The sequence below is a fragment of the Amblyomma mixtum genome, chromosome 2 (genome assembly GCF_055824585.1).
Source record: "Amblyomma mixtum isolate Tamu chromosome 2, ASM5582458v1, whole genome shotgun sequence".
Classification (NCBI taxonomy): domain Eukaryota; kingdom Metazoa; phylum Arthropoda; class Arachnida; order Ixodida; family Ixodidae; genus Amblyomma; species Amblyomma mixtum.
The window spans coordinates 194,661,481-194,733,569 of record NC_143013.1 but is presented as its reverse complement, the minus strand read 5'-3'; the positions used below and the strand labels follow the sequence as shown (position 1 = coordinate 194,733,569).

General features: G+C 47.0%; 2 pseudogenes; both read left to right on the top strand.

Annotated features, from left to right (window-relative positions):
- The first annotated feature begins 46,762 nt into the window (after positions 1-46,762).
- On the top strand, positions 46,763-61,636 carry LOC149362017 (uncharacterized; annotated as a pseudogene).
- Positions 61,637-68,173: 6,537 nt separating this feature from the next.
- Positions 68,174-69,773, top strand: LOC149362016 (uncharacterized; annotated as a pseudogene).
- Positions 69,774-72,089: the final 2,316 nt, after the last annotated feature.

The window sequence follows — 72,089 nt, the reverse complement described above, 5'->3', positions numbered from 1 at the left end:
AATGTGCCTGGATACGGCAGGTAGTGGAGGAGAATAGCGTATGCTTGCCCAGTGCCCGCGTCGCAATCGATGGACCATTCGGGGTACTTCACACCAAAGCAGCAGTGTCACAAAACCTGCCCAAGCAGTATCCGTACATTTTTTCTAATCGCTCGGATATGCTGCTCAGAGAAAAGGGCCTTAGTTTTGGGGATCACGCTGTCCAGGCTCTCACTCGTGCAAAGGCTCGAGAAATCGCAGCGCAAGCAACGCGCCTGGAGGAAGAGGGCAGGAATGAAACTTTGATCCAAGAGCATGTCCACAATGACGAGCCAGACCAGGACTTACTCACTTCTAGCACAGGGGCAAAGAGTACCGATGGTAGTACACGCTATGGTGAGTCTTCCGAATCAGGCGCAAGTGATGAGCTGGGGCTAGGAGAGGGATTGAATACGAATCTAGTGTTGCCCCACTCGGATGGCTTTCTCGAACTCCTTCGTGTGGACAGAGAAACGTTCTCCGCTGAGCAAGACAAAGACCAAACTCTACAAAACTTGAGTGACCAAAGTGACATGGGTGTGTCACGGAAGAACCTAACTTTCCAGCGCCGTTCTGGCCTACTATACCACCAGTATAAGGATAGGAAAGGTATCCAACACGACCAACTTGTTGTCCCGTCTAAATAATGAAATGAAAATCTTTATTTGCCATCAAATACAGATGGGGGATTGTAGAAAAAAGCTGTCCTTGGACAGCTTGACGGGTCCACAATCTCTTATTTTGGCAGAGTGGCGGCATCACGTAACATATTCTTGATATACAAACATATACATATGACAGAAGCCAACAGCCACAGAAACCAAAGGGAACAGGGGATTTTTTAATGAATTTATTTATTCTGTGGTGTTGATCAATTTAGAATAATACTGAATATATTATCGCTTAAAGCTAATTGATTAGAAAAGCAGACTTGGTACTCGTAAACGAAAACAACGGAAAACAACAAAAAGAACAGAAAACAACAGCGGAACTTACTTCTACAAATCCAAACGAAAACAACAGCAAGGCTAGATAACATTACATAGAAACCAAATACATCTGCCGGAGGTCCTTCTAGGTTGCCGTGAAGAGGTCAAAACGGACAGAATTATAATAATTCAAATGCGTTGGTATTGTGTACTTAAGGCAGTGTTTCCCATAACTTGAACGTGACATTGGTACTGACAAATCCTCGAAGTGTCTTGTAAGGTAACTTGGAGTTCTGTCTTGTAATTGGGATAGATTACGTATATTGTTGATATTCCTGTGGATTTCCTGTTTAAATACATGGCTTAAGCGATATCTATAGAGATTGTGAGCTGGAATTACACCAGAGTTGCTAAAGAAAGTTGAGGTGGAAGCAGTATAAGAAGCATTATATGCGTGTCGGAGATACTTTTTCTGAAACAGGTGGATGTGTTTTATATTAGTGGATGTTGTGTTTCCCCATACTAGTTGACAATAATTCAAGTGTGACTGAAGAGTGAATGATAAAGCAAACGTTTGATGCGTGTGGGAAGGATATACCTTAAACGACCTATTACACCAGTTATCTGACTTATTTTGCTTAGAACATGCTTGACGTGATTATCCCAGGACATATTTGCGGAAAAGGTGACACCCAGATATTTGAAATCCTCGACTAAAGCGATGCATCGTGAGTTTATTATAACATCTTGATGCGGAGGTATGTGCTTGTTTTTCGGCCTGAATAAAATCGCTTTTGTTTTGCTTTCATTTACCTTCATTGCATTTACTCTCGACCATTCCTCTAAGGATTTCATTGCACTGTTACATTGTTCAACAAGAAGATTAATATAATTGCCAGCAAAAAAAATACTAGTGTCATCTGCATAGATAAAAAATTTTGCTTTAGGGTTAATAGTGACGATATCATTCAGATAAAGATTAAAAAGTAAAGGTCCTAAAATACTTCCCTGCGGCACTCCACAACTAACAGCTTTAACTTTCGATGTAAAGGCACCTATTTTCACAACTTGAGTTCTATTGGATAGGTAGAGCTAGTGCCTGTCCTCGTATTTCATACTTACTTAATTTTTCCAGCAAAACATTATGGTTAACTAAATCGAAGGCTTTAGAAAAGTCCACAAAAATGCCAACAACTTTTGCTTTGTTTTCAAACGCCGTTAATATATATTCTTTCTGCTCTAGCAACGCTAATTCAACTGATTTGTTTTTACGGAAACCGAACTGGTGTAGTGTTAACGGATTATGTTTTTCAATGAAATTTGCCATCCTCGAATACAAGACTTTTTCAAACAGCTTTGAAAAGATCGGTAAAATAGATACCGGCCTGTAATTTCCCAGCTCATTACAATCTCGTTTTTTGTACAGAACAGTAACTTTTCCGCACTGCTTTCTTGCTGGGAAAGTTGCTGATTCTAAACACATGTTAAAAATGTGGGTGAGGATGGGAGCAATAATATCAACTACATGTTTGACTGGGCGTACTTGAAGACCATCGATGCCACAACTGCGAGAGTTCTTTAAGGCTTGTATTACGGACATGATTTCATCCACTGTTACGGGTTGAAGGTATACTGTGTTGTTAATATAAGTGGAAACATATTTGCTAGCATGAGAAGATATAGAGGAAGCAGAAGCGATACTAGTGAAAAAAGTGTTAAAAGCATCAGCTAGTTCTGCACCGGATAATTCTTTTCCGTCAACTTGTAATTTCAATGAAGGCTTATGCGAGTGACCACGATTAAGGATGGTGTTCAACCTCGACCATAACAGACTGTTTTGACGGCACTCAATATCCAACAAAGATGAACCAGTTGACTGAATTTCGTTATTTCCTGCTCGTGCCACAACGAAGCAAGTTATTGTGGCGTTATTAGAGCGTACAAGTTGAGAACGCCTTATGCCTGCAAACAACATGGAATGGTAACATATCTGTAACCTCAAGTCTTGTCGAAACCGCTACTTGTAGTACGAAATTGCATCTTCATAGGCTAAGCGCAATTTCATCCTTAATCTGAGTTCGGTGAACATGAAGAACTCAAGAGAGGGCAGTTACTAAAGGAAACATCTTTCTGCTGCACAGTGCACAAGTTGGATGTCATGTGCTCATTTTGGCGCAGTATCATAGCGATCGCATTTGTGACCGTGTGTTGACATTTATTCAGCTGACAAGAAAATATAAAAAAGGCGGCAACTCCTGCTCCTCACCGTAATCAGCTATCTTCTTTCATTGCAGGGCAAATGTGACATCAAAATCGCTCCAATTAACGCTCTCTTGTGCCATCTGCCAACATCTTACCTAACAAACTTCCTAACCTCTTCAGCCAACCTGGCTCTGTTACAGCCTTTGCTCCTCTTTCCCTCTTTTACAATTATCACAGTTACTTTAAGACACAGCGATTATTTAGCCTTCATATTACATCCCTGGCCATGCTCATTTCTCGATTTCAAATACCATGTCATTAACTCCTGTATATTTCTGACCCTATCGGCTGTCTTACTGTCTCAAAGTGGCACGTATCATTTCGCTTTCTATAACTCGCTACGTGCACATAAGTCAGTGTTTTAGTTGATGTGATGCATACTGCGGGAACATTGCCATAACCCTCTAATCCACTGCTACCTAAACAGCCATGTGGCTGCCGCATTCACATAGACTTTCTTAGACGGGCTAAGCATTTCTAAACTCGTGTTTTTTTACTTATGTCGGTGGAAAGAGAGCAAATATCGATACCATATTTAGAAATGCTCGAGCGCCAGCTTTTTTTTCTGTTCGTCCTTTGGGAACCAGCGAAATTATAAGAAATGTGCAGTTGCTTTCGATAGAAACGTGGGTTGTCGGAAACTGTCTTCACAATCAAGCTTAGGAAGATTATTTTCAAATTCATAGTCACTGTAGTCAGTTGTTCTACAATTAAAAACAGTTTAAAATAAGGCCAGGGTCAGCACCTTGCCAATAACTTTGGACTGGAAAATGTATAGCTGATGTATTCTGCTCGAAAATGGCATGAAGTTAGTGAATAACGAGAGGGCAACATTCATTACAGAACAAGATTACAGAAAAGCCTGTTGGTGTCAAAAGCTGAAAATAAGGAAATTGACTATGGCGGGGAATCTAACTTGACCAATAGATCACCTATGGTCGATGAGAGAATCATAGTGGATTTAAAAGAAGGAAAAAATGTCAGGGAGAGGCCATTCTTCCCTCTTGCTCGCGCCCTTTCCCTTAAAACCACAAGGAAAAACAGAAACCAGAATGAAGCGGAAAGATGCGATTTTAAACATTTCTTTCAATTACCTGGTTGCGGGTTCACAAGCTTTATAGTCAGATACAACTCAAGAACCAAGCTGCTTTCCTCCGGCAAAAACCCCCTTCCAAACAGTGGCGTCCGCCGATTCTCATGAATCTGTAGCGCGACAATGCAGGGAGGGGTGACTATCCCCTTTCCTCTGCCACTCCGTGCACTGTCGCGCTACCAGGCTTAGGAGAATCGGCCGACACCATTGGCTCGAAAGTGATCTTCTGACGGGGAAAAGCCGCTTAGTTGTTGTTTTGTATTCCACTACAGATGTTTGGAAATGTATGAGAGCGCCTTTAGCCCTGCAATATGGCCTTCCTGGTGTTGGGGACTAAAAAAAGGAAGCAAACCAGAACCGATCGACACTTGCTACTTGTAGAGATCTGCACGTTTCATAGGGGGAAGGAGTTTGCTGCTTTGTAGTCCGGGGTTAAGAGAGGAAAAAGAGTAACACTATAGGCTTCGGTAGTGTTCACGCATGGCTGCCGCGAAACAATAGACCCTTTACAAAAGTTAGCGCCATCTAGTGAGAAAAACATGAACAGCGCACGGCGGCCATGTTTGGTTCAGTCCGTCCGTCCGCGCCGCCCGGAGTACTCGGAGGACAGTTCACTGTACCCGGAGAGTACGCGCCAACGTGAGCCCTCGTGGAACTCGTGCACGCACAGCGAGCTTCATTGGAATTCCCGCAAGTTATTGCGTCATTTGTTGGCATCACAACAGTCGGTGCTAGCACCAAGCTCCATTCGGAATGCCAGCATGTTGCTGCGTGCCTTTCTGCAGCCAGCGCAGCGTCGTAGACGCGCACGGAAACAAGGTGTGTATACGACCGTTCGTTTGCATTCTTGATCGGCTTTACAAGTGTCACTTGCAGCATGTCAGGCATTACGGCATGTACCTCTGACTGGGAGATAGCTCATAGAACGCGATCGCGATCACCTGAAACAGCGAGGTTGTTTTGCGTGCAATGGAGCCTTGTGAACTTCACGAAAGCTTGTGCTGAGATGGAAAATGACACTGGAGAAGGAGCAATACATGTGTAACGAACGCTAAAGCTCGAATAGATCCGTTGGAGTCTTTTGTACGTGGATTGCATTCGCCATTCTCTATTTGACTTATTACAAGGGCATGATTACCGAATCTAGTTTTCAAACCATTGTGTGAAATGGCTGTGCATTGTGCAGATGGCAAAATGGTTGCCTAGGGCGCCCAAGCTGCCTGTTTCACGCTACAAAAGCGCCTGCCAAAGCCGCGGCGTCCTGTAAAGCAGGAAAAGCTGAGGCATCACACGTGTAGCGTCATGCTCACATCCAGCCCGTTTCAAAAGATGTTATCGCCTGGTGACGTGTGCGAAGTCCGGTACGCGTCCAGAGCGCGCAGCTCAGGTTTGTAGTCTGTGCCTATGAATACTTGCCAGCGCGATCCACAAAATAACGAAGCTTGCGTTTCACTCTAGTGGGTTTTCTCGAATCCCATGATGGTTTCTTAGTTGACAGCCACCCGAAAAGTCAGTTGGTTTTGTAAAGATGACGATTTCTTGTTTATTTCCTCTTTTAGTAGACATTTCAAGCTTTAACCTCATATGCAAGAGCTGAAATGGGCGGCCTCGGGAAAAGGAAACTGTGCTGAAATGATAAGGAATTTTAAAAATCAGCTATCACCGCGCCATGCCTGCTTCGCGCAAGAGTTCGTGTGATCAGATTTTCCAGTATTGCTATAAAGTATAGCATCCACAGCTATAGTGTGGTGCATGTTAACAAAACCTGTTTATTATTTGTGCAGGTCTCCTTCCATGGTTTCCCAAGCAACCCGGCTTTGAGAAAGAAGTGGATTATTGCAATACGCAGAGATGCGGGGAAAGACTTCACTATAACGCATCACACCACGCCTCGGCTCTCAAAATATGCCTCTAGCCGTCGCTGGCAGAAACCGTCAGGGACAAAAGAGAGGTCCCTAGACCAGGAAAGGACTTCGCTTGACATTGAAAATCCGTTCCACGCACAGTACACTTGGCGACAACGTTATAAGCACGGACACAACGGCGGGCACTGACGGACGGACACTGAGCGGACGGACGAAGCGATCCAAAGATGGCCGCCACCGCGGGGTCAGGCGAGGTCAGCGTGCCTGTCACTGTTGCCAGACCTACTTTTGTAAACCCTCTATTATCTCCAGGTCGTAATCTCTTGTTCTCATTCCCGAATAGATATCGATATCAGCTATGGAGCCGAAGAAAGGCGCCTTGAAAGAAAATGATCACGTTATGTTCAAATTCTTTCAAGCAGAAGAGCAAAATGAAATTGCCTAAAGTAGAGCTTAAGGTAACGTGAACAGTACCCTAAAATGGGCAGACTTAAAAGCTTCTCCATGATAGCTTTACACAACATCGTGAGACAAGCACGCTGAGGTTAACAGCTGCCTGCTTCTCAAAGAATAGACACAATCGTACTGCTCCCACTTAAACAATTTGACATGATGACATAAAATTTGTTCAGTAACGTTGACACTGCTCAATCGTTTTTGTTTTGGCTTAGGCCTGACCGAAATTACTCCTTCAACCTCACCGCGACGGAGTCCTTCACATTTGGCTTCAGTCCTTGCGAAGGTAAGCCTGTATAGTCGCGGTTTCTACGGTGGGGAAGGCTGTGATCTTGAACCGCTTGGCGATGTCTGAAACAATTTCGACTTCCTAGCTCTCTCTGGCGTGAAAAGGGACATAGCGCAATACATTTTATGTTCTTTTTCTCGCCGATTCAATTTGCTAAAATTAAAGAAGAATAAATCGCCGTCCTTTACATATGCCTCAAGGGCAGCCTTGCAAGCTGTTCTTCGCCACTGATGGCTTCACTTGGTGCCCATGGAAATGCGAAAGCTATGTCCGCTGCCCTGAATCAAAGACATAAAATAGTCCACCATTGTCTAAGAGAACACAACGGCCTGACCGAAAATCGCCGCCACGACGGGATGGCGTGAACTCCCCACGACAACGGATATTGTGTTTCGGTCACAATTTGGACAGTGCACAGAGCTGGTACACTTCGAACACTTGCGCCCTTTATCACGCTTGCCTCATATAGTACCGGCCAGTATTCGAGCGCACATCCGCGATCCGATATCCCTGACCGGCATATCCGACTTTCATCTTGCCTACCACGGCGTGCAGCAACTTTGCTCAGCGCCTGTGGCTTGACCTCGCATTCACGAATCAATATTCCTTTGTTGCTTGTATGGCTGATAGATCTGTAGGCTATAGCTCCAGGTTTGACGAGACTATAGAATGCGTTCTTTTTGCCTGCCTTGCGTACACTTCCGAAAAATAATCTCTATGCGGTGGTCCGGAGCGTCTTGATTTGTGCCCACCGACTGAGTAGAAGATCATCAGAGAGTGACCGCGGCGATCGTCGGCGGTGAAGACCTGCCAGGCACTGTTCCGTTTCTTGAGAACCTCAGGCTTGCACGGCAGGTTCTCACTTTACGCATAGCCTCCTCGCCACCACTTTTCGGAGGGCACGCCATGCAAAATAGCTGATGATTTCCTTGCGCCTATCTTCCACGAATGGCGTTTTCTGGACAAAAAATGCGATGGACAGACAATAATTGGGTGGAGTGAGCATCTTTCGTGTCCATGCATTTGCGCACATGGTCGCCGCACGCACAGGCTTCAAGCGAGAACACGCGGTCTGGAGGATGAAGTGCAGCGCTGGATACGTACTGCGTGACAGGCGAGTCAAAAGATAGGTCATCACACTAACCTGCTCCAGGTAGATGAAACGAACACACCTCTTAACTGTTCCCTAAAGTAAGAACAAGAGGCTGTTATAAAGGGTTCATAACGGCCACTTCCGCGTACGAGGGGGTACCCAAAAGAAACCGGACTAATTTTTTGAATCGGCACAGCTTCTTTGTACCGCGTTTTGCCGCTAGGAGCGCATAGAACGAACATTCCAGAGTCAGTAAGCCGAGTGCCGTCGCTGAAGGAGGTCAGACTAGTTTAGGAAGAGTTTTAGAGTGACGACTGTTTTGTGTGAGTGTCGTTTTTGCAATGGCTGATTTTCGTGAACAGCTTGCTCCGGTGAAATTCTGATTTTTTTCTCGGAAAAAGTGCAACGGAAACTTTTGAAATATTCAGAAAGACGTTCAAGGACGATGCTATGGGGACAACTCAAGTGTTCCTGAATTAAATTCTGAATCAAAGCAACAGTCATGCCATTGGAAAACTCCAAATTCACCTCGCCTCAAGAAAGCTCGTCAGGTGAAACCAAACCTCAAAACAATGCTGATTTGTTTTTTCGACGTGGGAGGAGTCGTCCATTCGGAATTTGTGCCGCAGGGTCAGACAGTTAACCAGGCTTTCTGCTTGGATGTTTTGAAAAGATTGGGCAACAGTGTTCGGTGGAAGCGGCCAGATTTGTGGCAGACGGGTGACTGGTTTTTCCACCATACCAATGCCCCTGCTCACACAGCACTGTCTCTAGGACAAATTCGGACCAAAAATGGCATGACCTCTGTTCCTCAACCCTCATACTCACCCGACCTTGCCACGTGCTTCTTTCTTTATTTCGTAGAATGAAAAGACAGGTAAATGGAAAGCGTTTCGCTGATGTTGCTGAGGTGAAGAAAAAAACGACGAAGGGACTGTCAAGCATCACAAAAGATGAATTTAAACAATGTTTTGAAAAATGAAATGAAAGATTCGACAAGTGTATCATTGTAAGTGGAGAGTACTTTGAAGGATATTGAAGGTCTGTGCTGAAAATGTGAAAAAATAAGTTCAAACAAAAATAAGTCCGGTTTCTTTTGGGTACCCCCTCGTAAATGGTGGCCAGCTACTAGAAAAAGGCACATTCCTCGTTGAGTTCATCCTCCTCTTAGCTTTAATTCCTCCTTCACCTTATCATAACTTCATCCCGATACCCCAGTGCAGTTTACAAAACCGATTTCTTCTCTCCAGAAACCTTCCCGCTTTTCCTTCCCGTTCACCTTATACTAGCGTCGATCACAGTCGTTGTTATGCTCGGGGACGCAGTGGAATCAATGAATGGAGTGGTGGTGGTGAAAAGCCATTATTGAATAAAAGAGGGGAGGCTCTTTAAAGAGTCCCGCAATGGGCGGAGTCCTTACTCCGGGACCCCATTGGTCGAAGCCGCCAGCTTAGCCCTCTTGACCAAAGCCTTTTGGGCCTGAAGGTACGGGCAGCCAAGCAGGGACGCCTCCCATTCCTCTCTGGTAGGGTTGGTGTGGTGGGAGTCAGCTGAAATGCGCTGCTAGCCCAAACCATGTGATAGGTGTCAGCCACCTCCCCACAGTGTTTGGACCTGCCAGTGAACGCGGGATCAAAGTGTTTTAGTACTGCAGGGCACAGCATTGTATATGTCAATAATCGAAGCCGAACGCGTTCGTTCGCTTTCCCCTGTCCCCTTGCAGGGGCTGGGTACAGGCGATGCCTATCCTTATGATAGGATGAGATATTTTTGAACGAGAGTAAGCAGCCACCTTCCGATTCCAGGTACTCAGGAGCCAATGGGAACGCCCGGTGAATGAGTGCTCGGGCCGCCACGTCTGCAACTTCGTTTTCCTGGTAGGCCCCGATGGCCCGGAGCCCACCAGTTTAGTCGGTGATGCATTCTAAAACATGACGTAAATGTTGTGAATTTTTTTCTTCCGAGTAAAAGAAATTCAAAATTATATGCTCAGTAATGCAGCGACCACCGCTTCACGAGCACGTAATTTTTTAATTTCTTTTTTTACGGTGAAGGAACAATTGAGAGCATTTGCGTTATGTTTCAGAATGCGGGAACTTACCCACAGTCCAGTGGGCGCAGATTTTCCGTTGTTATTGGGCAGCGCGTTTCCAGGTGAAGCCGTGAGCGTGTGCTACGTGTTTGCAACCAGCCGCACGCTAAGCGCTGTCACCCTCGGCCGCCTCGGTGGCTCAGTGGTTATGGCGCTCTGCGGCTGACCCGAAAGACGCGTGTTTGACCCCGGCCGCGGTGGTCGAATTTAGATGGAGGCGGAATGCTAGAGGTCCGTGTGCTGTGCGATGTCAATGCACGTTAAAGAGCCCCAGGTAATGCAAACTGTGCTCTTGTAAACTGCGAGATTGTTGATAAACGCACAAAGTGAGACAGATACATTAATAAAATTCATAGATATAAGAGTGAGAGAGAAAAATTAAGAGGCTGCAGAAGAAAAAAAGGGTGTTTTCAGCAGACAATGACCATTATCGCAACAGCTTTCAATTTCCGCTTCTAGACGGCATCGCCATTCGTAAGCGCCGTCTGTAAGCAAGGTGCGGTATAACGCGCAGCTACAGAAAGAAGTATGACCAAGATGATGACACACGAGCAGTGTATGGTAAATGTGTAGAAACAATTAAACCTTTTATTCTCGAACGTGATGGTATCATTCCGGATGTCTATAGAGGCACTGTCACTCTTGCTGAGGCCCTAGGGTTTACAGATAACAATGGGTCTTGTAAATAAATCCGCGGTTAAAGGGTCAGTCTACTCACCGAGATGAGTGTATAAATAATGGCATATTCTGGTAGTTGGAACCCTATAACATCGATAACGAGGGAACTGCTCCCGGTTTAGGCAGGAATTTATATTTTATTTCGGCGTTAAAAATCGCGTAAAAATGCATGGTGGCCACCCCAAACGTTCATTTTGTTCAAGAAGGTGGTAGTCTTTTTTGGTAGAAGCATAAGTGATTATACTACGTACCATTTGTATGCCCCAATGTCAGAAAAACGCACGTTTTGTTCTAGTAAACTGTAGAAGGCGTACCGCTCGCTTTTTCTGTAAATCACATCAATATTTACAGTTACACGTACGCAAAACGCAGGCACATTCCCACTTTTAGTTCAGCGTATGCTAGCAGAGACGCAAAAATACACTCAGCCTATAGTGGCGCCATCTGGTTGTCAGGACGGGAACCATTGCTGTAAACAAACCGACTCTCCACTTAAGACTAGGAGCGGCAGAATCGTCCATCTAATTGTTAAAATAAAGCAAATTTATCTCATATGTTTTCTTATAGGCGAGATACGACGAAGCGAAAGACCGGCGCCCCATTTATGGTCAGTGAACGCACTGAAAAATGCAGCAACAACGAGAATTCAGTCCGAAACGAGAGGTCCGGCTTCGACGGGCGCCGCCATGTTAGTCGCCGCGCGGCGGAAATCCAGATGGTTGCCAGATGAGACTACCATCTCATACAGATGTGGTCCCACATCAATAAATTCTATTTTAAAATGTTCTACCGCACTTCTTCGCTCCACAGGTGGCTAAACGGTAATTTGAGTAAAGAGCTATCGGTTGCCGCAAAGAAAATATGGTCGATAAAATTCAGTAGACTGACCCTTTAAAGTTAGAAAACAGCGACTTTAAGATTGGTGGCTTGAAAGCAGAGAAGTGACATAATGATAAAAGTGTATTATTAAAAATCTATTTAAGACAAATGTCCAATGCACGCCGCCGCGGTGGCTCAGTGGTTATGGTGCTCGGCTGCTGACCCAAAAGACGCGGGTTCGATCGCGGCCGCGGCGGATGGAATTTATTTGGAGGAGAAATTCTAGAGGCCCGTGTACTGGGCGATGTCAGTGCACGTTAAAGAACCCCAGGTGGTCGAAATTTCTGGAGTCCTTCACTACGGCGTCTCTCATAGCCTGAGTCGCTTTGGGACGTTAAACCCCATAAACTAAATTAACTAAACAAGTGTCCACTGCATAGACCAATTTATGAGCAATTAAAGAAATATAAAAAAAATGGCTGAGGCTTAGCTAAGGTTAAGCCTAGTCAGATGCGAAGCATATTGATGGCTAGGCTTGGTAATACATGGCTTTCCTTGGTTGAATACTTGGTCATTTTAATAGAACCACTAGAAGACTTCGTCGTGGGGGAAGACAACGGCATGGCTACAGCGGAACGCCGACTAACCCCGAGACGCGCGTTGGGTGAGCGCCTGGATTGCCACGGAAGCCGCGTCCGCCTGCCCGGTGGAGCGAGCGTTTCACCTACACCGAGTGTGAACGCGCGTTCGAAATGCGCGGGAGTGTGACGTCACCATACCACGTGATTCACACGGCGTGCAACCGCAGCGACGGCACAAGTTGGAGCCCCGTCTCTCATCTGTCGTGACGTCATTGTGTCACGTGGTGTGACGTCACCATACCATGTGGTCTGCACGGCGTGCAACCGCAGCGACGGCACAAGTTGGAGCCCCGTCTCTCATCTGTCGTGACGTCATTGTGTCACGTGGTGTGACGTCACCATACCACGTAGTCTGCACGGCGTGCAACCGCAGCGACGGCACGAGTTGGAGCCCCGTCTCTCATCTGTCGTGACGTCATTGTGTCACGTGGTGTGCACGGCGTGTAGCCGTCACGAAGGGCTTGGGTTACCTATTGTAATATGCTTCGCATAAAAATGAATGAGATCAAGCCGGGCGTGGTGGCGACTGCCGTCACTCCGTTTCAAAGGGGACGCTTCCATCTTCCATCTATACATACATTGTCCCGGAAAGCCGCTTTTTGAAGCGGAGTTTCGCAACTGGGATGACCTAAGAGCTTTCGTATCAAAAGGAAAATAAGTAGGAATAGATCGAAGAAGCGTAGCTTGTTGGGCCAGTTGGTGCATGGTATGTAGAAAACCAGCGAAAAGGACGCATTCACAAGGAGGAGAAGTACACAGGACAACGCTAGGAATAGATCTTTGCACGTATTGATGTGGTACCGCGTTCTTATCACAGATGATCCCCAGAGGTTACGCAACAGTGAGCTCGCTTCAACACGATGGCACCCAGTCCTTTTCGGTTAGACCATAGCGAGTTTACGCGACTAGAAGGAAGCTTTTTAAATCCAGTTTTCCCGTAATTAAATGTGTCTTATTCTGTCAGAAAAACGTCAACGTAGGTAGAAAGAGCAAGAGAATCAGTCGTTATTGGGAGCAATATTCTGATCTAGTATTCAGTGTTGCTTTTAAAAGCCATTGCTATATACCGGGTGTTTCACCTAAGATATTATACAATTTCTAAAAATACGCTTTTTGAGTTACAAGTGCACTTTTGTTCACCGTAGCATTATCAGCGGATCAAAAGCGAACGTCACCGTTCAGGCCAGGCCAGACGAAACGCTCCGCAACGAGACGCTGAGAGGCACGGATGCCGGGATAAGAAAGGCGGTGAAGATCGTTGAAAGGGGGTGCGTCGTAAAGACACAGGTATACAATTTCGTGTGCGTCCAGTGACGGGGCGCATATCGCAAGTAATGTGGCGCTAGGACCGGTATGACATGTAGGGAGTAGGTGCAAGGATTATGCACGTGATGAGCAAAGTGCTTCAAGTCCCGTCTGCGAGGTGGACACTAAACAATTGCTTCAGACCTGCCCCTCTTTGCGTGCTGTGCGGCAGAAACACCTGCTCCACAGCGAACCCCGCCCCCCCCCCCCTTCCCCCCAGGCCGTCCACTGGATATAGACGAATGGATTTTTGACCCGCACCACCAGACGTCCCTGGACTTCCTTCTAGAGTCCACTGTGTATCTATATTTCTGAATAATACTTCATGCCAGCAGGCATACGGCCGAAATAAAAAAAAACTAAGACATGCTTACTATTACGCTGGCTAGCTAAAATTGAGCGGCTAACTTTATAACTATCACTGTTAGACTCCTTATTAACTGAGATGCGTATGCCCACCGTCATGATATCCATATCAGTTTCTAGAATTTCGAAAACGTAGTCACTGCCCGCTTATGGCCCACCAAGTTTTGTCGACATCGCACCAAAATACACGGGCTCTCGCAAAGCTTACAGGCAAAGCAACCTCTTCAGTGTATGTGACTCATCGAAATAGCCCAAATTTGTTAGCCCACACCTGCGGCAGTAGCTGCTTTTTGAAATTCTAGAAACTGATATTGTCACGTAGTAGCGACAGTAGTCCGGTGCGCAAGAAGAGAGTGAAGAGGGTTTTGCAAACAAAACTATTCGGCTGACTGGCGCCCATAAAGAACTGAGTGATTCGGCTGCGCCATAGCAACAAGCGTGCTCGGCGGTCGTCGAACAGAACCCCTGCAGCTCTCAGCAGCGCACAGTTTAAAGCTGATAGCAAACTTTCGAGATACGCGTGCGTAGTTACCACAACAATCTGGAACAGCGTATCATCGGCTCCACCTTGATGCGTTCAATCCAAATAAATCTGCTCATGTCTGGCATCAGGAACGAAACGATAAACCGGCGTGCCAGCAGCTTTGACGAATGAATAAACAGTACAAAGATTCGCGGCAGTATGGATTTTAGTTATGATGGGCTAAACACCTCTCACTATATAAGGACACAAAAAGTGATGTTTATAAAAGTTAACTATTCAGTATTAGTTAGCCAGCCTACTAGTTAGAACATCTTAGCTGCATTCTGAAGCGCTACACCACTGAAAACGCTATGCCCAAGAAAGCACTCTTCGAACTCCAAAGCCTATTTGTAACTATTTAAGAACATCTTAGCTGAGACCCACGGTACAGTTCGTAACAAGTGCACGTGCGAATGCCGCACCATTCGGTAGCACAGTGCGCAGAGTTCATCCTTGGCAAGACGTTTCGGCGAAGCTGCCACTAGCGTTTTGAGCACCATGTGTTTCTTTTGCCTTCCAGAAGACGCTATTACTTTCGGAGCCCAGCCCAGGGGTACTACTACAACGGACAGAGCTGCTTTGTTGGGCGGTTTTCTCTTTCCGGCCGTGAGTGTAAGTTACACCAGCAAATGCGCTGTCTAACCCGTGGAGCACGCGCTCATAAAATTGCCTATTATGTTTCGTTTCGTATTATGTTTCGTATTATGTTTCGTTTAATGGAATCACTTAACCGCGCAGCTATTAACCCAGAGGACAGGATATCGGTCACTCTTGACGACGCTGCTTGGCACAGAAAGATTCCCATAAATCAAGGGATAGACGCACTCTCAAACGCTGTAACTCAAGATCCACACTTGAATGAATATGAAGTGCATCTCTCGCTACTTCAGTTGGTAATCACGCTCAATTAGTTTTAGTTCGATCCTTCTTATTTATTACCTTTAGGTGTTTGGAACAAGTAATGGCCATCCCTTCGTCCATATTCGCTAAGCTCTCCACCTGGTGTATTTCTGGTGTATTTCTCTTTGCAGATTTAGAGGTCAACCAGTTAATCCTTTTTTGTAGCCATCACTACAGGACGACATACACACTCCCCATCCTACCACCCTTTCCACTTTATGCCCTCCTTCCCATCACCGGGCCTTCATCCCCAGGTTGAAGGCCCTATTCAAACTCTGCCAGTGATGAGCGCTTTACCCAGACGAAGGCAAGTATTTTTGTCGAAACGTTGCCAAGTACACTGAAGCTTCCCTTCCTTTTGTTCACTTTGTGTTTGCAAGAAACGCATCTACCTGCCCTCTCTCTACCGTGGACTCCAAAGGAAGATGTTGCATCCACAGCATTTTTCTGCTGTTATGACTACACTTCCCGCGCTGTGAAGGAGCTCCTGTGTGTGTTTTCGTGTTCATTGTTAGAGTTTTAGTATTTGCTCCTTATTTATGCTTCTTGCAAACATAACACCGCTGGTGGAAAGTCGGCTCACGTTGCATTCTTCCAAACGGCTTAGAAGACCGTGAAACTCTAAGATGTCTTCTCTAGAAAGCCGAAAATGAATCTAAAAAATTCGGGGGACACGTAACCTCAGCCTTAAAGGTGCGCTAAAGAGGAATCTTAACTCGTCTTTTTACCGCACGAACTCGATCTACACGGTCCGTGCATTCTTAGAAACTTCGAATTATTGTCTTGTGCGGCCGACTTCCGTAATTTAAATCGGATTAAACATACCGGCTCCCGCCTTTTTTTTTTTACTCACCGCTGACCGTAGGGCGAGTCAAGCATTCTATCAGCCAGTCCCGTGGCGGCTTGCCCTCTGCCATCGGCGGAGTGATATGTAGTGATCGGCGAAAGCAAAAAGTCCACGAGTATTTTTATTTCCATGGGCCTAATTTCTAGCTGTGTAGTCTCTGACTGGATCTATTTATTCATGGAAAGCTTAAAAGAAAATAAAAGCGGAAGCGAAGCCACCACGCGACTGTCTGAAAGGCACTCCACGCGTTAACTGACTCCTGCTACCTTCAGCGGTGAGTTAAAAATGGCGGGAGCCGCGATGTTTAATATAGTTTAAATGATCGAAATCGACCACACATGACAATAATTCGAGCGCCCTAACTACTGAGCCACCACGGCAGGAGGACCATAATGGCACTATTTTGCCAGACTTGCAAACACCATCGTTGGCAGGTACGTACCTTCCACATAGCGGCTAGCTTCCAGAACCTCAGGGCTTTCCTCTTGGAACCGTTACATGCGCGAGATGTTGACAAGTTTTAAAAAATGTAGTTTGCGGTTTATTCTGCGTGTTGGTTCACGTTATCTCCGAAGTTAGCTTTTCCAAATTTGCGCAAGCATGATGTTATTTTCATTATTCACATTGCGAAAGCATATACACGGAGAATAGCTTATGCGATTTCAGTGCTGAGAACATCAGTCGGAATCAGCCATGAAGGTTTCAAAAGGCGCAGATCAGCGCTATGAGGGAAATGATGTGGAAGGGAGTGAAATAAGGAAAGGAGAAAGAGGTGCCGTAGTGGAGGTGCCGTAGTGGCTTGAGCCTCGGCAAGGCCCGACACCTCTCTCTTTCCTCTTTCGCTCTCACCTTCCTACCTAGAGCCTCCCCCGGCGCTGTTCTGCGTCTTTCTTTTCGCCCTTGCCCTCCTCGCACACCTGCTATGGCTGCGGTCGGTAAAGGTGTCCACAAAGATGCCAGAGAGTTACTGCTCTATTTCTTTTCTTCTAAAGACGCACCTGCGGAGTTAATTTCGCATTCACGAGGTGCGAAGAAGAGCACTCCACGACGAATGCTGACCAAAAGTGTGCGCCGTGGGATGCTCGTATATTCTCCATCGCGGCGGAAGTGGATGTTCTCCATTCTGACAGGAACGTCGAAAGCGTGTTGATAACCGAGCTGAACTTAGCAGACAACACCACTAGCAGTGATGCTGCCTAATAAAGCGGCGAGCCCTAGGGGCCAAACGAGTTCGAAACAGAGGCTACGCCAAACAACGAAACGTGCTCGAAACAAACAGGGCAAAGCCAAGTAGCTGACGTGCTCAAAAGCAAAGCCAAGTAGCTATCTGCATGTCAGGTTGGCGCGTCGCGTGCATAAAATATCTGTAAACATGCTTTTGGCAGAGCTACCGCCTCCATTGGATGCATACACTAGACCGACCTTACCGCCCGGAAATGCCGCTCATTCCTACCAGTTTTCGCTGAATAATGCGGTAAGTCGATAAGCCTAGCTCCACTAAATTTTTTCTTGGGCCTCCCTATGAAAATTAGAAAATGAACTCAGTTCAGAGGAATTCAGTTCACGAATTGACGGCGATGACCCGGCAATTTGTTTTTCCCACGACATTCAAAACAGGGTGGAGAAAATGCTCTGGTTCGGCCCACCAGCGGGTTCTCAGCCATTAACATTCAAACACCCCATTCCCAATAATTACATGCAGTATCGGCGGTACCTCAACCATCGCCTCGTTCTGTCTATGCCTCAATTACACATCCTTCGTGAAATGCAGATGAACGCCCTCATCACCCTTCCCAAAACAGCTTCTATCACAGCAGTTTTGCCTAGGTGGTGGATATTCATGGGGAAAAAACAGCTTTTGTAAAAACTTTTGTGCCAATCTTGATGTAACAATCTGGTCAGTGCGTGTGGAGTCTTTCTTCCGTTGTGTGTCTCGCCTAGTTTACGCTGCTTTTTCATCATGACTCTAGTGGCACCGCCTCCGTTCAGACCTCTGTGTCCCTAACTGTCCTTATCTGCGCGCTAATTTAGAGCATTCGTTCTTCTCTTAACCCGTCGTAATGAACCTCCTTAATTTCCACGCCACACCTCTCACTCCTGGTGTGCCCGAGAGAAGCCACCACCGAACTGTTCACTTTTTGCTAGTGTGTGACCTTTCCGCCACTTAGACTCGCCGCGGCAGCAATTTGTTTAAGCCCTGTTCTCCTCCTTTCACGGGGAATAAATGCGAAAACACCTGTGCATTCTCAATGCAGGATGAAGATCCCTCCGGTGCTCGAAATCGTACGCCTCTGACAGCCGACTTGCCCCTTCTCGATGTTAAGCGCCACGTAAGCGTACATGGCTATGTCGCTTCGTACTACGACCTTGCAGACTTGTATAGAAACCAGCGTGGATTAAAGCGCCACTTCCACCAGGGAGTAATCGATAAGTTCTGTCCTTCCGAAATCTTCGTCTTGACACCAAGTAAGGCCTACTTTCCGGTTAGTCAGTAGTTAGTGCATCCTGTGATTGATACTCAAAAGATATTAGACCATCACCTTTCATAATTTGCGGGGTGGTAGACCAGTGCTCTGGTCTGCTGTAACGTACTTTCATACACAAAAGACATCGACATTTGTAGTCACGCGCTAGGGAGGCGAAACAGACATGGCAAAATATGACAGCTTTTGATTTTTTTTCTTTCTGAAATGGTTACCGCTTCGCAGCACTGCGACGGTATAAACGACCATCCAGTAACATAAAGACAGGCACGTGCCACAAGCCACCACGCGTCAAAGCGAAAGGAGGACACGATATAACGCTTCTGGCGGCAACTAGCGTGTGCAGTGCCGCCACAGCCCTCGCGTTCTCGCCATGACGCTCCGTCTCTTCCCTGCGCTGCTCCTCATCTTTTCTGCTTCAGCTGCTTTAGGCGACGAGATATCGGTATGTAGAAAAGCAGTTAATAGCGCTCTTCAGATACACACACATCGTCCTTAAACTTTCTGATCGCTATAAGCCACTGCGCTACTGCGAAGCGCTTGCGATAACCCCGGTACTCCTGACTATTTTTTGAAATGCAGTTAAAGGAAACGACTTCGGTGCCGGCTCCTCAATGTCGCATTTGCATAATTGAAGCATGAATATAGAAAAACGAAACTTGTTTCTCATTGTCTCTGAGTCTTATCACGCAAGCTGTATGTCGGTGTCTTTCGCTTTTTTTTGGTAAGATCAAAAACCTGAGAGCCGAATAACTAGATCGACTCAACACTACTAAGAACATATTTTGCTGGTATCTGCAGTTTTTGTCTACGGGTCGTGAGGAGAGTTAAGCTGAAACAGGGCGCCATCTGAGGCCCCAAACTAACAAATCATTCAAGACATGAGTCGAAAGCGCTCGCACCAGCTCCCAACGGATGCATACGACTCTATCTCTGGTGAACTGCCTACATGTTTGCACGTTGTGATAACAACGGCGTGTGCTCGGAGACGTCATACAAGTTCGCACCAACTGGTGATTGTATCTAAACAGCATAAAAAAGGCGCGTTTCGCGTATGAAGCAAGGATCCACTGGCATGCCCTTCGCATTGGCAAACGCAAGGCACCGTGAGCGCACGCAAAGGAATACTGACACGTGAGCAGCCAGCAAAGCGGCTTTGGCATGCTCAGTAACGTAAATGCATTGAATTCATATCAATATTAAGAAAAATGGAAAGACAAATTACTCGCCAATTCCTATGAAGAGCGCGCATTTTTGCGAGCATAGTGCAGCGTTCGTGTGCAGATGGGAGAGCCGTCTGCGGAAATCTTTCGCGAAAATCGTTCATTATACCTATCTATGAGACGTCTCGTTGCCGCCGTTCAGGAAGCATTAGTTCTGAACTAGAGTGCGCCGAGTCTTTGTCAACGGTTATTGCCCGATTGTCCATATTTCAGTTCTTCTGAGGGAGACTCAACCCAACGGTGAGCGTACGGCGAGGCATGAAGAAATTCGTGTACAGACCGCCAGCAATAACTAGCTGAGCGTTGCCATCACGATATTTTTACCTTGAAGCGTTTGGTTTGGTTTATTATAGTTCAACGCCCCAAAGCGACTCGGTCTTGAGGGACGCCGTAGTGAAGGACTCCGGAAATTTCGACTACATGGTGTTTTTTAACGTGCACTGACATCGCACAGTACCCGGGCCTCTAGAATTTCTCCGTCATCGAGATTCGGCCGCCGTGGCCGGGATCGAACGAGCGTCTTTCGGGTCAGCAGCCGAGTGCCGCAACCACTGAGCCACCACGGCGGACCCTTGAAACGCCTCTTTCTGGTGCTTAGACAGTACGGGCTGGGACATGTAATTTTCAGTTCTTTGCCGGTGGTCCCATCACAATCTGTATCTCTCTGGTGCTACGCCCGCCGCGAAAAATGAGCAACAAAAGAGAATATCCATTCCTTTACCAGCTTCAAATCGAACTTAGTGCTAATCAGAAAGACTTGAAACTCGGTATTGCAGCGGAGTCAATCATAGTGGTAGGGAGAAACGAGGAAAAGATTTTTCAGAATTAGGAATTATTTTAACGGAATTTAAGAGCGTTCACGATTTCATGGAAGCCCACACATTAAACACGAACCTACCGAAAAGCTGTCCCGATGGGCATAAAACCCCTTGTCCACTACAGCATTCCCTTCTGGAAATTTGCTTTATTCCCTCAGAAGGGCATAAATAACTTATGGCTGGCCACGGGGGTTTCCTCCGGGCGCATAAGGAAGTTTATTAGTTCCTTTAAGGAATTAGTTTGAGGTGCTGCGGGCATGGTTTTGATGCCCACAAGGAGGTTTTAAAGGTACCCTATGGGAATTCATTTTAAAACCATTTAGGCATTATTGAAGTAATCGATTTCTTTTTACTTGCATAAGAACATATATTTTTGTGTTCTCTGCTCTCGTTCGACCTTTTCTTGAATCTGCTGCCGTCTGGGAGCCCTTAAGAAAAAGCCGAAATGATACTATGCAAAAATTTTGTTGCATTGCACATATACATGGTAAACATACAGTGCACACTACAGTAGTACAGTAATTCCATGCTCACGGTGGTTACCTGAGGCATCGCCACTTGAGCTGACACCTTGTGGGATACCTGAAGTATCCCATTTTTTGGCGCTCCAAATTACTTAGATTGAGTGCCCTAGAGATTAATCCATGTCCAGAGTTGAAAAGTTGTGCTGCTTCTAGCCTGAGCATTTCTCTCAGATCTTTGAGTGATGCCCATAAGGTCAAAATGGGGGTAAAAAAGGCATGTCCCTGGATTTTTGGGGTTAATCCAATTATTTCGAATGCTCTTCGAAAGGTTGACAGCATCAACCACATAAAAAAGTTGTCTTGCAGGGTCTGTAAGATGGGGGTAAACTATTCTTAATTTATGTGGGGATGAAAACAGCAACATGGTTTTTCTGTTGAAGGAATTGCTGTCAGAGACGACTGCCACAACCTTGCATCCTGTATCCTCCAAGCGAGGATGCTCTTTTTTAGAATAGCATGAAGCTGAACATCAGTTTGTGGTTTTAGAGGAATAATGTGCGCAACTTCTCTAAAACAGCTAAGAAGGCTCTGAATGATAAACATATGAGCTGACGTGTCAGCTTCACAAGAGTTAACCGCAGCTCCACAAATGTTGTCGCCTTTTTAATGTAGCCAAGGCTTATTGTGTATTTCATCAAGCATCAGGATCAGATGGCGCTCGTAGGGCTTTAGCTGCTTTAACCTCTGCGCCACATAATACAGAAAAATACTCTCTAAGGCCTCGGCTTCACAAGGCATTTGGAATAAGGATTAAATCTTACTCTGCTTGGATGGGGCAAGCTCAGTGTGCTCGTGCTTCTTAAGAACTTAGGATCGCGAGCTGGTATGATATGCAGAATGCATGCGGTCGCCATCAGCTGGGCACTGTAGTGAACCCGGCTTGTGCTGAGCAGCAGCAACTGGTCTCTCAAAACCTTTACGGTCTCTTTTTTTTTGTGATGGGTAACACTACTCTTCAGTTTCTCAAGAAGCGCACTTACACCAGTGAATAAGTGCTCAGAGCTTTAGTTTTCAGTGTAAATCAAGCAAAGATTTTCCAAAGTAAACTGCAGTCAATGTACGTCATGAACACTCTAGGATACAACACGGATACCAAGCCTTGTGATATAAGTTCTTTGGAAACATGCGCTAACGTAGAGATCGTCAAACATCGTCAAAGGAGCTTTCAGGCACGGTTCACATCTATTCACTGTGTCCAGGAACATTGCACTCTTCTCACAGGTTACGGTCTCAGCTTCTGGCAGTGATAGCGCCTGAAGGCATGTTCTCATGTCTTCAAGTGTTGAAGAGCGAGACTTTTTTCTCCGCTGTGAGCGAAGTAACAGACTCTTCAAGTGCACGAGACAGATCACTAGCTTCCATCCTGCTGCTTTTGACATCGGGCGCCTCTCTTGGCATCTGCTGGGCCTTTGAAAAATCCGAAGGGCAGCTCGGAATTGTAATTGCTACCGAACCAAGGCGCAAACGCGGCACCGGCAGTGACACTTCAGTCACTTTCCCAGTTTTCGAATCAGTTTAGGCCATCGTTTGCTTGACGAATTTGGTGTAGAAATGATCAGCGCACACCTGCATCAATAAAGACCTGGGTTTCTGAAATGCATTCATTTCGCGTAAAGAAAAACAACTTTTAGCTCTTTCCGACGGCGGCGGAAGGCGGAAAAGGGGTCATCTACGACATCCCGCTCAGCCTGACAACACAAGATATTCACGAGGGCCTCCAAGAAAACGAGGACATCCGAGGGGCAAGAAGATTAGGAAAGAAGTCAAAGACCGTCTTGATCCTCTTCGAGGGTCCCGAGGTCCCAAGGGAGGTGTGGTTTTTCGGCGTTGCCTATCGCTGCAACCTGTATAGAAAGAAGTTTGATGTATGTTATGCCTGCGGAGAGCTCGGCCACCGCTCGGACGTGTGCCCTGACACCACCAACGTCCGATGCCGGGGATGCAGAGCCAGCAATCCTGAAGAGGGCCACACCTGTGAGCCCAAATGCTTGCTATGTGGAAAGAACCATGTGCTGGGAGACAACCGGTGCAAGAATCTCTACCGGACACCCCACATCATCAAAGTGCGTCAGGCGGAAAAGATCGCCAAAGATGCTGAGGAAAGGAACCAGAAGCAAGGGCAAGTCAGGGGCAGACCACAAGAAAAAGCAAGTCCCCACCAAAGGACGAGCGGAGATGAAAGCCGGTCCTCTAACGGCACATCTCGACCCAGGAGTGCCTCGCAATCCAGAAGCAGGAGCAGAGAGGCGCCACCTCGATCCCAAAGGGAATCAGGACAAAACTCATGGGCGGAGAGGACCAAGCTCCAGGGGAAGAAGACACCGCCAGGCGAGGCGCCAGTAGCAGGTAGGTCGGTTAGCTTCGCGGGTGTGGTCTCCAACCCAAGTAAAACGCTAGAAGCGCGAGTAGATGAGAACGCAGCAGCCATACGGCTACTAAATGAGAAAATAGATAAAATTTCCGAAGCAATTCATGAACTTGCGCAGCAGTTTCAGCAGTTGAAAAAGCCGCAACCGCTACTCAGACCAGCCACCCCGATGGCAATCCGCAAAGCAGGTGACCTCAGCGACTCTGCTGAAAACATCTCTGAAGAGATGAGCGTAGACCAAGTTAGGCCTGCCAAACGAAAGCAGGATGAAACGATAACAGTTGAGAGCCAAATTAAAAGGATAGTAGCAAAGGAAAATGAAAAAATGGAGAAGTCATTCGAAGAGCTCAAACAGCACGGGGCCATCCTAGGCGCTAGACTAGAGAACCTCGAGTCGGTAGTGTGCAGACAACTCGAACAGCTGACGAGGCACATCCAAGTCATAGGCCAGGCCTGTAATGTTAACATCCAAATTGATGGCCAATAGCACGTCGAAAATATGGCAATGGAACTGCCGCCATCTTGCCAGGAAACGATCGCTATTGCAACAGTACATCCTCAGCCAGGACTACCCGCCTTTAGCAATTGCAATGCAGGAGACGGGAGGGAACTGGAATATATCGGGATATAAGGGGTACGCTGCTAAGGATGGCAACGACACCAAGGTAGTAACGTATGTTAAAAGCAACATCGCGGTAATCCAACACGACATTGGAAACCAGGAAACGGAGACAGTATGCGTAGAAATTTTAACTGGAAAAAAGAATAGGGGTAGCATATTCCTTCTAAATATTTACAGCCCACCAAAAAAGATGAAAGTAAAATTTGGCCCCATATTCAGAAGGGCAGCTAAACTCGCGGGGAAAAACCCCCTGATCATAATGGGCGATTTTAACGCCCGGCACCAGGAATGGGGTTACGTAAGCAACAACGCCAAGGGTCAAGCCCTACTGGATGATATAGTGGCATCCAATTTCTACATAGCCAATGACATCTCCTGTCCCACGAGGACTGGTAACAGCGTTACAGCGGACACATCTCCCGACCTTACGCTATGTAGGAACGCTGGTATTGTGAAATGGCGGAACCGACAGGAAGATTTGGGTAGCGATCACTTTCTGCTGGAGCTCGAGCTCAGCAGAAAAGTCAGCGTGAAACCTACAACCTACAGGCAAGAGAAGCTTACGGATTGGTATAAATTCAGAGCTATCAGAGAAGAACATGAGCATAGTGACATAACCTGTATCCAGAACTGGACGGCAACGCTGCTTGAGCATGTGGAAAGAGCAACTGAGGAGGTTCAGGTAGATGACTCCCAAGATAGAATGGACAGCAGGCTCTTCAGCATGTACAAAAGGAAGGAACAGCTAAATAACCAGCTGAAGCGCCAAAGGTGGAACAGAAACCTAAGGAGGGAAATAGCTAGACACAATGTAGAATTAGAAAGATATGCTCGACAGTTGGAATCTCAGAGATGGGATAATAGATGCGAGGAAATGGAGAAAAGCATGGGAAAATCTAGTACATGGCAGTTGCTCAAATTTCTTATAGACCCAAACAAATCTAAGACGGCTATGAGAACTGAGCAAATAAAAGCTAGGTATAAGTTTAATGGCACAGATGAGCAACTTATTGACACGCTCAAGTCACTGTATATTGCTCCCCATGGGGCCGCTAAATATGACGACTATAAGGGACAACCAAATGAGGAGTTGGATGCCCCCATATTAAGAGCCGAGGTCAGGATGGAACTGCTGAAGCTAAAACGAAGGTCAGCCCCGGGGCTCGACAGAGTAGAAAACAGAATGTTGAGAAATCTGGATGAAGAATCAATAAATAGCCTCACTAGGTATCTCAACCAAGTGTGGAAAGCAGGCGCTGTCCCCGAGGAGTGGAAGAAGGCCAAGATCACGCTTATACACAAGCAGGGCAAACCTCCGAGCTTGGAGAACCTCAGGCCAATCTCACTAACATCATGTGTAGGGAAACTGCTTGAGAAGGTCATCCTGACCAGACTGACCAAATACATGGAGGATAACGGCCTCTGGCCAGATGAAATGGTCGGATTTAGGCCTGGGCTCACCACCCAAGATACAATGCTAAGACTCTATGGAGATATAGTAGATCAGCTGGACCTCGGCAACCTGAAGGCGATCTTAGGTATAGATCTTAAGAAAGCCTTTGACAATGTCAGCCATGACGCCATCCTTGATGGGCTAAATGAGATAGCTGTAGGAAAAAACACCTATAACTACATCCGATCGTTCCTTAGGGACAGGACTGCTATCATTACCTTTCAGGGCATCACATCCGATGAGTTCCCCATGGGATGCAGAGGAACCCCACAAGGGGCTGTCCTCTCCCCATTTCTCTTTAATCTGGTAATGAGGGACCTTCCCCGCAAGCTTAGAGAGATAGAAGGCTTAAACATCAGCCTTTACGCAGATGATGTCAATGTCTGGCTAAACAAAGGAGGCGAATCAGAAATGAAAGAAAAGCTACAGAAGGCAGCGGATATCATTAACGAGCATGCGAAATGCGTGGGTCTCAGCTGCTCTCCGCAAAAGTCGGAGCTGTTTGTAGCAATGAGCAAGCGCAGTCAAAGGATACCGGCAATCGAGGTTACACTTGAAAATAGAACGATAGCAACTGTCGAGGAAATAAGAATCCTAGGCATGTATATTAACAGAAAAGGGAAAAACAAAAGTACGCTAGACAAGCTCAAAGCGCAAGCTGAACTTGTCGTCAGAGCCTTCAGAAAGGTATCTAGAAGGGGAGAAGGACTCTCAGAGTCCAGCAAACTAAGACTCACGCAGGCCTTCATCGTTAGCAGGATATGCTACGCAACCCCATTCCTGAAAATAAACAAAACCGAAGAAAAGGCATTAGACACAATCATCAGAAAATGTGTCAAACGAGCGCTAGGGCTGCCCATTTCCACGTCCAATGATATACTGGAGAAAATGGGCCTGCATAACAATTGGAGAGAACTGACTGAAGCGGTTAGAACATCGCAAATCGAAAGGCTAACATCCACACCCGCAGGAAGGAAATAACTAGAGCTAGCGAAATGGGCAATCGTAGATAGCACAGTGAACACCAGAACAGATCTGGAAGAGAAATAAGAGAGCATCTTATTATCGCTCCCATACCTAGAAACATGCATCCCATCCACGACAAAGGCAGAAGGAAAAGCAGGGTCGCACAGCTGACTGCTAAGCTAGGCAAGATGCCACAGGGAACCGTGGCCTACACTGATGCCGCGGTAGGCACGCTAGGAGACACCGTCTCCGTAGCCGTCGGGGACTCAGGCAGAACGTTACGCGTTGTAAGACACCTTGACTTAAAACCCCTTGTGGCGGAGGAGGTTGCAATAGCGATCGCTCTAACTCAGCCAGGTACCAAATACGTAGTAAGCGACTGCAAAGCCGCAATTGGAAATTACAGCAAGGGACGCATCCACGAAATGGCGGCTAAATATCTAAAAGACTTTATCCCAGCCCACAATATTCAAATTATCTGGACCCCAGCCCACTCGGGTCTGGTTGGAAACGAGGCCGCCCACAGGCTCGCCCGCTCCTCTTTACCCCGGGGAGCCGTGGACACCTCATACGAATTCAGCACTAAAGAGGAAACCAATACCTTTAATAGCATCACAGACATTCAGAAAAAGAACAAAAGGATCTATCCTCCTCCGGATAGATCGCTTAGCTCGGCTGAGGCCTATGACTGGAGAAGACTCCAAGCTAGAAACTTCGCATCCCCGCTCTGGAGGAGCTGGACAGGAGGTGACACGAGGGAGGATGCGGAGGTGTGCGAGTTCTGCGGGCATATCGCTACACTCGAACACATACTATGGAGATGCCCCAGTGCCCCAGGATATGGCAGAATCAATAATGCAGAGGAATGGGAGACCATACTCAGAAGTGGCGACCTTAGCATACAACGATACGCTACCCGCCTGGCAGCAGAAGCTGCGCGACTATACCGTTGCTAGTCTTCCAGCTGCGACGCTGCCCCTCCCCGGACGCCTGCGTGCGGACCCGGAGGGGCACGGGTCTTCTTCTGGCGGAAATAAAGTTTCTTCACTCACTCACTCTTTCCGACGGCGATGTGAGCAATAGGACAATTTGCAACCCTTTATATCGTTTGCAAACTGCACCGACAAGCATGGCATTTTCGTGCAAGGAGATTATGTAGACGAAGAAAAACCACATAAGTACGAATAAAAAAATTCATGGAAGCGCTTAAGACAACCTACGTGCGGTAATGCGAAAGCATTTATGCTTGCATTATAGTGCCATCTGGTGAGCTAGCGTCGCATATTGCGAGGGGTGTTTTCAGTGCGTGCCGCATGATGGCGCTGCGACAGAGCTGAAAAGCAGAGATGTGGCATAAGGTTAGAATTGTAGGAAACCGTAGGTAAAGCTGATGGCGAATCTTAATGAGAATTGCCAACACAGTAAACAAAAAAAATAATGAAGAAAAGCTGAACATGGTGGCAATTACCACCACCCCGTTTCAAAGGGGCCGCTCCTATCCATCCATCCATCCATCCATCCATCCATCCATCCATCCATCCATCCATCCATCCATCCATCCATCCATCCATCCATCCATCCATCCATCCATCCATCCATCCATCCATCCATCCATCCATCCATCCATCCATCCAAGAAGTAAATTTACCGGAAACGTACTTTCGTGCTCTATAAATTATAGCATCTGTAATTTATATCCTCATAATTGCTCATGTACGCTTCTAAGACAAGTGCGAATTGACTATACGCGCCGTTACTCAGCTGCAAACGTCGAACCGTTGTGACGCATGAAGAAAACCGCCGCAAATAGCTCCTGTTCATAAAACATTGTGTCACTGTAATAAATAAAAACCGCCATGGCGCAGTGGAACCGTCCCCATCTCGCATGACCCCGGCCCTGGTTCGATTCCCGCCTGGAGCGAAGATTGCTCTTCGTAATTTCCTTCATTGACAGTTCGCGCTTTTCGGATCATCGATTCGATGGTGCGCTATGGCTTGGCTTGTTGAGTTATGGTTTGGTTTGGTTTGGTTTATTAGGGTTTACGTCCCAAAGTGACTCAGGATATGAGGGACGCCGTAGTAAAGGGCTCCGGAAATTTCTATCACCTGGGGTTCTTTAACATACACTGACATCGCACAGTACATGGGCCTCTAGAATTTCGCCTCCATCGAAATTCGGCCGCCGCGGCCGGTATCGAACCCGCGTCCTTCGGGCCAGCTGCCAAGTGCCGTAAGCACCGAGCCAGAGCGGCGGGTTGTTGTTGAGTTATGGATTGGAATATGAATTGGCTTGTTGGATTTCTATGGATTGATGAAAGCGTGACATGTCCTGTACACTCCACTCATGAGCCATAAAAGGCTTTCGCCTTGATAAATATTTTTACCGTGGTGTACGCAGTCTGAGTGAAGTCGTTTCAGGGAATGGCACGCAGCTACATGTTTAGAGTGGCTTCGTCTTTGGGGAACGAAAAGACATGAGCATTTTTCCTAATACTGTAATTTCCTTAGCAGCCCCGCACACAACCCTTGTTCGACAGTGTGCATGCCGTCAAGGGTATGGTGGTGTGAACAATTATGCACGGAAGCTGCTGCTGACGGACCAGAACACTAAATCTGGAACCAGGTTTTCCACGGCATCGGCGAAGGCTATCGACCACGGAGGCCGCAAGCGGGGTGATGTCGCTGCCGCTGACGCCCGGCTTGTAGTGCCCGGCGGTTAGTGACGTCATAGGTTTGGGTGCAGGCCTTGAGAGTCAAATAGGGGGTGTTGCCCCACCTTCGCAAGCAATACGTTTGGATTGCTTGCTTTGGAACCTATCAAAACAGATCCCTTCACGTCATTTATTGCGCTTCACACAAGCACGCAACTCCAACGATTTCAGTATAATCTCTGCACACTAAACACACCATATTTCATATCGCCACAGCAAAAAAAGTGCAGTCCAAAACTATCGAACAAACGGCTTCACCTGCCGGCATGAGGCTAGCCTCCCCGAGACGATGAAGAGCACGCTGCGGCCGTGGCGCAACGCGGAATACTCGACGCTTTTTTTAAGCATGAAATCCTTTTAGCTCCCGTTGTCGGCAGTGTGGTGACGTCACGCCGAGACCGAGAGCCATCATCCGGGCACTGAAATCCACTCATCCGGGCACTGAATTCCAGTCATCCGGGCACTGAATTCCAGTCATCCGGGCTCTGAAACGAGAACATCCGGCACCGTACGAGACTTAACGAGATTTAACTTGACTCTCTAAGCCCTCCTACGCGACCGGCATGCAAGCGCCGGTTGGTTTCCAAATGAGACAAAAAATAACTGCTGCCAGTGCCTTCTCAATGTTTATGAAGATATCAGTGGAGCTGTGGGTTTGATAATGCACGGAATTATAATTTCCGATTTCTAATAACGCGTGCAAAAAGCACATAAATGCCACGTTACACTTCGTTGTCATACGTGATCCGGGGGAGAAGCGCTGCGTTCAAAGGGCAAGGCATCGCGCCGAACGGGTGGTGGCGTTCCTCCCTTCCTTTACGGTGCGGTTCGGGTGTCCACCGAGATGGCAGAGAATTACTGCATTTCCTTTCCTCAAAAAACCTTGCGTTCAAATGGCAAGGCATTGCGCTGAACGGGTGGTGGCGTTCCTCCCTTCCTGTACGGTGCGGTTCGGGTGTCCACCGAGATGACATTAGGCCCGTAAACATTTCATGCTTACTCTACTCTCGTTTACGGGAGAGGCAGAGATTTTTTTGAGTAAGTTGTGGCCCTATTTCAAAAATTCACTTTCACGGCATATTTCAGGTATCTATTATGTTTAATAGATTGGTGTAAACTGCACGTTTCATATAAGGATGATTTCATTGCTTCAGACACTACCTGTGCAATCCAGGTCAATACGAGTCGGACGTCAAGCCGTCCCTCGAGACATGCAAACCAGCTCTAAGGTAGCCGCCGGGGTGGCTCAGTGGTCACGGCGCTTGGCTGCTGACCCGAAAGACGCGGGTTCGATCCCGGCCGCGGCGGTTGAATTTCTTTGGAGGAGAAATTCTAGAGGCCCGTGTACTGTGCGATGCCAGTGCACGTTAAAGAGCCCCAGGTGGTCGAAATTTCCGGAGCCCTCCACTACGGCGTCTCTCATAGCCTCAGTCGCTTTGGGACGTTAAACCCCATAAACCAAACCAAACCAAGCACTAAGGCAGGTTTTACGAACCACTACGATCAGGACAACACTGATTAGGTGGTTCGCACTGAGAAAACGAAGTGTCCTGCCTAATAGTTAGGGTTTCAGCTATCGCAAACGCGTTCCGAAACAAACGAATGCAGCAGTCAACTCCGAGAAGGTGGTTCGCGAAACCTTTAATCAATTTTGTGGTACAGGTGTAACGGCGTAGTTATGCAGCGGTCGGCGGAAGCTGCATGATCCAGGTTGTCAAAACCGTGACAAGCGATCTAAGCTAAATAGGTGTATGAATAACAGTCGCCTGTTGCTTAAGTATTCTTCAGGTCTTTTCGCACGTGCGCATAAATAATGTGGAATCGACTTCAAGTTGACAAGCCAAAAGAGCGGCCATTGAATAAACTCCCATGGGGAGTTCGGCAAAATTTATTCCGGCTTCTGAAGGGAATGAAACCAGGTGATGTAGTGTGAGTACGTGGTCAGATACGGCTAAAAGTTTCGTGACAGCATGTTTCAGATTTATTCCTATGCAAAGGAATTCATATTTTTAGTATGGGAGTTCAGTTAGCACATGTCATATTCAAATTCATATATATTGGTTTATGGTTTTCGGGTATGCAACGTCTCAAAGCGACTCAGGCTATGAGAGACGCCGTAGTGGAGGGCTCCGGAAATTTCGACCACCTGGGGTTCTTTAACGTGCACTGACATCGCACAGTACACGGGCCTCTAGAATTTCTCCTCCAAAGAAATTCTAGCCGCCGCGGCCGGGATCGAACCCTCGTCTTTCGGGTCAGCAGTGGAGCGCCATAACTACTGAACCACCACCGCGGCGGCTGAATTCATATATATTGAGGGATTCGTGTTAAGTGTGAATGGGCTGGAAACAGCGACTTTCGGTGATATTAAAAGAGCGATCAATAATGACTACGAAGCCTGATGCAATTGCACTTGCTACGGCACGTAGCTGCGCTTACCGATGTTCGTAATTCTATTTTGTTTATTTCATCGTCCCCATCGTCATTGTCAACAACGTTAAGTCCAGCGCATACCTAAGACCCCTCCCGTGGATTTCAATTATTCCTGCATGCGGCCAACAGTGGTCTGCCTATATCGGCAAATTTCTTATTCTCGTATTCTCAGGTCACGCGCTCCTTCCGCCCTCTGCATTTCCCATCCCTCCTAATACCCCTGCCACACGGCAAATTTAATGTCATTCCCATCGAATGACATTCGTTCAATACGACATTAGTTTGCTGCCACACGAGAAAATCTAATGTCATTCGATGAAAACGACATTAGGTATCGAATGAGTTCCCTGAACACATTCGCCTGCGACGTCCGAGCTAATGTGTTCCCTCGACACCAGAGACTTGGTGAGAATATACACCGAAAAACACGATTACAAAAACGTCACAAGCACTGTAATATTTCCTCGTCCCTACGATTGTGCTGTCGTTCATTTATGTATATAAAAATGCCAAATAGAATTGGAAAAAAATAAAACTCACTCTCGCTACCAGCCTTGCGTGGTTAACATTCACAACATGGCGACGCCCAGCTCGCCCGCTTCGGACCGAATACTGCGTCGCCGCTGCATTTTTTGACGCGATAGCTTGCTCTAAACGGTTGTATTCGCTTTTATTTTGTGCATTCTCATCCCTCCGTAACAATATAGCTTTGAAATATTAGTCGCTTTTGAGATAAATTTCAGAATTTCTTGATGCTAGGCTTAACTATGTACGGAGTACACTGTCGTCATAGCAACAACCCCGAGCGAAGTATTTCTCCAACTTTGCACTAGAATCTACATTTTCATTTCATCCAATTGATTTACATTAAAAAAAACAAAGCCTTCGAATGCATTCATTACTGGCGTTAATAAAAGAGAAAAACGTTTTTTCGGCACTCAGTTCAGAAGGTTTGACTTGCTATCGTCTAGATGGCGCCACAGTATGTTATGCTTCTCGCGCGCTACGCTAGTCACACCCAACCACCGTGCTCCCTACCAAAACTGTTGTGAGGACGGGCGGCAGTGCGCGCAAGGTGCGCCCGTAGCATGCGCAAAGCTTTTGCGGACGCACAGCTAATACTGTCTAATTTAACCATAGAGAGCATTTCACAATATGACGTCCGCCATTTGCCTGCCGCCGCTGGTTGAGGTTTGACTTGGCTTGGACTTGTGGTGGATAGCAGTGATCAACACGTTATTGAAATCAACGTTTTTAGATCCCTCGCACAGCGCGCCTATCTAAATACGTTGATTAAAATGAGGATGAAGATTTTAGAATCGGTTTCCATTAGCAAAGCAATACTTTTTGCAACGTATTGAAGCATACATCGAAATTTTTGTATGCTGTACTCACTGTACTCTCTTTCCATCGCAATCGCCATCATTTGCAAATGACATTAGTTTTTGCCGTGTAGCAGCGCGGAGAAAAAATGACATTTAGTCGAACAAATGTCGTTCGATGAGAATGACATTAAATTTGCCGTGTGGCAGGGGTATAACTATGCTAAAGAACCTCTGGTGCGAAATGCCGAAAGGAGCATCAGTTTCGCAGAGTGAAAGCGAGGTCAGGTAATCGGCTTTGAAAAAACTGAGGATGCTTAGGAGCTGGGAGGGGTCTAGCTTATAGGTGCCAGGAAAAATGGAAATATGTAGGAACGAAACTATTTACTCGAGAAAAAAAGTATTCAGCAACAGATTGGGCATTTATTTATTCGAGAAAAAAGTATTCACACATAGAGTAGACATAACCACCAAACGTTGTGTGGCTGATTCCCTGCGCTGAACTGCTACATTTTAACATTGAATGTCTACAGGCTAATGGTAACACAACATGGTTGTTCTCCATATAATCCAAAACAAAAAAGGGCAGGCAGATAAGACGGGCACTCGTTCTGCTACTTCATTTTAATGTCCTTGGTTTTCAGTAGAGTGGGACCTCTTAGGTTTCCACGATGCATGAACCAGCCAGCTCTGCGAAAAGCTTGGTTTGGCGTCTTGTACTCTGTGAAGAAAATCGGCATTGATTGAAAAAAGAAGCAGCACTTTAATTACGCAGCCGCTGAAGTTGAAGAAAAAAGGACGCCAGTCTTGTCGGCTCCATCTTGTTCCCTGTGAGAACTCTGCACAGGGGCAGTGACCCTGAATCAGAAATACGATTTTGCAATTCAATGGCTCGCATCTTCTACATTAGTAATTCGCTTCCGATTTCTGCAATTTTTGGCCCCCTGTCTTCGTAAATGGTCCCAATAAGGGAAACTTGAGAATGTCTTTTTTCGTCTATTTACGCCTCAGCCCACGCCCTACGTGCTGCATACCACTGTCACGAATCAAAAGCTGGACTTCTACGTGAGTCGCACGCGCGCAGGCTGTGGCAGGTAAGTGCATTAAACCCAGATAATGCGTCATGCTCAACGCCGTGACGATACGTTCTGGCAGCTAACGAAGCTCACTTCTCTGTAGTTTAAGACGAACGGAGAACATATATATTTTTTTTATTTCCTAACATTAGTCCTAGCACGCATATGTTTTGTCCAAAGTTTAGAGACCAGTGGGCTTTGCTTCTAGGGCGCACCGTGTGGCTGCTCACGCATCACCACCGTTCCAAATCTCTCAACAGAAAGAGGACACTGACGCTTCCCTCTCCGAAGGTTAGGTCTTCTAGGGAGGCTACAAAAGCCCCACTACTCGGCTTATAAGTAGAGCCCCCTGCGATCTATGCTTTTGACGAAGGAGTACAGCTCCTTGTTCACGCATATGGCCTTCTGAAAGTTTTCTTACCCTTAAAATTTAATTTTTGGACTTTTATCAGACGAGGAACTAGTTTCGTGGCCGCACAGAAATTTGATAAGTGCTCGGATAGAGATTTATTGATTGAGCGTTGTCGGGTCCGCCGACGACGATGTTCGGGAGATCACGGTGGGCCTTACAAAAATGATGGCGACGCTGATTCCTCGTTGAGGAATGAGACGTATGCAGCGCGTGGAAGAAGCTTCTCTTGCTTCACTCATGCCATAAATGCACTATTCACGCTGTAACAAACTAAGCCAGTCGAACATGCAGTCCTCTTGATTCTCTCAGTGTACTGTTTTACTCTTTCTATCACGCTCGAAAAAGAAAGAGGGAAACAGGAAAAAGAGGTAAATAACAAGGGAAGGCGGGCAGGCTAACCCCGGAAAAGAAACCTGTTTGCTACCCTGCACTATAGCGAACAGGGGATGTAAACGCCCAAGAGAAAAGGGAGCTCAGAAGAAAATTGAGTTAGTACGAAATCTGTGTTCCACAAATTCAAGGCCACTCTGAAGCCCTAATGCGCTCAATAAAAGTAGGAATATTTACTTCCAAGTAATAGTAGGTAGAAGAATCGGATGGAGCTGTATTTCTCCAGCTTAGTGCACTGCGTTGGATTAAAGGAGCACGAAAAAAAGCGGCTTGTGACAACTCTGAGCAAAATATAACCGCGAGTATGTATACCCGCATAAACACTGCTCCTAATCATCGGCGCCCAGCTAGCTGTGGTTGGAGACAACTGGACATTGATGTCAGCTATTTTCAAAACGTGTGCTCCGGCTGCTTACATGATTATATTGCTTGGCGACCCAAGGCACACGAGTGGAATATGGCGAAAACAAGCCCGTAATTCAGTATGTGCGCTGCTAATTTCTACGGGAAGAATTTTTCATACAGTCATCTGTTCGGTGCAGCCCTAACGGAATGTTTCCAACAGCGTCCATTCAATTAAGCACGGACCGCGTAGAAGCCAAACAAGCGACGCTGCGGTCGAGAAATCGGTATTTTTGATTATAGTTTTCAGCAATTTATCTACGACAAAACAAACCAACATAGAATGGCATGTGAAACCTTGTATACGTATTTAGTTGAATTTTTTCGAATTCTTACGATAGAAACCACAGAAAAGCAAGCAAAATGTTGCTGCGCAGTGACTGGAGCCATTTGTTAGAAATCAAAATACACACTTGCAGTGAGTAAACTTCATGATGTGCCGTAAACTGCGCATATATTCGGGTATTTTCAACACGAGAGGAACCAACAGAAATCAGTATTATAGTTGCACCAGGGACAGTAAAAAACACTACACGCAGTTGGGTACCACATGAATAATCAGAGTAAAAAAATTACTCATGTAATTTCAAACTAGTACTTGAAAAAATTTATATGCGAAACAAGCTGAGAATTAATTGCGAGGATTTAAGAGCACATTTCGTCAAAAAAGCAAATGGCATTCGTAATTAGGATGTGACATTGCTTTTAGGGTTAGATGCGAGTCCGGGCTCTAAGAGAAACCTCTCAACTTTTTCTGCAGCCTGGTTTTCTGCAGCCTGGTTCTCTAAAGTCACAGTAACAGGGTCGTCATCAAAAGATATCGTATTTGGTATGCAAATTTCTCAATTCACAATTTGTTCGAGTGCATGAAATGCTGTACTTTGCACATCGAAAAATTCACAGGAACACTAAAGGTCCGCCTTAAGGGTATGACGCAGTGGCGTTAATGAGTTAATTCGCATATATGCCGAATTTGTCATTCCCAACTTTATATTCAAGGTCTTTTCATACCACGCCTTGTGCAGTTCTGCAGAAGTTCAAGGGATACTGAACCAAACTTTTGGAGCTTTTTTTTTAGATGTAACCAAGAGCTTGACTGATAAAATTGATAAATGCGACAAGAAATTTAGCAAAAAAAAGCGGATAGTACGTTTCTTTTCGCGATTTATGGCCGTAGCGTTGCACCTGGCGGCCGCCTGTGGAAGCTGCGACTAGACGTCATAACACCCGTGTGCCCACTGTTGCCGCAAGAGCAGGACTGCCATAGCTACTCGCGAGTTTTGCCAGTTTTGCGTCGGCAGCTTCGAACGTTGGGGGTTTTATCAATTGGTCTACCCAAACTGCAATGCGACATCGAGCTTCGAGTGACGCGACCGGTTGCCTGTCGGATGAGGGTGTCATGTCACGCTTTTCACCTTGATCCGGCCGGGGGGGATTGGGGCATGTTTATAAAACATCAGAAATGAAACCATCCGCTGAAAATTATGATAAATGACACCTAGATTTCAGTGTAATCGCATACCGAAAATCTACTTTCAGCGTTTTTGTTCAATTTTGAAATTTTTCTTCAGTATCCCTTTAAGGAAATCGGGTCTGCCCTGCGATGGCAGGTGCTGCTACCGGTGGATGTTGTGCGACCCAAGTCTTCTTGGCGAGCAAAGCGTCGCGGTTAATTATTAAACTGTACCTGCCATGATAGTGAGCTTGCTCACAATCCGGTGAGCAGGTTGTGATGGCGCCAGAAGGTCACGTGACACAAGGGGCCCGCCTAGGTTCTTCTCCGGAGGGCTGGCCATCTCAGCCACCCCACACATCACATGTGGAACACAGCGGAACATTATCTTATCTGCTGTCGAGTGCTCAACACCGAAAGGGGTGTGTTGTTCGCTTCCTTCAAGAATACAGGAGCCCCTCACAGTTCCCTTCAGGACATCATCTACCCGCGCGGAAAACAGCCATGTAGAAAGGAGGCTCCACGTCTTCTTTTAAAGTTCCTCCAGCACTCGGATCTGGGCTGCAGATGGCGAAAGCTGGATATGACTATTTAAAGGTGATTGTGTTTAGACCTATGTAGATCAGTCAGGTCTCAGGTATATGCCTGACTTGTGGATCTTATTTAGCACTTAAGTGACGCTACGGTGGAGCAACTGCCAGCAGAATCCATGTCTAACCCCACCTGCAGCTTGCAACAGGCTCAGCCTCCACCCTATGCCCCCCTATTTTCTGCACAACGGAAGCCTTAGCGCTGTCACGTATAAATTCTAAACGGCACAGGTGTGTCACGTTGGTGTTGCTTTTGTGTTGCTTTTTTTTTTATTTGATACCTCAAAGGCCCCTGGTATGGGGCATTACATGAGGGACTATGGGAAAGATTGCTCGTATCGTTTCGTGCAGTTGCCCAATGGTTAGCAATTTATGTTTCGCAATAAACAAATGTGTTGTTTTTTTCCGCAGCTTGCGTTTTGAAGCATGCACACATTTTTTTAGACGCAAATATGTAACGATTGATCTTGTCACAAATGTAACCTGTATGGTCATCCAATTGCAGTTCCTCATCAAAATTTGTACCATAAAGCTTCAATGTGCGTTTACTAGCAAGACAACACATTCAAAGGTTAGAGAAAAAAATAGTTGGGAAGTCTCTGCTTTTCCTCTGAAAAGCACGTACAGCACGTACGTACTGACAACGAACGTGACTGTTACGCAAATTGCGTTCGTTGTGTCCCACCTTCGTAGTAAGTTAAATATTACAGTGAAATATACTCTTAAACTCTTAAAGCTCTTAAACTCGAACCTGCGCTCTTCACCGAGACCGATGCTGCCGACGAGCTACGTTAGGGTCTTGCTAATACTTATTGTCACAGCTGTCACGGCAGCTGGGGGCGGGTCATAACCCTCGAACCAGGTCCTCGGCAAAGTTTTACAAGTGCAGCGACGAGCTGGAACAGACAACGTGCGGTCAGGGCGTACTTTCTGCTGCCTGCAGCGCACAAGGTTGAGAGGTGATTGGGCAGGGAACGCACGTCCCGCAAAAGGCTGGGATATCAAGGCGTCCCACGTGACTGGCATTTAACTTTTTCAGATCACGGTCATCGGTCGGTAACTGACCGTGTGTAGTAGTTCCGCTTTTAACGGTTCCCTCGCTTCTGCTTCCGTTTCCACTTCAGGCACTTTGCCCAGCCGGCACACACGCCCGCACCGATTGACCTTGAAGCCCATCGACGGGCGCTTGACGGGCGGTAAACAGTAAACTAGAGCTTTGTAGCGAGAGCTACATTATCCGCAGTCTCTCCGTTTCGCTGTGGGCGTTCGGCGCCACTTGTGCGTATGCATGAGGAGCCGAGTAACGTCACAGGTACAGTGTTCTAGAACACTGTAGTCACAGGCGCGCAGCTGGTGCGCCGCGCGCCGACACCACTTGCCTCAGGCCGAGAAAGAGACTGCGCATGCGCGACACGTAGCTGGTGTGCCTTGCTCTACTGCGCATGTGCGGCAATGGGAGCAGGAGTTTCGCGGTGTATAAATGATGGTGTCGCGGCAGTGGAGTGGAGTGACTCTCAGGGGGAGGTTGGGACGAATCGCGGCTACGGCCGCTTATCTGTTTTTATGCGAAGCATATTACTCGCACAACCGAGCTCTTCCTTGCTGCGCCGCGCACGGCCGCGTAGCTACCACTTGACCTTCATCGGCGCACCACGTGATATGACGTCACAACAGCTGTGAAAGCTGGGGCATCGTGCGCTCGCTTCCGGACGCACAGCCTCCGCCGGCGGCCTAACTCCCGCTCCTACCGCTAGGAGATACTGACGTCACGCAAAAGGCGACGCACTCGTTGAGTCAGTTCAGCAGCGAGATGTCGGCCAGGGAGAGGGCGGCTCGCCAGACCGCAAAACTATGCTTCGCATCTTAGGCTTAACGATAAGCTAAGCCAGGCCATTTTTTCAGCCAGCGTCCGCTTCGGCGGACGCGGTTGTTGCTGCGGCGCGCGTCTTTTCTTTCCTTTTTCACTTTACTCTGATCTTTGAACTCTCCTCTATCTGCACGTGGCAGCGGTGGTGGCTCCGCTGGACCCAGTTAGCAGGCCCGTGCAATTCCCTTTACATCCTTCATTCAGTCGCAACAACAACAAAATCACACTGTCATGGCGGCCAAGCAGAGCGAGGCCGACGCTGTGCGGCGTAGGATACGGGAGAAACTGGAGTCCTCGAACCATGACGATAAACAAAACAACTAGACGCAACCATGGATATACCGTACCTCTCGCTTAGTATATCCGGGCATAGATGAGCTATCTAACTGAAATTTTTGTTGCATAAGCAAGACTACGTTAGGTGTCAGCGATTTCGCGGAGCCCCGGAGAGCCCCAACAGCGCATGCGCGAAGAGCGAGTGTGAGAGAGTTGCTGCGTGATTTCCTTTCCTCAAATACAATTTTCTTTCTCTTCATTACGGCCCCTCTTTCTCTTTCTTCTTTCACTCCACTTTCTCCCTTCCTATGCGGTGCGGTTCAGGTGTCCACCGACATTACAGAGAAGTACTGCGCCATTTCCTTTCCTCAAAAAGCGTTCCCTCAAAAAGCGTGCCCTTTGCGTTCAAAGGGCAAAGCATCGCGCCGAACGGGTGGTGGCGTTCCGTGGACTCCCTGGCAGCGCTACAACACGCTGTCGCGTTCCACTCCTAAAGGCAAAGCTTAAGCTTCATTAATTAACAGTTATTAGTATTTAGTCATTAATCAGTAATTAGCCATTGATTAGTAATTCTTAATTACTTAGTAATTAGTACTTAATTATGTGCGACGTCATCCAGTGGTGACGCCACCAGTGCCACAGAGGCAGCCAAAGTGGTGCGGGAAACGCTTTAGCCTCTACGCACTTTAGACAGTCAAAGTGCACCCTGAGATTCCGCCGCCACTGCGACTGGAGCGCCGTTGCTTCCGCAGTTCTACTCGGGATGGCCATTCGTCAAACCACGGCCAATTTTTTTTTATTTCCAATATCGGTGTTTTGTGGTGTAACGATACTCAGATTTTCCTTTTCGGCACTATTTTCATGCAATAAAAAAATGCCACAGAACGACGTTTGTTCTTGGCGAATAATTCTTGGCAAATAAAGGTAAACCTAGTGTATGCATTGCCTTATGACTCTATGCCATTAAGGAGGTGTGTCGTTATAAAGGACGGGAAAAATGGAAGTTAAGAATTAATACTTTCGTCTTCAAAGCACGTGAGTAGTCTAAGTGCATTCTGTATTTTTTTTTATTTTAATCTGCGCTGCGCCTATACGTCTTTCATCGAGCTGAAGACAAAATAACTCAATATTTACGATTACTTCATTATTTCGCCGGCTGTTGGCACGTGTGCTGCGCTAGAGTTCTTTTCTGTGCACAGGGCACTGACCTTCCTCGCCACGCAGACATCCCGAAAATCGATCAGTGGTGTCTCATTGCAAAGAAATATGACCGCGCTTGATTCAACTTCGTTTTCTCTGAAATTGTTTGCGCTGATCACCGCACCGGTCGTTGACTCCTCATGAGAGCGTAAAAAGACGGGCGTGTATGTATTTACGAATCGGACTTCTACGGAGTACGGCACTCTGTATAAATACATTTGACACCCTATACTGGCGTCTGAAGTGCCAAGCATTCTCTCCGAGTTCCGGCCATGAAGATTCGCCTAGTCTCCGCGCTGCTGGTCGCCATCGCCGCTTCAGCTGCTTTGAGCGACGAGATATCGGTCCGTATGTAGAGGTCAAGTAGCGTTGCTGATGCATGAACATGAAGTTCGAAAATGCACTGAAAGCTTTCAGACACATGGCGATCGCCCACTGGCTGCAATGTGATTAGTTTTGCATTCTCGCCGTTGATTTGCAGTTTGTATATGAAGGATTGGGTTGACTTCCGGTGCAGTATTCCTGTGTTCTCAAAAGCGCAGCTTGAGCACAAGAGGGGAAAGCTGATATTCTCTTTCTGCGTCACTTGTAATATCCGCTGTAGCTTTGCGCCATTGTCTTGTTTGTTTGTTTCCCCAATGTATTAAATCTTTGTGACATAATGAATGACGTTAGTCCAAGATTCGCACTTAAAGACATCTTATCTGTACTTAGATTTTGATATGCCTCACACGAGAGATGATAGTTTGGCTTCAGCCGGGTGCCATCCGACTCTGCCTTCTAGGTCAAAGACTCGCTGTCAAAGCGATCAAGATATATTTTTGAGAGTGATAACACGAACTCTCCCGACATGTCTATCTCAGTGGTGCGCGACAGTGCCCTGACAAACTCTCCGACATTCCTCCTTATTTCACTGGAGAAAGAACCGCATGCGACAATGGCAGCGGTAATTGGGAGATGCGAATTCTGGACGAGCCGACAGGCAGTGACAGGTTGTGTTTCATCGTCATCATGATTACAGCCGCCTGCCAGCGTATGTCCGGAGCAGAACAAACGCCTCTCCCAGGTATCTCCAGATTAGTCCTGTCTAGATGCAGCTGAACGCGCCGCATTCCTACAACTCTCCTAATCTTATCGCGCCATACTATCTCCGTTGTCCTTCTTTTGTAACCCACCCTGTTATCCTTTTTAAGAGCATTACGCTAAATACATTGAGTTTCAAAGTCTGAAATGGACGTTTAACAGCACTTTGTGTAGTAAAGAGTGATCCACTGTCGTTGACCAGCGAAAAGAAAGCTTAAATGCGAGTTACTCTTCAGCTGACTACGTCTCGATCAGTGTGCGGTATATATAGATGTGGAATCTACGTTCACAGGGTGCTAGAAAAGCATAAGTAGACCCCTGCGAGGATTGATCAAGTGCTCAAGATATATTTATTGAGATTAAATACGGGAAGTCAGTCGTGCAAGGAAGTCCTTGAAAGAAGTCATTGATTGCGTATGTGACGACCACTCATCTTTCGATCAAGGACAAACAATGCGAAAGCCTTAGTGACTGGGAGGTAGAGTTGGCGAAAGAAAAGAAGGCGCTGGAGAGCTGAAGCGCGTCGTGAGGAGTGGGCCTGCAACGCTCGGCGTATCACACACTGTAGGAAGTGTAAAAACATAGATAGTTTTTATTTATGTATATCCATTTTTCACATAATCACAGGAACAATCGACCATTTTATAAATTCACAAAAGCACCGTCATAGTACCGGCCGCCAGAGAAAAAGAGAGTGGGAGGCTGGCTGGAATATCATTCACAGCAAAACCTAACACTACCAGCTAATCACAGTGAAATGTTTGTGGTCGTGCTGCTCCAGAACTTGCAGGTGGTTGAACAGGTCGTTATTTTGCTCTTAATTTTCTTGCACGTAGTTTTTTTTTCAACCTTAGAAAAGTTGCAGAAATGACAATTTTATTCGTGCAGTAATCAATATTTTCACACTAAATGTACCAGTTCCTCGCAATTTTTTGTGTAGGTACAATTGATAGCCAAGTACGGCATGTTTGCAGCTTTCGGCCGACGTATCCATTGTATCGGCTTTATAGGGGTTAAAGGAGGGGGTGAGAAACAGCCGCAGTGGTTGAGACCACCGGATTAATTCCGTCCTGTAACGTGCACTCACAATTTGCTTCCATCAGTATACAGCCGCCCGCAACCGGGATTCCTCCCGCAACCTTGCGCCCAAGAGCTGAACGCCATGGCGAGAGCCACCGCGGCAGTTCAAAGAAGGAAAACGCTTTGGAGCCTAGTTCGTGCGCTGGTTGCCGGGACGAACTGCGCGTAAAGCACCCCTCGACATTTCAGTTCCACGTTAATGCCGACGGGAGCAGGCTATTTGGCTCTTCGCTGCCAGCCTCGACTTGATGACCAGTCCACGACGAGGCATGACGGAACGGGAACGAGGACTTGTTGCGCGTTGTCGCTCGACTTCTTAATTTTTTTCCCCTTCTTTGCCCTCACTTTTCTCCTCTGCCGCCGCGGAAAACTCGTAGCAAACGGAGATTGTCCAACATATTTAGTAACCGTTAAAGCTCGGCGCCGTTATAGACTTTTTTGAGTGTACGAATCTCCCATAGCGCAATAGTAGATAACTTTTATAAAACGAGCGTTGCCGTCGTTTTACCGCCACAGCTGTTTGTGACCAGCTTCACGATATCACGGCGTCGGCTGCCTTGTCTGCAGAGGATTGAGAGTAGTTTAAAGGGGAGGACGCGTTGGGGGACAGCGACAGGAAGAATCAGAGGTGAGGGTGAAGGCGTTGCCTATTGACTGGAGCGCGCATCTTCGCCCTTCCCTTGCGCACTGCTCATCGGAGGGGTTGCCATCAGGGGGCCGGAGCCATTTTAACGCGACAGCGTTGCCGCTTAGCAGAGAACCCGGCGTAGTTGGCGTCACCACCGGCCTGTGCGAAAAAGCCAATTGCCGACATCACACGTGTAGCTGTGTAGTGAAAAGCGATTAAAATATTACAAACTGGCGACTGGAAGATCGCAGCATGACTGAAACGTCATTAGGACATGTAAATATATATAAAATGATTGAACTGCGCTGAAAAGAAAATTCGGGTTATTAGTCAGGAATCAAACCCGAGGTTGCGAGTCACAAAAAGCTACCCTTAGGCCACGCAGGCAGTTTCGTACGGCTTCATTAATGCGGGGCTTTATATTGTGTGACAGACAAGAAGACGACGAACTGTGCAGTGGCGAGGGCAGGAGTGCACGCGCCAGGCCATCCGCCACTGAAATTATTCCATCCCCATCGGTCATGTCGTTCTGATTTCATCGGCTTCCCGTCACGTAACAATATTCATCTCGCGAGTCCTATGCTGGAAACAGTGTCCTGTCTGCGGAGGGAAGAGGAGCCGCTGAAGGGGCCCATTCACGCTATACCGTCATACCCTTAAAGGATTACCTTAAGTGTGCTCCACATTTTTGACTTTCTCTTTGGAGCGTGTGGTTGGTCCCTGATGTATCGTCTGATGTGAGGACGTGTCGCGGAAGAAAGAATAAACCTGTTCAGAAATAGTGAACGTCAATGAGTAATGCTCAACGCCTCAGACACCATGGAGATCGCGGACTTTGCGGACACAGAAGTTTTGCAAAGCGCATGAGACCACGAACGGAAGCGCTGAGCCCTAGCTGGGAGATAGATTGGTACACAGCCGAGGCCCAAGAGCGAGCTTCGGGTAGAAGTCGCAAGACAAAAAAGAAAAAGCCAGTTATTTCCTCATATCACTCGTCACTAGTCAGCGTAGCTGACGGATTCCGGCTTTTAGTTTGCCTTCCTAGCATTTAGAGGGCCTGTACTTCTTTCAGCGCTTCTCCGGTGTATTTTTTTTTTTCAATCGAATGGTTGTTCCGCTGTGTCTCACAATGAATCGGCACAAAACGCCATACCTACCATCTTTGTTTCCGAACTCGCATGCACCGTAACTTAAACGTCCCTTCCACTTGCCTTTCCCTAAAATATCAAGGAGGGCGACCATATAACATTCGAACAGAGTACTATCGGGAGCAAAAGTAAGACACACCCGCTCTCGTTTTCCGAACCTTGACGCACTCGGTGGCGGCGCCACCGGACGAAGCATTTCTGGTGTCGAAACCGGCCCAGTGTGCTTCTTCCAGTGGCGCCCCATGCAGAGTGGCGGCAAGATTAGGAACAGCATGGGGGAGGGGGCTCTTACTTTTGCTCGCAAGAGTGCATAAGTCCGCAATGACAGCAGTGTGCTGGAATTGGTTCGAAGTGACGTTTATCCTCCTTTGAGGGTTGTCTTTAGATATGAAAACTCGGTATTGCCCGAGACCTAGCAACGCCTTAGCGAGCGGTGCGCTTCCATCACGCCGGCGGGCGGTCAGAAGCGCTTCAGGGTGCACTGCATTCTTGCTTCTAGGTTACAGATGAGCTGATGTATTGCCATTTTTATATATCGAATTATTGATATATCGAACTATATCGCAATCTCCTTCGAGTTCGACATATCCGGGCTCGATTGTACTTGCCTCCCCAAGATTTCGCACTCCAACAGACCTGAATACGCCTTGTATGAACGCGATTAATAACAGTGACGAGATTGCGTCACTCTGCATGACTTCCTTCCCGATTTGTAAGTTGTAGCTTATCCTGTGCAGGTCTAGTATTGCACCCGGTCTGTATTCTTACGGAGAGCGAGAAAAGCTTTCCTGGGGCGCAGGCATTTTCTAGCAGCATTTGCAAATATTTCTTCCTCGCCTTGATTATGCATTGCTTGCACGATCTCTAATTTAATTTAGAATAAAACAGCCTTAAGCATGGAATACGTTTAGCTGCTACTCTCAGAAAAACTAAGGCGAACATCGCCCGGAAACCGCAGCGAATCTGAAGCATGACATCAAGAAGAGCTTATCCGGAGCATTCCGAAACTTTCCTTCCGAATGGTATCCACGAGAAAAAAAATCGCCAACTGTTTACGCGCTAAACTCAGTGACCGCTTTCGCTGTGCTTCTACCTGCCTTTCGGTAATGGCTGAGACCTACCGTAAAGTTTCAGGCCTGCATACTTTGAGGCAACCTAGGCCACTAGAACGATCGCGGCAGGCGTGCGCTCAATTGCCTGACGCTTGTCACGCGGAGGGCGCTGGTCATGTGATAAATAGTGACGTCAGCGTGGTCACGTGACTTTTAATATTTGGTCACGTGGCCACTCACGTGACAGGGTGTTGACTCCACTGGTGATGACTCGTAAAAATTTTCTCTGCACAAGGTGCGTCCGGAATCGTCGTACAATACGTAGTCCGCAATTTCATGCACCATCGTGCCTGGAAACTAATTCTTTCAGCCGGTGTTTTCAGGTTTGAGGCTTGTCTACTATAACCCTCATTACAATAACGCGTTCTAGATGCAAGAATATATATTTTTTTGCTTAGCGCTCCACGCATGCGCAGAGCGCCGAACTTTGCGCAGGGCATGCTTTTGAACTGACTAAGTCGTCGTTCATCAAATCAGTTGATTAACATACGAAGGCGCAACAGTTGAGCGAACAAAAAGATGCATAGGGTTATCAGTAAATCATTCTGTGAACGCAGCAAGTGGATTTTTTTTACTTACCATGCCCGTCAATTGATGCCATCGTAAAAAGTGAATGGTCAAAAAAGTTTGTCACAAAAAATATTCATCCGAATTCAACGGAGATAAATCACTATCCTGATCTTTCAGTCGCTGCTTAGCCTTCAACTTATACTCGGTACTCCGTCGTATAGATAGCTTAACATAAAAAAAAACAGGCATAATCGGTGTATCAGCAGCCGCTAAGGGCATTCTATCTAGAGCGTATCAACTGGAGAGCACTGTATGTCGATTCTACTCTCCTACGAAAGGCTAAGCAATCGCGCGACCATATAGTCCTGTGACGGATATAAATACGTGCGACGGCTGTTGGCATGTGAAGTGGATGTGAAGTCTCCGTGTCCTTGCCATGGCACTACGTTTCTTCTAAGCGCTACTGGTCGCCTTCGCTGCTTCAGCTGCATTGGGCGACGAGATATCGGTGCGTATTGACAGCAGGTGCAGCTCAGCTGAAAGCGCATATACGCAGAGTTAGAATATTTACAGAAAACTAAGCGATAACCTATTGCTTCCCATAGGATTACTCTTGCTTAGTTGCCTTTGTTCTGCGGCAGGCATGAACTCTGTCGCGCTTGCTTTCTGGCGTAAATCTGTGGCGCTTGCAATTAAGAGAAAGAAATACGACAATTCTCGTTAACTTCTTCTAGTATCGTCTGTAGTAGCTGTGGGTCACGATGTTCTTGTTTTGTTTCCACGATGCTTTGAATGATTTTGGAATTATTTCCGAATACAGACCATGTCCAAGTTTCGCAGTTTGTTATGTCTGTTACGAACACATGGTATGTGTGTTTTTTTTTTGCTCAGAAATGAGATGAAAACTAATTTTCTTTTATGATCCATCATTCAAACCCTTGAAGTCGATTGTGACGTCGAGAGAATTAGATACTTGGTAATCGCCGAACCAAGATCAGAGTAGTTAAATCCATGGCTATTTTCATGGCGAAATGACCATATAGCGGTAACACTGGTGCTGCATTTATTTATTTTTTTTTTGCTTTTAGTAGATTAAAAAAAACTCAAATTTATTCCATTGCCTGACTAGACCCTTCTGTAATTAAGGCTAAAGCCTTTAATTCCTCATCGTTGTCAGCAGAGGTGTCACGCTTTTCGGTTGGTCGGAATGGTTATGACGTCAGGGTGCTCGGTGATTCGCAGTAGCGAGGTCACCCACGGCAGTCTGACGCCCCCTTTTGGAGCAGACGACAAATAATAAAATAGTTGCATCCGCTCCGACAGGGGGCGTAAGGCGTCCGTGGGTGACCGCATTACATACCTCATTACTGCGAACAGGGCCATGGATACAATCGAACTCATCGAAGCAGTGAGAGAGTCGTGCTAAAGAGGCAAAGTCGGCAGTCAAAGTGTTTAGTTGTAATGTGGAGTCAAAGTGTGTAGTCAAATAAAACACTAATACAGCACAAATAGTCAATGCGAAACAGTGCGCCAGGAAAGGCTTTCGCCTTGCAGCACTTTAGAGAGCCAAAGTGCCACCTGAAGTTTTTAGAACCAGGTCAACAGAGTCCCCAGAATCGAGACGTACAATAGATCTTATTTTCTTAAAAGTACAAAATAGTGCAACTAAAACTAAGGATAACAAAAATGAATGACACGTGCAAGAACTGAAATTACAACAGGCTATTTATTCGATGTTAAGTACTTAACCTACCCGGGACAAGCGATGTCATCTTCAAAAACTCAGAAAATAAAAACATTAAAATGATATCTCTTGCACCTACAGGCGTCCCACCCCGTTCCAGATGTCCTATCTCTCCTATCTCGCGCTTAGTCAAGGCCACGGCAGTGCTGCTGACGCAGGCTGCTCCTTGGAAAATATGATAGGTTTCTGCAATCGCTTGAACAAGGTGGTCTTTGTGGCGATACAACACAAAAAAGTTGTCGAAATACGGAGTGCACTGGCAGGTTTTGGAATGTGTGACCTGTTTCGGCGACAGAGCCTTCCAGCGATTTTGCAAACCGTGTCTCAACGAACACCTGTCAGAACACGAAAAATCTTTGGAAGGCTGCGGTCCGTTACTTTGGTCACTCATTGTAAAACCTGCGAATGCACTTCGTATTTCGACAACACTGTTGTGTTGTATCGCCACAGAGACCAACTCGTGCCTGAAATTGTACAGGCCTATCATATCTTCGAAGCAGCAGACTCGTGTGTGTGAGTAGGGGTGGTATTCTGCCGGTGTCGCCTTTTGCGACATGTCGCATATGGGCGGGGCCTAAAAGTGCTTACAGATGCTCGAAGAAACGGAAAAAGCCGCCGGCACTTTCGTCTGCGGTGCATTCATTCACTCCGAGAAGCGACAACTTACCACTGCTGGTCCACTAGCAGCAGTAGTTTCGTATCTTTTATAGCAAGAATATTTGCCATCATATGACGTCTAATGTTCAAAAAAACATTTGCAAATTTAATATAAACTCGCTTTACTTCATTTAAGTCTATAAAACACCGCGAAAAAACTCCAAATCTATTTTTCTTTCGTTCCGGACGGTTGTGCTAGGTTTCGGCTGCGTTTCGGGCAGTTGCAGACGGTAGCAGTGTAGCTGGAGGTCCCATTAGGCTTGCGCGCTCCAGAATCGAGAGCGTATCTAAAAAACTAGGCTGAATGGCAGCTTAAACTTTATCGTCGAAGCAAGGTAAGTCATAGCGAAAAGCAACAACACCAGTAGTTGCCGGTAAACATGCCGACCGGAATCGCAAGGAGTGCTGAATTGGCTGATGCGGGCGGGTCTCGCTTGAAAGGACGTCGCCATGTTTTCACGCCAAGGGCGCAAAAGCCGCAACTGCCGATTGCGTTCGTACGCTAACGGTAGCCCGTCGCCCGCGCGAATCGCTTCAGCGCATTCCGCTGTTCGACTAAGCGTAGTAAATTGGGGCGACGTCACGATGACGTAGCAGGAAGGCGGGTCCGTGTCGTCACGCCGCTGTCACCGCGGCTCGAGCCAATCAGCGAAGAGCGAATGCGACATGTCGCAAAAGGCGACACCGGGAGAATACCACCCCAGCACTTCCGTGGCCTTAACTAAGCGCCAGATAGTACTTTTGGAACTGGGTGGGAGCCTGTAGTTGTTTACGAATCAGTAAATGAGTTATCATTGTCACCTTTTCTATTTCTTATTTTTCGAAGAATTCTTGAGCATGTCCAGCTGCGGTTATATAATTAACTGTTTTTTCCTATAAACAGCCAGTTGTAAGTTCAGCGCTTGTACGTGCCTTTTGCTTTCCCTGATCCTTCGTTTCAGAAGCGCTGTTTGGTTCCTTTACGATGCAATTGCAAATCGCCCACTATACGATGTTGCTACAAATACAATAGATCTTTACGAAGGAGGTAAATTGAATGTTCTTGTAGTGTTCGTTTAAAGCAAACTCACCACATCTGCGGTTGATTATTAGTTTAAAACAAACGGCTCCAGTGCGTTGCGTAGGACCATCGTAGGACTTTTCTCGCCCCCCCCCCCCTCCCTCCCCCCCTCCCCACCAATTTTTTTACTCGAAGCCATTTCTGCGTGCTTACCGAACCAAGGATGGCTGCTGAGGCTGCCCGGCCCTCTTAAAGCCTTCTATTAGTAGCCATTTGTGAAATGAATTTCCTCTGTCATCACTAGGTAGTACTCAGCACTAAGGTAGCACTAGGTAGTACTAAAAGCTCTACAAGGCGCGTGGGGGCTTTAAGTGCGCTGCCAAGTTTATGCGGTCACTTCTAAGTTTAAAGAAAAGGTAAAAAAAATCATGCTTGTGACGTGGCAATCATTTCACTTACAGGAACAGAACACAAACATGTTGGTGGAAGCGGTGGGCGTGTTGGATGATAATGTCGCCGTCTTCAGCTCAATCGATGATCCCGGAGAGAAGTGCTTGACCTGCACAAGAACAGTGTACGAGCCTGAGATGAGGTTCGCAGTCTTCGCATTCCACTACCAGGGACAGAACGGAGAACGTGGGTGCGTAAGCAACTTGAATGGTGCCTTTACCTATTATACAGAGACTAGACCCTTGCATTGAATTTGGCGAACTGCAAAAACTGCGAAAGAAAAAGAAAGATGGAACGCATACCAGTTTAACGCCGTGGGGAATGATTGATATGTCGACACCTTATCTGGGCGAGCCATATATATATATATATATATATATATATATATATATATATATATATATATATATATATATTTTGTCATGGACTCCAAATGGCTTCTCTAAGATTCATATCCTTCGAATGAGATAAGGTTGTCGATAAAAGCACTTCCTTAGCAATGCTGTACGCCAATAACATGACAGTACTTACTCAGAAACGATACCTAAAAGGGAAATATGCACTGTTTTTCACTCCGCAGTTAAAAGAAGCTTTCAAAACCTGATGTACGCGCAAAGACTGAAGTAAGGAACTGTAGACCGTCATCAGAAATTGAATGTGGCGAAATTCAGGATTCTGGGACTGGTGCAGGGCAGAATTCTCTGGATCATTTTCACTCTCTCTGTTAGGTCATTTCTCTGTACACTTTCAATTGTTACTTTTAAAGAAGAAGTATTCATTTTTTACAAATCCTACCAAAATCTGTACCTCCTTTCTTGGAGCCGATGCACAATTTCCGGTTGATTTTTCTACTTTTATGTTCTCGCTAGCTTTAGCATTCAAGTCAATCAATAAAAGTGTAAACTACATTTTTACTTTGTTGATTGTCATTTTGGCATCCATTTGCACACTGTTTTAAACGATTAGATAGTCCAGACGCGCTATAGCTGGTCAGTGGATATTAAAAGAGATTTATATATCTGTTTTCCCCTAAGCACGAGGCAGGCAATTGTCGACTTGCACCCAGGCGAGATTTGTCACGAGCTTTTAGGTAAGAAATGCAGTCGATAACGAAGCTAGACATCGCGGAGATTAGATGTATCTGAATGTATCAGGGCAGTAATTTTCATTACCAGCCTTATTTCGATCTTCAGTTAGTCTGCTTTATGCATCCAATAAATCTGAATATTTGTTCCCCGAAACGCTGCAGCATGCGAAAATTTCCGCCAATTTCTTTATGCTTTCGCTCGTTTTTATGAATCTTTGATTTTCTGCCCGCGTCATAGAAGCATCTCGAAAACTTTTAGCCACTGGTTATTAGACTCACTATCATTTGCGTGCGCAGATAGGCCAAAAAGCCACGCGCAAGCCTTATTCGGGCTCTTTACAATTTGGCTCGTCCGTGTGTTTGCACAAAAAGTTTCTGCCGGTAATATAGAGGACCGACCATGTTGGTAGTACACTGTTGCACAGATGCTTTTGTACAACACGGTGCACACAGAAGGAGACGTCTGGCTGTCGTAGCGTGTGTCGTCTGTTTTCTTCGGCCTGTCTCGTCTTTTCGCTTTGCCGTGCCACAAGGCCTTCTGTCAAAGTAAAGCGCCCAAAATGTAGCGGGGTTTAAGTAGCATCTATGGATGTGCTAACTTAAGGAGAGATAAAGGCGAGAGTTCTTTTCAGCTTCGTGAGATTCGGAATGCCAGCGGCGCGTAACCATCCATGGAGCATGCGCAGAAGCAAGTCCCCTGGACTGTGTACTTTCAGGAAATGCTGTGCCTCTTTTGCCATTTGTTACCCTTCGGCTATGTTTAATTTTCCCAGTGCTGACATCCCTTACTGCGTGAACCTCACTGCCACGGCCTCCTTTCAATTCGGCTTCAGTCCTTGCGAAGGTGAGTTTATGTTCCAATACATGCTTCTATTCCGAGTAACTACGGCGTTCTTGCTGTCGCTTCAGTCTCATAACTTTGTTCTGCATGCACTAACGTGTAAAGTGCGTGAGTCAATTTTGATGTTTTCCTTGTTTGTTTAAATGTGCCCCGTGCTTAAAAGCATCATCTGTTTTGAAATGTGTAACGCTGCTCTAAAAGCGCAAAGTAAAACTGTAGAACTAAAAACAATCAAAGGGTTCAAAAAGAAAACTTTTGCCCTTCTTCTCTTCGGACTGTTTTTAAACTCCAAAGCATTTTTCACCAGGTGCTGACCTTATGTGGCGGTGACTAGTGCGTTTACCCTGGGTAACATACGCTCTATCGTTTCTATATTTTGTGTGCAGCAAGAGCAAATGACATCTTTGATGCCAAACGTTTGCTGGCGATATTTTATCCTCGATCGCCCAGCTGATGCCTACAGCGAAAAAACAGTTCCCCATAGAACTATCGAATAAGATTGCTCTATTTAATTTTGTCTTTAGCTGCTCTTATCTCTACCTTATCATTCATATTGTTATATTTATCTATAGCTCTAGCTAGTTCATTTGGCAGTTTTGACCCGGAAGGGAATATTTTCTGTTTAAACATGCTTTCTGCTTAACACTATCAAGACAACGCAAAGATATGCAAGTGAAGAAGGTCTTTTCACGTACAGCTCTTTGCGCTGTTCTGATAATGTTGACCCAACTCGCCCAAGCTTCCAATTTGTTCTGCTAAGCATTACGCAGATTTAGCTTTCACTTCCTCTTGACATTAGAAATTACTTGCCCGTTATATAGTTCTTTTCTTCTGTGTAGAACCAGCACTAAAGTGTTATGAGTACGTGAACATTTTAATCTCCCATTCCTTGTAACATTCGATCCAGTCGTGGTTCACACTGATCTTATTCTCTCATGCTTCGAATGTAGGCCCCACCCCATCACCATATATTTTTTTAATTCCTTCGTTATAGACTTATTACTACGCGCACTCGAAGAAGCAAGCCTGTCGGTTGACCTCTGCTTCATTTCCTTTACACGTATAACATACATGTGTGATCGCGAGCATATAACTGCCTTTCCGAACGGTCACATTGTTACTTAATCTGTTTGACCTCGAATTCGTGCCCAACTTTCGTAAATATCAAGAACAGGCGCCACCTATCGGCAAGCAGCAGCGAACGCCGCTTTAATGAGCGGCAATATGTTCGTTTGAATCTGAGAGGAAATGAAAGCCTCTTGTGAAATGGTGCGCAAAGATGTTGATCATGGCGGTTTACTTGTTCTACGCCGTACAGAATCTGACTGACAAAATGCTTCCTGTGCTTCCAGCGATGAGTTTGGACGGGCATATGAAGACAAAAGGTGTAGTACACATTCACAATAATCGCAGTGATCTTTGATGCTGAGCGCCATGCCGCACGCGGTGGCGGCCGAGCAAACTAGACGCACTCGTGGACTTTTTGGGATTGTCGTTTCTTTCGTTTTTTTTTTGAAAGCCACCGTGAAAGTTACCCGCTCGATAGTTAGCCAGCGTGACAGACTCTATCATGGGACTGCGGCCACAGAAGAACTCTGCCTCGTTAACGCCGACCCACATGAAACAAACTTCAACGGCGAAGTTCGTAAGGCAGAAAGCACCACAGTTTTCTGCGCTGTAATTGGCTCGCATTCATCGCCGCTTCGGAATCCGCTGTGCCGGGTGCGTATGGGCCCCCGCTCTCAGTGCGTGAAAAGGTGACAGCGGAAATCCCAACACTTTGCCTCGTATGCCACTCGCAGAGTGCCCAAGCGCTTCTCGCGAGCGCGTGGATGAACTCCAAGTGAAGAAAACAGCGCAAAAGACAAGGTAGTGACACGACAAGACAGGCGCTGAACCGTGACCTAAAGAGGGCAGGATAGGTCCGAACAGCGAGACGACGTCCGGTGGAACGTACGAGTGGTTCACCGAGAGCGTATAAAGACGGGCCTCGACAAGTGGAAGCTACGATTAGGGCAACGCATAAAGAAGGGCTTCAAAGTAAAAAGGGAGAAGACAAGGCCAAAGGGAGAAGGCCCTTTGTAGAAGAAAAGTAATTCCATCTTTGGGTCACGATTCAGCGCCTGTCTTTTCGTGCAACGTCCTTGTCTTTTGTGCTGTTTCCTTCACTTGACTTCATGAACCACCCAGCCCGCCAAAAAGCCCCAGTGGATTAACGCATGGCTAGTTACCTCGTGCGCAGCTGGATAGTATTCTGCAAAAGTGGATGTCAAGCACGAAGGTAAACACAGAGGAAGACTCCCCACTCGAAGCCTTTCGCAGACTGGAGGCCGCACACCAGGCCGAGTAGCGAGAATGCAACGCATAGTCTCCGTCTGATAATGCGAATTTTTAATGGGCCTACAGCGTGTGCGAAAACCCCAACATGTACAAATAACTTCTGCCTATTCGGAGCTCAAGGTTTTGTTACGTAATAATAGGTGTATTTGGATTTTTGCCCGATCTGAGACGCATGAATACCGGCGCGTGCCATAGCAATGGCGACTAAGCACCGTGGTGCTTTACTTCGCAAAGCTGCAAATTTCTTGAGAAAACGGCAACGGAGAAGAGATACAGATTAATTTCCACCAGCCGAAGATGTTCAAAATGTGCACTCGCATCGTACAGCACAGGGGCGTTGTTACATTTTGCCTCCATAGGAGCATAGCCGCAGCAGAGGCAGGCGTTTGATCCGGCGACCTTGGGATCAGCGCCAGAAAGCCAAACACTCTAAAAACGACTACTCCTATAGGGAGTAAAAAGGGAGCAAGCTCTCTCCCAGCGCACTCTCTTATATAAAGGGAAGTGCTCTAGAGGGCAGCTTAATCCCTTTTTTTTGCTCGTTTCCGCTTCGAGTGCACTCACTCAAGCGAGCTTTGCTGGTGGGGACCATGAACCGCAAACCCAGAAAGCAGCTGCAACCAAGAAGGATCGGCTAGGAGAAAACAAGCGCACAAAACTGCAGTATTACGTTGACGACCTGGAAGCCGTGCCTCACGCCGGCGCTGCTATGCGGCTTATTTCGGAAGAAGCCTGCCCTCGGAGGGTTTCGCATCGCGTGCTTCTTTCTTGCCTTTCAGAGGGCGCAATTACTGACTCGTGCCAGGGGTACTACTTCGACGGAGTGAGCTGCTTCCTTGCACGGTTTCCTACCTCCGGCAAAAACCGTAAGTGACACGAGTGCGTGAACTGTGATACTCGTCTCGCATGTGCGCAGGCAATGACGTCAAGTATTTAATCACTGATGCTACTGATGCCTATATATTCAGAAATTTTGCATAGCGTCCAAGTTGAATACGAATATAAATAATCAAAATTGTTGCTATCGGGAATTAGTTTAAAAGTGTCACGAATAGCGCTGCTTGTGTGCACAAGAACGTTGTAAGCAGTCGAATATTTTGTCTGTATAAAACTACGTTAAGAAACAAGAAATTAGGGAGACACAAGCTACGCCTTTAAGAGTATGACCGGCTCTCTTCAGCGATTTTTCTTCAGAGTCGCTGTGTTTTGATCATATTCACGCATTTATCACAACTATCATAAAACTGTTTCCACATCCTTGGCTTAGAATTTAGTCGCTCTGGGACGTTTCAACCCCTAAACCAAACCAAACCATCTACCACGCTGCAGTTTACCCGCATGTTACTCTGATTAGTGTAAGTAATAAGCACTGATCTAGTTCGCTTCATTAATTCGGGAACCTTGGAATTATAAAGCTACATTATAAAGCTACAAATTAAGCCAACATCACACGCACATCACCCCCACTGTATCTCTGTCAAGTCAACGTTTCTACGCGACCTAGTCAGCAGCGTCCTTGGCTGGCGAGATAAGGGCAGTGGGCTTGTATTTCTGATAAAATTTGGGTAATTTTCTTTAGGTAAAACTAACTACTTTAAAATATAAAGCTTTCTGGGCATGCGACGGCCTTCATTTCATATTACAAGTCCTCTCTTAAATTACTCTCATTCCAGACGCGGGTTTTTTCGGCACAATGCAGCCGGGACAACGCCGGCTTTCCGCTCAACCGTTTTTCACGCGTAGCATCCACTTTACCTTTCAAGGAAATCATTTGTTCGGGGTATACCGATTGCGAAAATAGCCGTAAAAGCCCATGTCTCAGCGTTCACGGTCAATATTGCCAATATGAAGTATTGGTGAAAGTAGTGCCTGCTGGAATAAAAATATCCTAAAGACATACAGCCTTCCGCAAGTTTAACAATAAGCTATTTCACTCGGTAAGATGTTTGTACCTGCGAAATAAAATGCTCTTTCGTGTAAAGCTGACTACGAGAGAATGAAATGAGTTGAGCGAATTTATCGTAAAGGACCCAAACGGCAGGTCGTATTAGGTTCGTCCAAGGGGGCACCCCACAAATGTCATTAAAGCAAAATGAACTGAGCTCATAACGTCATTTTTTTGTTATCGCGCGGCAATGATTAACAGCCTTAGCGCGAACTCCGTTTAAAAAGCAGTTACAGGGTCTTTCAAATTCACGGGTCGAACCTTCAGCGAATATTCATGATGCCTGCCACGTATGTGAGCTGATTTTGCCACTCTCATGTGAAGCTTCAAGCTTGCACGAAACTGAGGAGAGAGGTTTAGGAGCTTTTGGTAGACACTCATTGTGCTCTGATGACTGTACTTGTGTTCTTATTGCTTCCACAACTCCAGCTAGCGCTCTGAAGTGGTCAGCTCTTTTTTGGGTTTGTCTGTAGAGTTAAAGCAGCAGAGCCAAAAACGCTACGCCCCCCCCCCCCCCCCCCCCCCCCCCCCCCCCGCCCTGTCGCAGCGCAAGGATATCTTGAAGCTGTCCGCCACACCCTGCCCATGAATTGGACGATAATAACTAGCATTAATTAGCCCTTCCGCTCCTGTGTCAGCTTCCTCCGCAGAAGCACCACCATCATCAGCCTGACTACGCCCACTGCGGGGCAAAGGCCTCTCCCATGTCTCTCCAATTAACCCTGTCTTTTGCCAGCTGCCGCCACCGTATCCGCGCAGGCTTACGTAATCTCATCTGCAAATCGAACTTTCTGCCACCCCCTGCTTCTACGCTTCCGTTCCTATGGAATCCAGCTCGTCACCCTTACCGACGAGTGGTTATCTTGCCTTCGCATTACATGCCGTCAGAAGCCCATTTCTTCCTCTTGATTTCGACTAGGAGCTCACTGACCCGCGTTTTATCTCTGTCCCACTCTGCCCGCTTCTGGTGTCTTAATCATTACATTCATCAGTTTTCTTTCCATAGCTCGCTGCGTTGCCCTTAATATAAGTGGAACCTTTTTTGTCAGCCTCTACGTTTCTTCCCCACAGCTGAGTGCCGGAAAAATACAGCTGTTGTACAGATGGGTTTGAAGTACGACGATCCACCTTTCTGAATTGACCGCAGGCTCGAGTAGACCACAGAGTTTTTGAACAAGCTTCGCTTGTTCCCTGAACAAGCTTCGCTTTGAACAAGCTTCGCTTGTTCAAAAACTGGAAGAGAAAGAAGTTGTCCGGTGTCAGAACGCCGGCTACATGTCTCTGCAGTTTTTTTTATATTTTGTGTCATAATTAGGGAGGCACCGCTCCCTTTGTGTCACGGCGACGGAAAAGAGGCCGGTGTGCCTTCTGTGGATCCCGGTGGGTCGGCAACGGGCGCCCAGAGGAAGCGCCTGTATGCTCCGATTGACTCGAGCAGCCAGGACACCGTTGTCTACGGTAATGACTACTCGGCTCCTCGAAGTGATGACTCCTCGACCGACGATGGGTTCGTACCCGTCGTTAGTAAGAAGGCCAAGCGCAGACTGCGCAGACAAAATGAGTCGATGTCAACGACGTCATCAAGTAAGGATACGATCATCAGGGCGCGAAGTGCCGAGGCACATACAGCCTTGTTCATGCCTTTGGAGTCTACGGACAACTTAAATCTTCTAAACAGGCAAGCCATCTCTGTGTTTTTTTAGAGTCTCGTACCAGGAGGAATTAACGACGTTAGAATAAACCCCCACAAGAACTTCATAGCCATTGATGTCATGAAGCGAAGCGAGCTAGACAGTTTGGCTGCCATCACCAAACTTGGCAATTTCAGTGTACGTCCTCTTATTCTAAAAGATAGCGGAACCACGGCTGGCGTAATTTACAACGTCGACATCGTCATCCTTGACGCCGACTTGCCCATCTTAATCAAGCTGGCAACCAACAGCATTTCCATAATGCAAGTTCAGTGCCTTGGAAGGTCTACATGCATCAAGCTGACGTTCAAGGGTGACTGCATTCCATCATACGTGAAGGTGGGGCACTTTCGTCACCCAGTTCGTCCATTCCTACCTAAGCCGCTACAGTGTAAGAAATGTATGAGGATTGGCCATGTGAGCGGCGTCTGTCACAACTCCATCGTGTGCCCAAGATGCTCTGAGCCACACAGCGGCGACAGGTGCCGCGCGACTGCCTTGAAGTGCTTCAACTGTCGTGGCCCTCACGATTTATCCTCGAAGGACTGCCCTCGCCTAAAGACCGAGAGGGCGGTACTGAAGCAAATGGTTCGTGACCGTTCCACCCACAGAGAAGCCGCTGCAAAGGTGCGACGACGTCGTTCGCGCCGCCGCCGAAGATTATTGAAGGAAACAAATACCTTCGAAGAGAAGACCCCAAGCGGCACTGCAGTTTGTCCGCCTCCACCGACAACAAATCAGGAAAGCCCGTCGACCGGTGACTCACGACCTGCGGCCTCTGATACCACGTGGCCACCACTACCAGAGCCTAGAGCGTGCAGTGCGCCAAGTACGTTGCCGCACCTCATGTCTCAGACACCTACGACTGATCTGGGCGAAAGGCATGATTCCGATCATGGACAAGATATGCAAGTGATTCCAATCCTCACGTCACTGATTAATGTCATGCGTGATCTGCTGTCCAGGTTACGCACGCCAGTAGCACACAACGCATTGCAAGTACTGGACGCGCTACAGCCAGTTCTTGCAGCTCTACAATAGAAGACACCAGGCTCCCCCGGAACTATCCTTTCAGAAGAAAGTCAAACAAGCTTTTATTTTTCAGTGGAATGCCCGCGGGCTCCAGTCCCGGATTTCAGACACAACCGCTTTTCATTCTGGTGATGTGTGATCCGAATCTGCCCAACATTTTACGATTATCTCCGCCCTTTCACCGAGGCCAAGATCCTCGGCCTATGGCCACAACAGCCGACTACCATCAAGGCTCATAAGACACTGTTTTGTCTTTCCGAGAGACTGCCTTGCTTGCTAGATTGTGACTTTGTCTCTCGTTCCTTCTCTCTTCTTTTCCCTGTTTATACCCTCATTCTCTTCCCCAGTGCAGGGTAGCCAACCGGAAACCTTTCTGGTTAACATCCCTTCCTTTCCCCCTCTTTTTATCTCTCTCTCTCTCTCTCTCTCTCTCTCTCTCTCTCTCTCTCTCTGTCTTCGCTTGTACGTCGCATGTCCTATTGGTCGCGCGTTCTTATGAGCTGATTTGAGGTCGGTGGCCAACACGCACGCATTTTGCAGGCTCTGGCAGCCACTGTTTACGTGGGGGTTAGATGCACGTTAGTCGATAACTGGCAAAAAAACAGTAGGATTTTACCGTAGTAAAACCGACCAGAGGTTCGAAAGCATGTGCTTACTCTGATCAGCTCTTTTTCTTTGCTGCGGCGTCGGCATGTCTGGCGGCGATATCAGAGTCAGGGTAAGCTCTGGTAGAGGTTAATTTGAGCTGAGCTGAGTTGATCAGTTCGCGCCGCAGATGGAAAACGGTTAGATGTGTAATGCACAGCGCAAGCGTGCGTTGCAGTTTAACACGAGGTATGATTGCCTCCGGCGACAGTATAATGCTCTCGTGCAGTGGCCAGCGAAGCTCATTGGCTCACTCCGCCGCGGGCTCGAATCGCAGTCAGGGCAGTATTTATTTTATTTATTTTGTTTAGATCTTTCGAGATGGGCCGCCTTTTGTAGCTTTGGTCGTGAAGTAGAGCTTTCGCTCTGAGAAATGCACAGCCAGAATATAGAACTTTAAAAGGTTTTCTCTTCGTGTATCTTCAAATCTTTCGGCTTATTCCTTTAAAATCTACCAAGGACGTAAATTATTGCAATCTAAATCAGGGGCCAAAATCATTGAATTGAAAGCAACACACGTAAGCATGAATGAAAATCCGCAGTTTTTCAAACAATGTTGACGCACGCATTGTGTAGCACGATCAGCGGCTTACCGGATTCTGCGTTCTTTTCTAGTTTTATGCTTGGGACAATGAAAAAGAAAAGAGGTTTCAAAGCCTTTTAAAGCTAACAGAAATGATAAAGAGTCATTAAACGAAGTTCTGGCAGTGACGCTCTGCGCATGTCCACCATTTCTGTCATTTTAGAGTGCAGGCTGTCATTTTAGAGTACAGGGGTCTAACGTACAGTGCTTTTCTCCAATCCAGTAGCCTTACGAGTCATTCAGCTCACCTGTGTAGGCCAAGTCCGTAGCAGGCCGTAAGACTGGAGTTGTTCAAATGCTAGGCAGTCATATGAAACCGGGGTGGCTATTCTGGTGTGGTATGTGGGGCGAGCACGGCGCCATTGTGCGGAAGTAGACTTCGTGGTGGGCTAATTGGTACATAATATTCTGTAAATGTTTTGCGCTGAATAGACATTCACAGGAAAAAGGAGAGGCGACAGGACAGAAGAGTCACTTCACAAAATTAGCAAGGCTAATGGAAAGATTTCTTGCCTGGCATCGTATTTAGCGATTTGGTGAGGCATGGGACACCTTCCAGAATGGCCCGGTCCTCATCTTTGTCCTTGATTTGGCAGTAGACTTGTAGCCTGGGTATGAAAAGTCGGCTGTCATGTCAAGGGCAAAGATAAGGACCAGGCCTTTGGGGATAGGCGACCATCTGACCACTGTGCCAAATGTCCAGGGAGGGCACAAAATATGCTAGAAGAAGCATGATCGATCAGCCAACGTGTCGTAAAATAAATTCAATGCCAGTCTGCTGCGCACTACCACTCTCATTTCATTGACTTTGCAGAATCGGAGGTACGAACAGGAATGCAGAGCCAAACAGAGCAATCACTGCAAATACCCTGTGGCACAACCACTGCACTGCAGTGACTGCCAATGAGATTTTCTGGCAAACTTCATTGCTCCAGCTTACTTGTTGCTTAATTATTCCTTTAGATCACCCTCAAGATACGACTTGAAAGGGGAAGGCCGGCAGGACATACAGAAACCAAACATAAAAAATGCAATAAAAGATTAAATACCGAATGAACGCGAAGAATTCAAAGCCTACAAAAGTCAAAGCAATATAATGTTTTTCTCATTTCACGTTTTCGCGCATTTTTTCTTGCAGATTGTCTCCTGTGGGTGAAGCAAGAGTTCAAGGACTCTGTGCCAGAGGAATGCGTGACACAGTTTGATAAGAACTGCGGCCCAGAGAGGTACACGCTCTACGATAAAGACCAATGCTCCTAACTGCGAGCCATCTTGTTACTCCGTGCACAGGCAACTGCTGAACATAAATTTTTGATACTTCTGCACAATACAGTGACTTACCTGCGCTGTCTGTTTCATTCAGGCTGCTTCTTTTATTTTAAAGATCTATAAAAGACTTGCAGAAAAATGTCCAGTGCTATGTCTGCTAGTCCATTGAGAACGCCGTAGATCTTGCGGGAATCTTGAAGGGCGCAGCAATCATTGGTGTCCGTGTCTGCCGCGTTGCGCTCCGATACACAGTGAGGGCTGCCATTTTATCCTCTGCTGATGAATACATTTTCTATGTGCATTCTGCAGCTCCTGTACTAATCGTATGCAGAACAGGAAGTTATAAATTATTGCCAAACAACAAAAAGCCTAAATCGGGCGGAGCCTGATGATTGAAGCAGAACACAAAGACATCCGTCGAGCCGGATTCGAAGTGGCGACTAATTAATTCCAGAGTGCGCGAGACCCTTCCAATCCATTCCACCATGATCTAACGGAGGCGGAGGCGATCGTCATTAACTTGTATCGAAATTTGGTGTTCGGAACCTTCGGAATCAATTCGCTTGCCGTCCCGGTTAGCTCAATTGGTAGAGCGACTGCTCCGGTGAAGCGGTGGTCCCGGGTTCGAACCCCGGACCAGGACGAATTTTTCTTTAACTACGAAGTTTCTGAGAAAGCTGTATAGCTTTCCTTTGTAGCCGTATGGCTGCGCTCGGGTGGATGTCAATGAGTAATTACTCCCTTATTACTTCTCTTGTGAAGCCAGAGCGACAGCCTATAGAAGCCATAGTCTTAAGCGGAGTGTATTTCCAAACCGACTGGATAGGACTGTGGCGACTGAACGGCTCCATAGCTGTCGCCATCCGCGATAAGTACAGCGTCGAATGGGCTAAGCTAACATAAACGGTCAGTCGAACTCCAGAGCGAGCTGATTGGCCAAAGGAAGCACTCTAAAATGCGACCCCAGGTGTAACGCTCGACACAGCAGCCCATCGCCTCTGGTGATTTTGGTCATAGTATACTTTGCTACGATTTGTCACAGTGCGCATTCTGTTAGTTTCCGCATATTTTAATCAGCTTAATTATTTATGATAACATCGTATCTCTAAAGGCAATAAATATAGGTGCGCTACACAGGGAGTTCTTCGAATTGCTTTGCACCACACCTAACTTACACTCGGTCGCGGAGAGAATAACAGTTAGAAAGAACTAGTACGTACAATTTACACATAAGAGAAAAGACAGAAAACAAAAACTAGAAACAAATTCATGAGCTGCACGCATAAAAAGGTGCTTTAGAAGAAGTAATGACTTGAAATACTAACAAAAATTTCGAAACCATAAAAAAGGCGGTTAAACTAAATCAACACCAAAAAAGTTTTGTAAGGAAATATTGCCACTAGTTGTATAAATCTTGCTTATAACATCATGAATACAACATCCTGTAAATACGAAAAAAAAGTGAGAGTATGGTTACCACTGTGTAACGCGAGGTTCTGCGACAGCTGTTAAATTCTTTATATCTTACTGTACGTAGAGGTCGAGAGTATAGGAGAGACTTCATATCAGTATACTTAAGGAGAGCTCTTTTTAGTTCTCCATCCCTACTCTCTTGCCGACTACCTCTTATCTCCAGTACGCCCGTCTAGGTGAGCGGTGCCACCGATGACCGCCTTCTCGGGCGGCTCGTTTCCCGGCAGCTGGTACAGATGAACCATGCCACATTTTTCCGCCCTCGCTATTCTGTCCTTTTTCCTTCCAGGGTAACTACACACCAGGCGGTTCCCGTGGCGACCACCCTCCCCTTGCACCACTCTCGCCATACCTTCCTCCTTCCACGGTAGTACCTTCCAGTTAGGCTTTCCTATCCTCTCGCCATACGTTCCTCTTTTTACGGCAGCCATACTCCGGTTGGCGATTCCTCCGCTCTCGCTACATCCTCCCCCTCCCGCAGTGACCACCTCCCGGACGGTTCCCGCAGCAAGCACCTTCCAGTTACTCCTTCCTACGTTCTCGTCATTCCCTCTTCTTTCCAAGTTAATCCTCCTGCTCCTCTAGGATAACTCCGATTGCTTTCAGTTGCAACCTTCCACAGGTTTTACCTTCTTACGTTCTTGCCACACCCCTCCTTTCAGGGCAACCACTCTCCAGCTGGGGATTCCTGCACTCTCTCCTTACCCTTCTCCTTCAACGATTACCCTCCTCCTCCTTCCAGGGTAACTATCCACTGGGTGGTTCCCGTGGCAGCTACCTACCAGTCGCGACCGGCCACGGCGGTCGAATTTCGATGGAGGCGAAATTCTAGAGGCCCGTGTACTCTACGATGCCAGTGCACGTTAAAGAACCCCATGCAGGTGGTAGAAATTTCCGGAGCCCTTCTCTACGGCGTCCCACATAGCCTGAGTCGCTTTGGGATGTTAAACCCCCATAAACCAACCAACCACCACCATCCCGCGAAACGCAAGAACAGGCTTTTAACAGCTGTCGTTTTAAAACAACGTAAAAATATTGAAGAAAACTATAGTAACTATTTGATTAGGGATCTTTCATATTCGTCGTTTAGTTAATTTTATTCTTTTATATGCACTGTCATTCGTTGGATACGTGATTGCTGTTCATTTTTTTTTTCTGTAGCATTCTTATGCAGTGTGATCTTTACCGTGCTGTATTAGGAATTTGTGGAATTCCTATTTACGGATATGGAATACGTAGTTTTTTCCATGTTTTTGTGCCTTGCACAAGAGTTTTTTTTATTGCATGTTGTTGTTTAGACGCTATTTCCACTTTCAGACATCTCATAGAAGGCCCGATTTCAGACCGTGACTCCGGGACTATCTCGTGCAGTATTATTGTTGGTTGTACCATGTCATTACATGCTACTATAATCAGCTTAAACTCACTCAGACCAACCTCGCTTGTCAATAATGATCTGTTTAATGGAGGCATTGCAGTGACATATTGCACGCGGCAGGAGATTGTCATTTTCCTCTTCGTCTTCACTTCGAAACGTTAAAGGGACGCTGAAGAAAAAAAGTTGAAGTTGATCTGTATTGATAAGGTACCATGTTCCAATCACAGGTGTTGCCATCATCGCTCGACTTAGGAAGGAAACTGCATGCGCCAAACTTTTAGCGCGGATCCCGGAGGCTATGCAATGCCGCCATTCACTTCAAATCGGTTGCAATTTGGCTTTTCTTGTGTAGACGTCAAGAGTTATAATCGAGTGGACGGAATATTTTTTAAGTTTTTCCGGAAAGCGTTTTTTTTTCTGCTCGACAAAAGTCAACACACCGAGTAAGAACCAGATAATCAATTGCGGCTTACAAGAATAAATAGATTGGTTCATTGGTTTATTGAGGTTTATCGTCGCGAAGCAACTCAGGCTATGAGGAACACCGTAGTGAAGGACTCCGGAAATTTTGACCACCTGGGGATCTTTAACGTGCACTGACATCGCACAGCACACGGGCCTCCAGAATTTCAACTTCATCGAAATTCAGCCGCCGCAGCCGGGATCGAACCAGCGTCTTTCGGGTCAGCAGCTGAGCACCGTAACCACTGAGCCACCGCGGCGGGGCAATAAATAAATAAATAGATAGAGGTCTTCTTAATCTCTCTATTTAATAACATCTTATAGCTATTAAGTATAGCTACAAACTACGGAATCTGAGGATTCGTACTTCAGCCGCTTCGACTGCTGCCACGGAGATTGTAGGGAGCAGTGACCCAGCCAAAAAAAAAGGACCCTTCCGTGAGGGCCATGGGCGGCCTTGAAGCGACAAACATCGGCATAACTAGCATGAGCGACACGACGCCTAAAACGCCTGCATCACTTCATTAAATGCGTGTGAAAGATTGGAAACAATCTAACCGATGAGCCGTCGGCGAAAACGACACTCAATGGAATTAGGACCCACTCGAGTCGAATTATGTTGTTCGGACAGTGATGATATTGGCGGAAGAAAGGCACCACAGTCAAGTGAAGATGACCATAGAAATGGCACCGTTGACGGGGGAATGATTTCAAAATTTCCTCACTATCATACTGTGACAACCAGCAAGGTATAAGAGGTCTAGTTAAGGTTAAGAGAGGAGACAGTATCTCTCAGGTGTAGGCGTGCTCAATGCGTGGGGTTTGTCAGCGTGGAGAAATCCATATCAGCCAAGCCGGCTTTTTATGAAAAATGATTCGAACTTAATTGCAATACAGCACAAAAGCTTGAAAGTGAAGAAGGAAAACACCGCATCGTGGAACCATTCATGACATTACAATGCGTACGTTTCAACGATTATGATGCTGCTGTGGGGGATGGGCACTGTTCTTGAAGCACTCCCCCCCCAAAAATACGCTTGTGTTCCTTGCCGCATCCTGCAAAGGAACAGCGACAATAAAAGTTGAGTTGCAGGCTCTGCAGAGCACATATGCACAGCTACACTGCGAGTACACGTCCTTCAGCACTGTTCAAAATCTAATACCCCACAGCACACATAATAGGCTTAAGATAATTGAAGTCCGGTGCCACGAAGGTATGTCCCAAACCGCAAATCCAAACACCCTCTACTTTTTCGTGTACGGCCTTGTGTTGGCGAGAAACATCTGCAGTCCGCACTACTCTGCCATGGTCTTTTAGCTGTGCGTTTCTACCACGGCAGAGATGTCATCTTTTATTGTGCTTTTTGCATTACATGAATGCTGAGGCAGAGTAGAGGTTAACGGCGATTACAATTAATGATGCTGGTATAATTTGTTATATGTTGGGTGTTAAACGAATTATTTTTGTTTGTAGCAGGAATTCATTGAGTTAGGTTCCAGGGTGTACTGGGCTCACGGACACCTTCGCCAACATCGAACTGGTAGAATGAAATTCAGCAGCGTTCCTGTCGCTATACTCAGATGTTTTGCAATGGCTTGACTCTCATTTTTATGGCGGTTCCTTCAAAGTATTGCTGCTGCCTCTTCTGTCGGCTGACACACTAGAGTGCGAATCTTTAAAGGGAGAGGAGCAGGAACTGAGCTTGTCGCAGGACGTTACCGTGCACAGTGTCGGCGGCTCAGCTTCCAGAGACTGCACGTTCAAAGCACACTGAGGTATCATCTGAGGAATCACCGTGTGTAGCAGATTTGTGCACGCGGTAGCGATGGTTTGCAACCGATGACGCTTTCTGTGGCTTTCCTCGCCGGGCCAGCCAGAGACAAGATCCAGCCCGCATGCGCTTGAGAGGGAATTCTTTCTCGGCCCTCAACGCTGGCAAGGCGGATACTCTGTCCTCTATACACACACATGCGCATGCTAAGAGAAAGGCAGCGGTGACCGGCCTCCTTCTGAAGAGGTCAAGGCTGATGAAGGCGAATACGGTTAAGTCAGGCTGAGCACAATTCGCGCTTTCTTCTGCGCTACAGTCTGTGTCATCGCTCTCACCGCGGAAACATCTGCTGCTTTTCTATTCCATGTGCAAGCCTCCTTCTCCCAAAAGATTGAGGGTCCCTAGAAAACGCAGCCACATTACACGCCCTTTTTTTACATAACTCCCGCCATCTCTCTGGCAGCTTCTGCCGCTTACGTTGCAGCGTCTTCTTTAAGTGTGTCTTTCCACGCCATTCCCTTTCCCAAGTCCCGGATGTGATGACGCGAACACACGCTCACCCACTGGATCTCCTCGACAATGACGGCTGCCGCTGAAATATATGTTGACAGTTGGCACGCCTGTAATAATGACAGACTCATTATAATGCTGGGTGCCCAGGACTTCTGGATAGTTGGTTCTTCCTCGCCAAACGCAGTGAATGGGCGCTGAGTGCTATTAAAAAGAGCATAACGTCCCCTGAACTAAGGGAGGGCTTTTGTAATCGGAAGGACCGTTCTGCAGTGAAATATCGCCATCGTCCTAGTATTCCACCACGCGATCATGCCTAGCCAAAGCATCGTCCGGAAACCGCGGCTTACGCATTCGAAAAGTTCTAAAATTTTCAGCCAGAACTATAACCAGCAGGGAAAAAAAAGAACTTCAGCCCCGAGCGAGATTCTAACCAGTGACGGCTCCAGCAGGGGCAGCTTTGGTTTCCAATGCCATATACCACACGGCCGTCGCTGCTTTTTATTTCTTTAATGCCTGCTCTTCAAGGCAACGCACTGATGAAGGCTAGTGATTTGGACTAGTTGGTTCATCACAGAAAGAAAATATGCAGCGCAAAAAACGCAGGGACGACAGAATAAAGACAGCGGTTGTGTCTGCCTTTCTTCTGTCGTCCTTGTGGTGTTATCGATCCTCGTGTTATAGTATCTATCGTAACAAGTGCACGTGTACTCTTGTGATGCTCGGCGCATGCGTGACGTACTCCGTGTCTGTATATATACTTGTCAGGTTGCAATAAACGGGGCTTTTTCCTTTGGGCGTGGGCCTGGGCGCCACGCACTAGTCCTCATCGATGTGTCGTCCTGCGAAACACTACATGGTGCCAGAAGTGGTTGCCCAGGTTATACGGTACCCACGGCAGACGTAAGGTTACCGCCTGTGGCCGGCCGCCAGCAGCATCGTATACCAGCCGGATAAAAGCCCAGAAAATGTCGGCAGAAACGAAGGTTTCGTCTCAGCCTTTTTTGGTGCAGCCGCCAGCGAGCTTCAACTTCGACAAGACGTCCGAGTGGCCTGGGTAAATACAAGAATTCGATGACTACCGATTCGCCTCAGGACTTAATGAGCGAACTCAAGAGGCTCAGGTGCGTACGTTGCTGTACACGATGGGACGACAGGCACGCAACATTTTCAAGACATTCAACTTGTCCGAGGAAGACTCGAAGAAATACGACGTGGTGAAGACACAGTTCGACACCCATTTTGTCGCCACAAGGAACTTAGTCTACGAAAGTGCGTGCTTTCATCGCCGCCACCAAGAACCAGGCGAGTCTGTAGATCAGTATGTTACGGAGTTACATACGCTGGCTGATAGATGCGACTACGGGGAGATGAAAGAGCGGATGATTCTCGACCGGTTTGTAGTTGGACTACGGGACGCAAAGTTGTCGGAAGCTCTTCAAATGGATGCGGCGCTGACTCTGAAAAGTGCTCTCACCAAGGCACGCCTGAAAGAAGCTGTGCAGCGCCAGCAGCAGGATCTTCGGAGCGTTGTGGACCGCGAAGAGCATGAATCCCGGACGAGGGCTGAAGTCGACACTGTTCATAGGCGGACATCGAACCAGAGACGTCCGGATCACCAGACGTGTGCCGCTTGCGGTAGGGGCCCTCATTCGAGGTCGTCGTGCCCTGCCAGAGGAGCACTGTGCTACGTGTGCCAGCGCCGGGGACATTTCGCAGCTGTCTGCTCACGGACACAAAGGACTACGGAACCCGAAGCATGGCCTTCAGAGGTAGGCATCCGCAGTCCTCGGGGTGAGCAACCGAACATGAACTGTGTGACATTTTCCGTGGGAGATTTGGCTGTGTCATCTGCAAAGGCTCGCTTTGTTCAGATTGCTATTAATGGTGCAGTAGTTTCGGCGAAAGTTGACACGGGAGCCGAGGTAAATGTTGTCCCAGGGTCGTTTCCAGCGCTGCCCAAGGTACTACAGCCTACCGATGTTATTCTGATGGGACCAGGCGGTGACAGGTTGAACTTGAAGGGAAAGTTTACTGCCGACATTCTGTGGAAGCGTGCTTCGGTTAGACAGGATGTGTTCGTTGTCGATTCGGTGAGCAATGCGATTCTTGGCTTGCCCGCAATAGAAGCCCTGGGAATAGTTAAATTTGTGGACGAAGCATCGGTTCATCAGGTAGTGCAGACGCGATTTGGTTCCTTGTTCCGCGGTCTGGGGACCATGGAAGGCGAATACTCTATTCGTCTTAAACCAGATGCCGTACCCTATGCCATTCACACTGCTCGTCGCATACCCATCCCGCTGCGAGATGGCGTGAAACAAGAGCTGGAAGAGATGGAAAAGAATGGGGTCATTCGTAAAGTTCAAGGGCCTACGGAGTGGTGTGCTGGCATAGTGCCCGTCTTGAAGCCGTCAGGACAAGTGCGAATATGCGTTGACCTGACTCAACTAAACAAATCGGTGCAACGCGAAAGATTTGTGCTCCCCACTGTTGATGAGACACTCGGGTTGCTCAGCGGTGCCGTCAAGTTTTCCAAACTCGACGCAAACTCTGGTTTCCATCAAGTGAGGTTAGCAAAGGAATGTCAGCCGCTCACAACCTTCATTACTCCGTTTGGCCGTTATTGCTTTGAGCGGCTACCATTTGGCATAACTTCGGCTCCGGAGTATTTCCAAAGCCAAATGTGCAAGATTCTTGAGGGAATTCCGGGCGTAGTGAACCTAATGGACGATGTCCTTGTCTTTGGCTCTACTCAGAAGGAACACGACGAACGGTTGTTTCGCACCTTGGAACGCTTGGCCGAAAATGGTGTGACCCTAAACAAAGAAAAGTGCCAGTTCAGTGTAAAAGAGCTTTGTTTTCTTGGGTGCCGCGTGAGCCAAGATGGCATACGCCCGGATCCGGCGAAGGTTCGAGCAATTGCAGATCTAAAGCCGCCATCGAACGTTGCAGAAATGCGCAGATTTTTAGGTCTTGCTAATCATTGTTCACGATTCATTCCAGACTTGGCTGAGCAAACGACGCCTTTGCGTCAACTGCTGCAAAAGAACACTGAGTGGGTCTGGGCAGCGCCTCAGCAGATAGCTTTTGATAGCGTGAAGAGTGTTATCTGCTCAGATAGGTGTATGGCTAAGTTTGATGCACAACGTCCAACGATTATTTCTGCAGATGCTTCGTCGTATGGCCTAGGAGCAGTTTTACTGCAAGTACAACCGAATAAAGAAAAGCGGCCAGTTGTTTTCGTCTCAAGGTCATTGACACCAACTGCAATGCGCTATGCGCAAATTGAAAAGGAGACTTTAGCTATAACATGGGCCGCGGAACATCTCGAAAGCTATGTGCGCGGACTGCATATTACTGTGGAAACAGACCACAAACCGTTGGTTACTTTGCTAGGAAAGACGCCACTTGATCTGGTTCCGCCTCGCATTCAAAGGTTCAGAATGCGGCTAATGCGGTTCAGCTTTGAGGTGCAGTATGTCCCCGGCAAAAATCTCGAAATAGCTGATGCACTCTCCAGAGCACCAGTGGCAGGCCAAAAGACGAAGAACTTTCTTTCGGTCGATGAAGTCAACTGTTACGTTGCCGGCGTGTTATCTGAGTTGAGCGAGTCGCAGCACTTCGGGCTAGTAGCCGAAGAACAGGCGAAGGACGAGACTTGTCGTACGTTGTGTCGCTACGTCCGTGAGGGGTGGCCTAGTCTACCTTCGTTATCGGCCGTTTTGAGGCCCTATTGGCAGGATCGCGCCGTTTTGAGCGTATGTAAAGGTGTCCTCATGCACGGCACTCGCATTGTTGTGCCACACTGCCTTAGAAGCAGAATGTTAAAACTGCTTCATGAGGGCCACCAGGGGGTTGTAAGGTGTAGAGCAAGGGCAAGGGAATCTGTGTGGTGGCCAGGCTTAAGCGCTCAGCTTGCGGTATTCATTGCCGACTGCCGCACGTGTTCCCAATTTCGCTTCCAGCCGTGCGAGCCAATGATCCCGACCGAGACACCTTTTCGGCCATGGCAAAGGGTTGCCGCGGATATCTGCCATGTGAAAGGCTGTAACTACTTGCTCATAGTTGATTACTTATCTCGATTTCCAGAATTGTGTCCGCTGACCTCTCTTAGCAGCACAGAAGTTATTTATCATCTCAAGAAAGTGTTTTCTACCCACGGTATACCGGAAACGCTGGTAACCGATAACGGTGCTCAATTTGTCAGCCAGGAGTTCAGCCAGTTCGCGAACTGTTATGGATTCAAACGTGTGACGTGTAGCCCTAGGTACCCGCAGGCAAATGGGGAGGTAGAAAGAATGGTAAAAACTGTGAAAGAGCTGTTGCTAAAATCTGGTGACCTACATCTGCCTTCGTTAGCATACAGGGACACGCCGGGACCCCTAGGAAAAACGCCAGCAGAGCTACTCATGGGGCGGCGCCTTCGCACTACCTTGCCTCTCCACCCAAAGAAGCTGGCACCAAAGACCCCCCAATCTCAAGGAAGCACGGGAAAAAGACGCAGCTTTCAGGGAGACTCAGCGGCAAAATTATGATCGCCGGCATGCTGCCCGACATATGTTCCCGTTGGTGCCAGGTGATTCTGTTTGGGTCAAGGACTACAGGCGAAAAGGGGTGGTGCTTCAGCGCGCAAAGCGGCCACGCTCGTATATTGTGGTTTTGAAGAGCGGGGGCCAGATTGAACGAAACCGGCGAGCGCTAATCAAGCAGGCGCCAAACAGAGGCTCGGATTCCAGGGACGGGGGTATGAATTTCTGTCTAGCCTAGATGGTACAGAGGAGAGCGGAAACTGTTTCCATTGCACAAACTGTCCCAGACGGCCCCGAGGAGAACGGAACGGAAGCTCTCCCAAGTGATCCGTTGCAGCCGCCGCCGGAAACCTCT